Source organism: Callorhinus ursinus, unplaced genomic scaffold (genome assembly GCF_003265705.2).
Source record: "Callorhinus ursinus isolate GAN/ISIS: 27379988/994484 unplaced genomic scaffold, GSC_fseal_2.0 scaffold1, whole genome shotgun sequence".
Lineage (NCBI taxonomy): Eukaryota > Metazoa > Chordata > Mammalia > Carnivora > Otariidae > Callorhinus > Callorhinus ursinus.
The window spans coordinates 1,542,838-1,595,073 of record NW_027397063.1 but is presented as its reverse complement, the minus strand read 5'-3'; the positions used below and the strand labels follow the sequence as shown (position 1 = coordinate 1,595,073).

Here is a 52,236-nt window from a genome sequence, read left to right as displayed (position 1 = left end):
TTCATCTCCCCCTCCGACTTCCCCCCCTTCATTTTTCCCTTCCTACTCTCTTTTTTTTTCTTTTACATATATTATTTGTTTCAGAGGTACAGGTCTGTGATTCATCAGTCTTACACAATTCACAGTGCTCGCCATAGCACATACCCTCCCCCATGTCTATTACCCAGCTGCCCCATCCCTCCCACCCCCCACCACTCCAGCAGCCCTCAGTTTGTTTCCCAAGATTAAGAATTCCTCATATCACTGAGATCATATGATACATATCTTTCTCTGATTGACTTATTTCACTTAGCATAATACCCTCTAGTTCCATCCACGTCATTGCAAATGGCAAGATTTCATTTTTCTTGATGGCTGCATAATATTCCAGTGTGTGTGTGTGTGTGTGTGTGTGTGTGTGTGTGTGTGTGTGTATACACACACACCACAACTTCTTTATCCATTCATCTGTTGATGGACATCTTGGCTTTTTCCATAGTTTGCTATTGTGCACATTGCTGCTATAAACATTGGGGTGCAGGTGCCACTTCAGATCACTATATTTGTATCTTTGGGGTAAATACCCAGTAGTGCAATTGCTGGGTCACATGGTAGCTCTATTTTCATCTTTTTGAGGAACCTCCATACTGTTTTCCAGAGTGGATGCACCAGCTTACATTCCCACCAACAGTGAAGGAGGGTTCCCCTTTCTCTGCATCCTCACCAACATCTGTCATTTCCTGACTTGTTAATTTTAGCCATTAGCCATTCTGACTGGTATGAGGTGTTATCTCATTGAGGTTTTGATTTGGATTTCCCTGATGCCAAGCGATGCTGAGCACTTTTTCATGTGTCTGTTGGCCATTTGGATGTCTTCTTTGGAAAAATGTCTGTTCATGTCTTCTGCCCATTTCTTGATTGGATTATTTGTTCTTTAGGTGTTCAGTTTGATAAGTTCCTTACAGATTTTGGATACTAGCCCTTTATCTGATACATCATTTGCAAATATCTTCTCCCATTTTGTCGACTGTCTTTTGGTTTTGTTGACTGTTTCCTTTGCTGTGCAAAAGCTTTTTATCTTGATGAAGTCCCAATAGTTCATTTTTGCCCTTGCTTCCCTTGCCTCTGGCAATTTGTCTAGGAAGAAGTTGCTGCAACCAAGGTCGAAGAGGTTGCTACCTGTGTTCTCCTCTAGGATTTTGATGGACTCCTGTCTCACATTTAGGTCTTTCAAACATTTGGAGTCTATTTTTTGTGTGTGGTGTAAGGAAGTGGTCCAGTTTCATTCTTCTGCATGTGGCTGTCCAATCTTCCCAACATCATTTGTTGAAGAGACTGTCTTTTTCCCATTGGACATTCTTCCCTATGTTGAAGATTAGTTGACCATAGAGTTGAGGGTCCACTTCTGGGCTCTCTATCCTGTTCCATTGATCTATGTGTCTGTTTTCATGCCAGTACCATACTGTCTTGAGGATGACAGCTTTGTAATAGAGCTTGAAGTCCAGAATTGTGATGCCACCAGCTTTGCTTTTCTTTTTCAACATTCCTCTGGCTACTCGGGGTCTTTTCTGGTTCCATACAAATTTTAGGATTATTTGTTCCATTTCTTTGAAAAAAGTGGATGGTATTTTGATAGGGATCACATTAAAGGTGTAGATTGCTCTAGGTAGCATTGACATCTTCACAATATTCGTTCTCCCAATCCATGAGCATGGAACGTTTTTCCATTTCTTTGTGTCTTCCTCAATTACTTTCATGAGTATTTCATAGTTTTCTGAGTACAGATTCTTTGCCTCCTTGGTTAGATTTATTCCTAGGTATCTTAGGGTTTTGGGTGCAATTGTAAACGGGATCGACTCCTTAATTTCTCTTTCTTCTGTTTTGTTGTTGGTGTATAGGAATGCCACTGATTTCTGTGCATTGATTTTATATCCTGCCACTTTGCTGAATTCCTGTATGAGTTCTAGCAGTTTTGGGGTGGAGTCTTTTGGGTTTTCCACATAAAGTATCATATCATCTGCAAACAGTCAGAGTTTGACTTCTTCTTTGCCGATTTGGATGCCTTTTATTTCTTTTTGTTGTCCGATTGCTGTGGCTAGGACTTCTAATGCTATGTTGAATAGTTGAATAGCAGTGGTCACAGTGGACATCCCTGCTGTGTTCCTGACCTTAAGGGGAAAGCTCTCAGTTTTTCCCCATTGAGAATGATATTCACTGTGGGTTTTTCATAGATGGTTTTTATGATATTGAGGTATGTACCTTCTATCCCTATACTCTGAACAGTTTTGATCAAGAAAGGATGCTGTACTTTGTCAAATGCTTTTTCTGCATCTATTGAGAGGATCATATGGTTCTTGTTCTTTCTTTTATTAATGTATTGTATCACATTGATTTATTTGTGGATGTTGAACCACCCTTGCAACCCAGGATAAATTCATGGGGAATAATCCTTTTAATGTACTGTTGGATCCTACTGGCTAGTATTTTGGTGAGAATTTTTGCACCCATGTTCATCAGGGATATTGGTCTGTAGTTCTCCTTTTTGATGGGGTCTTTGGTTTTGGGATCAAGGTAATGCTGGCCTCATAAAATGAGTTTGGAAGTTTTCCTTCCATTTCTATTTTTTGGAACAGTTTCAGAAGAATAGGTATTAGTTCTTCTTTGAATGTTTGGTAGAATAACCCTGAGAAGCCATCTGGCCCAGGGCTCTTGTTTGTTGGGAGATTTTTTATTAGTACTTCAATTTCCTTAGTGGTTATGGGTCTGTTCAGGTTTTCTATTTCTTCCCAGTTCAGTTTTGGTAGTTGATACATCTCTAGGAACGCATCCATTTCTTCCAGGTATCTAATTTGCTGGCATAGAGTTACTCATAATATGTTCTTATAATTGTTTGTATTTCTTTGGTGTTGGTTGTGATCTCTCCTCTTTCATTCATGATTTTATTTATTTGGGTCATTTGTCTTTTCTTTTTGATAAGTCTGGCCAGGGGTTTATCAATCTTGTTAATTCTTTCAAAGAACCAGCTCCTAGTTTCGTTGATCTGTTCTACTGTTCTTTTGCTTTCTACTTCATTGATTTCTGCTCTGATCTTTACTATTTCTCTTCTCCTGCTGGGTTTAGGCTTTATTTGCTGTTCTTTCTCCAGCTCCTTTAGGTGTAGGGTTAGGTTGTGTATTTGAGACCTTTCTTGTTTCTTGAGAAAGGCTTATATTGTTAAATACTTTCCTCTTAGGACCGCCTTTGCTGCATCCCAAAGATTCTGAACAGTTGTGTTTTCATTTTTATTTGTTTCCATGAATTTTTTAATTCTTCTTTAATTTCCTGGTTAACCCATTCATTCTTTAGTAGGATGCTCTTTAGCCTCCATGTATTTGAGTTCTTTCTGACTTTCCTCTTGTGTTTGAGTTCTGGTTTCAAAGCATTGTGGTCTGAAAATATGCAGGGAATAATCCCAATCCTTTGGTACCGGTTGAGACCTGATTTGTGACCTAGGATGTGATCTATTCTGAAGAATGTTCCCTGGGCACTAGAGAAGAATGTGTAATCTGTTGCTTTGGGATGGAATGTTCTGAATATACCTGTGAAGTCCATTTGGGGCAGTGTGTCATTGAGTCTTTATTTCCTTGTTGATCTTTTGCTTAGATGATCTGTCCATTTCAGTCAGGGGGGTGTTAAAGTCCCCTACTACTATTGATTGTTGTCAATGTGTTTCTTTGATTTTGTTATTAATTGGCTTATATAATTGGCTGTTCCCATGTTAGGGGTATAGATATTTGCAATTGTTAGATATTCTTGTTGGATAGACCCATTAAGTACGATATAGGGTCCTTCCTCATCTCTTACTATAGTCTTTGGTTTAAAATCTAATTTGTCTGATATAAGGATTGCCACCCCAGCTTTCTTTTGGTGGCCATTAGCATGGTAAATGATTTTCACTCCCTCACTTTCAATCTGGGGGTGTCTTTGGGTCTAAAATGAGTCTCTTGCAGACAGCATATCGATGGGTCTTGTTTTTTTATCCAATCTGATAGCCTGTGTCTTTTGATTGGGGCATTGAGCCCGTTTACATTCAGGGTAACTATTGAAAGATATGATTTTAGTGCCATTGTATTGCCTGTAAGGTGACTGTTACTGTATATTGTCTTTGTTCCTTTCTGGTCTATGTTACTTTTAGGCTCCCTCTTTGCTTAGAGGACCCCTTTCAATATTTCTTGTAGGGCTGGTTTCGTGTTTGCAAATTCTTTTAGTTTTTGTTTGTCCTGGAAGCTTTTTATCTCTCCATTTTCAACAACAGCCTAGCTGGATATAATATTCTTGGCTGCATATTTTTCTCATTTAGTGCTCTGAATATATCATGCCAGTCCTTTCTGGCCTGCCAGGTCTCTGCGGATAGGTCTGTTGCCAATCTAATGTTTCTACCATTGTAGGTTACAGACCTCTTGTCCCGAGCTGCTTTCAGAATTTTCTCTTTAGCTCTGAGACTTGTAAGTGTTACTATTAGATGTTGGGGTGTTGACCTATTTTTATTTTGAGGGGGGTTTTCTGTGTCTCCTGGATCTTGATGCCTGTTTCCTTCCCCAAATTAGGGAAGTTCTCTGCTATAGTTTTCTCCAATATACCTTCTGCCCCTCTCTCTCTTTCTTCTTCTTCTGGGATCCCGATTATTCTAATATTGTTTCATCTTATGGTATCACTTATCTCTCAAATTCTGCCCTTGTGATCCAGTAGTTGTTTATCTCTCTTTTTCTCAGCTTCTTTATTTTCCATCATTTGGTCTTCTACATCACTAATTCTCTCTTCTGCCTCATTTATCCTAGCAGTTAGAGCCTCCATTTTTTATTGCACCTCATTAATAGCCTTTTTGATTTCAACTTGGTTAGATTTTAGTTATTTTATTTCTCCAGTAAGGGTTTCTCTAGTACCTTCCATGCTTTTTTCAAGCCCAGCTAGTATCTTTATAATCGTCATTCTGAACTCTAGTTCCAACATCTTACTAATGTCCATATTGATTAGGTCCCTGGCAGTTGGTACTGCCTCTTGTTCTTTTTTTTTGAGGTGAGTTTTTCCATCTTGTCATTTTGTCCAGAGGAGAATAAATGAATGAGAGAATAAAATGCTAACAGGGTAGAAATGACCCCAGAAAAATATACACTAAACAAATCAGAAGAGACCCGAAACCGGGGGGGAGGGGGGGAGAAAAAAGAATATGATCAAATATGATCAGGCTGGTGAATAGATCAGTGCCACACACTAGATTTGGGGCATATTTTGGTCTGTTAAAAGAAACTACCTCCAAAAATTTTTAAAGAAAGAAAAACAAATACGTACAAAAATAAGGGTAAATATGATGAAGGGATAGAATATGACTGTAAAGATGAAAATTATAAAAGATTTTATAAAAGGAATTGATAAGAAGTTGGTTGAAAAAAGAAAGAAGAGAAATTAAAAAAAAAAAGAAAAAAAAAAGGGAGAGAATGTGATCAGGCAGGAGACTAGAACAAAGCCATACACTAGAGATTTAGGGTATATTTTGGTCTCTTAGAAGAAACTGTATCCCAAAATTTTAAAGAGAGAACAACTTATATATATACCAAAAATAAGTTAACTACAGTGAAGGGATAGAATATGACTCTTCCAGAAATTGGTCGCTTTTCTGTTCAGAGAGTTGATGCTATTCTTTTCTTCGGTCTCCTGTTGGGTTCGTAGGTGTTCAGAAGCAAAATACAAAATCAACATACAGAAATCAGTTGCATTTCCATACATTAATAACAAACTATCTGAAAGACAAATTAAGAAAGCAATCCCACTTTAAACAGCATCAAAAACAATAAAATACATAGGAATAGGGGCGCCTGGGTGGCTCAGTTGGTTAAGGGACTGCCTTCGGCTCAGGTCATGATCCTGGAGTCCCGGGATCGGGTCCCGCATCGGGCTCCCTGCTCGGCAGGGAGTCTGCTTCTCCCTCTGACCCTCCCCACTCTCATGTGCTCTCTCTCTCTCTCTCTCAAATAAATAAATAAAATCTTTAAAAATAAATAAATAAAATACATAGGAATAAATTTAACCAACGAGATGAAGAATCTGTACACTGAAAACTATGACACTGATGAAAAAGATTAAAGAAGACACAAATAAATGTAAAGATATTCCAGGTTCATGGATTAAAAGAATTAATATTGTGATGATGTTCATACTGCCCAAAGTGATCTACGGATTCAATGCAATCCCTATCAAAATCCTAATGGCATCTTTCACAGAAATAGAAAAATGTATGGAACCACAAAAGACCCCAAATAGCTAACGTGATCCTGAAAAAAAAAAAAAAGAACAAAGTTAGAGGCATGGCACTTCCTGATTTCATGCTAAATTACAAAGCTATAGTAATCAGAACAGTATGGTACTGGCATAAAAACGATCACATGGAAGAGAATAGAGAGCTCAGACATAAACCCACACAGACATGGTCAACTAAATTTTGACAAGGCCACTAAGAACACACAATGGAGTCTCTTCAATAAATGGTGCTGGGGAAAGTGGATATTCACATGCAAAAGACTAAAACTGAACCCCTATCTTACACCACTCACAAAAATTAACTCAAAACAGATCAAAGATTTAAATGTAAGACCTGAAGCCATAACACTCCTAGAGGAAAACATAGGGGAAAAATCCTTGACAGGGGCCTTAACACTGATTTATTGGATAAGACATCAAAAGTACAGGTAACAAAAGCTAAAATAAACAAGTGGGACTGCATCAAACTAAAGAGCTTCTGCACAGCAAGGAAACAATGAATTGAAAAGGCAGCCTATAGGATGGGTGAAAATATTTGCAAACTATATATATGATAAGGGGTTAATATCCAAAATATACAAAGAACTCACACAATTCAATAGCAAGAAAAGCAAATAATACAATTTAAAAATGGGCATAGGACCTGAATAGACAGTTTTCAAAAAAAGACATACAAAAGATATATGAAAAGATGCTTAACATCACTAATCATCAGGAAAATGCAAATCAAAACCACAATGAGATAACATCTAGTAAGATGCCTATTATCAAGAAGACAAGAGATATCAATGTTAGTGAGGATGTGGAGAAAAAGGACACTTAGACACTGTTGGTGGTAATGTATACTGGTATGGCCATTATGGAAAGAGGTATTAACTGTTCCTCAAAAAATTTAAAATTGAATTACCATATGATCCAGCAATCCCACTTCTGGGTATATATCCAAAGGAATTGAAGTCAGTATCTCAAAGAGATAACCTGCACACCCACATTCATTACAGCATTATTCAAAATAGCCAAGATACAGGAACAATGTAAACAACGTAAAGTGTCCTTCATCAGATGAATGAATGGGTAAAGAAAATGTGGTATATATATACCATGGAATATTACTCAGCCATAAAAAAGGAAATCCTGCCACATGCAACTACATGGATCAGTCTGGAAGGCCTTATTTTGCTAAGAGAAATAAGCCAGACTGAGAAAGCAAATACTGTATTCTATCACCTACCTGGAATATTAACGGGAGGAGAAAATCCAGTTTCCTACAAACGGAGAACAGAATAGTGGTTGCCAGCGGCTAGAAGGATGGGAAAATGGAGCAGCATTGATCAAAGGGTACAATTTTTCAGTTGTAAGAAGAATAAGTTCAGAGGGACTGATGTCCAGCATGGTGACTAGTTAATGCTACGGTATTGTCTACCTGAAAGTCACTGTGAGCAAATCGTACGCATTCCCACCACAGAAAGAAAATAAAAGTTAACTATGTTAACTATGTGAGCTGATGGATGTGTAGATTATCTTGATCTCGGTAATCATTCTATAATGTGTACATATATCAAATCATCATGTGTACATTTTAAGTCTAAACAAATATATTTGTTAATTATTCCTCAACAAAGTTTTTAAAAATGCTTTACATGTGGTTCCCATGAACAGCTAAGGCTTGGCACAGCTACTGCCACCTTACTGAGGCTTTGGAGGACCTGAGAAGCAGAGATATATGCTGCCTGCAACAAACACCCCCTTACGCTTGACCCCCGTCATGAGCAACATCCTGAACTCCCTTTTATTATAAACGTTTTGAAGTCTCCCTGTGTGACAAGGTCAAAGTTAGAATTGGAATTTGTTACTGTCCTAATAATTGCTAGGCAGACCCTGCCCAGTCCTGGTTTTTGCCTTATCTTCTGACTCTAGGCACCAGCAGAAGGCTTTTAAATGTCCATCGCCAGAGCTGCGTCACCAGACAGGGACCCTTGAGATCAAAAGGGGAGTCTGCCACCCTCGGGACAAATTCCTCTGAAATGGGAGAAGGCTGCCTTTCAGGATCACTCACCCCTTCTCACCCTGCTGCCCTTTATGGGATGTGGGTGTCACAGTCACAGGGAGGGGGTTGTAAAACTGAAAACCACAGGGAGAGGGCTTGGCCCCCAGGGACCCCTGGGCAGGCCCTCTTTCTCCTCGCACCTGGGTGCTGCTCGTTCCCTGTTACCTGTCTGCACAATGAGGTCGAGGAAGTGTCCTATTAGAACATGAAAACGAGACAAAACCGCCACTGTAAGGGGGGGTCTATCCCCTTAGGGGGGATGCACTGCCCATCTTCGGAAGCCGAAATAGGTATAACTGGCAAGTGATAGGCTTGAATTCAGAGACTCCTGGGTTCAAATCCCGTGACCCCTCTGTCCCTCAGTTTCTTCACCTCTGGTAAAACATGGAATACTTGCCCCACAGAGCTACTGTGGAATAAGATGGGAAAATCGGATGAGAACATTAAGGCCAGCGCAAGGAGAGGCTCAGCTCCTGTAAGTGCCTTCTACACCCCTTCCTGGGCTGGGGCTAAATTCCCTTTCTCCTCCAAATGCCTCGCTCCAACTCTGATTCTTCCCTAGAAGAATACAGTTTGGGGAGTCCATTTGGGAGAATGTCTAGACCTTACACTACGGAAGGAGAATGCAGGCCAGTGTGATGTCTGCTAGAATCAGAAAGAAAATGTGGGTTCTGATGTGCCAAATCCAGGGTCCGAAGCAAGTTCCTCAATCTCTCAGGGCTTCAACCACAAAATGAGTGGATCATCTCAAGGCCCTCTTTCACATGTCTGAATACAGGACCTGTATTTAGAGGCCTGGCCTCAGAGTCACACAATCTGGAGTCTAACACTTCACATCAAGAGTCATGAGACAACCGGGCACCTGGGTGGCTCAGTTGGTTAAGCAACTGCCTTCGGCTCAGGTCATGATCCTGGAGTCCTGGGATCAAGTCCCGCATCGGGCTCCCTGCTCAGCAGGGAGTCTGCTTCTCCCTCTGACCCTCCCCCCTCTCGTGCTTTATCTCATTCTCTCTCTCAAATAAATAAATAAAATCTTTAAAAAAAAAAAAAAGTCATGAGACAACCAAAACCCAGGGACCAGCGCCTCAGGGGGCACTCCTCCATCAGAATCTCTAGATCAGGGCGCCTGGGTGGCTCAGTCGTTAAGCATCTGCCGTCGGCTCAGGTCATGATCCCAGGGTGCTGGGATCGAGCCCCGCATCGGGGTCCCTGCTCGGTGGGAAGCCTGCTTCTCCCTCTCCCACTCCCCCTTGCTTGTGTTCCCTCTCTCGCTGTCAAAAACTAAATAAAATCTTTAAAAAAAAAAAAAATCTCTAGATCAGTGGTTCACAAACAATGGGCGCTGAAATCACCTGGGGGCTCAGTGAAAATACATATTCCTGGCCCTAGCCCCAGAGATCCTGATCCCATGGGTTTGGGATGGGCTCGTAGAACCTAGCAGCGTTTGATGCCACAGTCAGGAGCTCACATCCTGACAAGCATGCTCTTAATTAAGAGCTTCAACTTCAACTACCTGTGACTGAAGGTAGCTCCACCCCACCCCATGGGACTCTGTGTTCATCTGCTGAATACCTTTGGCCCCATTACTTCCCTTCTCTGCACCCATTTGCTCTTCTATAAAATGTGGCTAGTTAACACCCTCTCTCAGGGACTGGGCTGTCATTTTTGAAGATGGGTTCCCTGGGCCATGAGTCTGCTAGTCTGTGTATTAAGGAGTCCCTTTGCTTATCAAAAGTAAGTGCCAGGAGAGAGCAGATTTAAACTGGCAAGACTGTAGCATCTCAGCCCTCCAAATGTTCTTCCAAGGATGACCAATCCAGCTACACTTTAATTTTACAGAGTTCTGATCAGGTGAGATCAGGTGCCTCCCTAAGCCTGTGTGCACCTTTCACAAGCACAGTCTTTGCTGTATGAACATTACAAGCACGGTATCTCAAGACTGACTGAGGTTTGAATCCTAGCTCTACCCCTCAGCAGCTATGTGACCTCAGCAATAACTTTACCCTTACAAAATCAGGAAGATATTACCTCATCAGATCATGGATCAGGATTAACAAGGTGATAAACACAATGCAAGGGCATTTGCTGACATTGTCAGACTGACAGCCTCTGGACCTTCCTGGAAAAAGTGTTAGCTCCAAGTGAGAAGAGGGGTAGAATCCTCACTAATTAGGCACTAACCTTACTTGTTTAAAAAATAGGTTTACTGACCTTTAACTCACAGGCTATACCACTGATCCATTTAGAGTGTACAATCTGATGGGCCTCAGTATTCGTGCAGAGCACGTGGCCATCACAACTCGAGAGCACTTCCGTCACCCCAGAGAGAAACCCTACACTCTAGCCCTTGCCCCCCAGTCCTGACAGTGTCCCAGCCCGCCCTGCGGCAACCACTAATCTATTTCCCATTGCTCTAGATTTCCCAATTCTGCACATTTCATATAAATACAATTATATGTGGTCTTTTGTGACCGGGTTCTTTCATTTGGCATGTTTTTAAGGTTCATCCGTGTTATAGCATGTATGAGTCTTTTGTTCCTTTCTGAGCCTGAATGATATTCCATTTTATGGAAAAATCTCATTTTATGTATCCATTCATCCACAGATGAACCTTTGGGTTGGGGCTGTTATGAACAACTGCTATACAAACTGCTATGAACATTCACATTCAAGTTTTTGTGTGGACATGTTCTCAAGTCTCGGGTACATACCTAGGAGGCTAATTGCTGGGTCATAAACTCTGGGCTAAACCTTTGGAGGAACTGCCAGACTACTGTTCCAAGCAGCTGCACCATTGGATTTCCCCCTCAGCAGCGTTAAGAGCATTCCATTTTCTCCACATCCTCAACACTTTATGTTTTTGATTACAGCTGTCCTCATGGGGGTGCAGTGGTAACCTTGCATTTTTATTAAATTCTACTATATTTTTGTGAGTTTTTAAAAATTTACTCGCAGCCTGTTAAAACTGTTGGATAATTTAGCTATAGAATAGAAGGGAATAAGACAAGGAAATATCCCCACTAGGAAAGGTTACAACATAAGGATAAAGACAGAAAGATGCCCTCCGAAAGGTGAAACAGAACAGCACAAGAGAGAGCACACGGCATTGCTGCAAATGTCAGCTGACAAACTGATTTGGGTTTCGTGATACTTTACTCCTCTGGACAAACCTACTGCCCAATATTAATCTGTCACACAGAACATGGTGGCTGTCTGCCAACTGAGGAGCTAAAATAAATTCCCTATTTCTGGACTTCGATGGCTCCTCTCAGGGTGGTGTCCAGGTGCTCCGGTAAAAGCCACTTTCATAGAATTAACAGCTCTGACTTCCTAGGTCATTACCAGTCTCCACGTTCAGACTTGAGGTAGGCTTCAAATAGCACAACTATTACCACACAAGTCTGTGAAGTTTTTCATGTTAAGGGGGGGCTTTATTTCCGGAAGATATAAGGCACCTTCAAGTAGGAGTCATGTAATATATATATATTTTATATATGTATTAGGATAATTAGGTCCTAAATGCCCACAAGTGGGGACAGAAAAAATAAGTATGGTATAGCACAGGGGTCAGCAAACCATGGCCCATGACCTGTCTTGTAAATAGTCTTACTGGAACACAGCCATGCAACCTGTTTGCATACTGTCTATACGTTATACCATACAGTTGGGACAAAGACTGTATGGCTCAGAAAGCTTAAAGTAATTACTATCTGACCCTTGAAAGTTTGCAGACCCCTGGTATAGCATATCCTGAAACACACTGCAGCTATTTAAAAATAAAGTCAACATCAACTATACGTATGAACAGGGAAAGAGGTCCAGATCCTCTGACTGCCTTCCGAAGTGAGCGGGCCCCATTTGTTTGTTTGGGGCGTATTCCACAAGGGCAGGAATTCCAGCACTGGGGAAGAATGCAAACCTGAGAGGGAACACCGGACTCTGGGCACCAATGTCTGACTGGGATAGCCCCTGCACTATGTGGCCCCAGTCCGGCTCCAGTCCAGCCTGGTGGTCCCTCCAAGACTCCTCCCCCTGCAAGATTCATCCAAGGATCCCCTGAGGCCAAGGACTAGCGAGGGCTGAGGAGGAAACAACCCTTCTTCCCACCTGGTTCGGAAAATGATGAAGAAGAAAAGAGCAAGGATGGAAGTTCACATATAACCATGGCTTTGGGGCAGTTTACTTACACTGAACCCCACAATCAAGCAGACACCCCCACTGAGGATCAGCTGTGCCAGGCTCCCTGACTGAAATGAAGGCAACATCCCCATGAACTCCATCCCCACGTCAGGACAGCATGGTACGTACAGGACACAAACACACCCAAGCTGTGGAGCCTGGTCCCTCTGAGGGCAGGGGGAGCAGGCATTTTCACTCTAACACACACTAGGCATAGCATCTTAAGCAATTTCTTCCCCTTTTAATTTATAACACAGGATAACTATGAGGCTTAAATAAAAACACTGCACACCAAGGCCTGAGCACAGTGCCTCCCATCCAGCAATGCTAATATTTAACAAACATTATTTGTTTTATGGTTCATAGTCCAGTTTTTATAATAGGTACATATTTGCTTCTGTGATATAGAACACCTGCTGACTTCCTCACAGTGGTCCTGATTGTTCACTGACAGGCATGAGAATGCTATGAAAAGTGTAAATCCTGAGCCAAGATCTAAAAAGTACTAACTAGTACACACTTTATATAAAAAACCATTCTTAGAGGGAAGTCAATAGCCTAAAATGTTTTTATTTAAAAAAAAAAAAAGTAAAGACTCTGAATTCAAAACGGCCAACCGAGCCCAAAAATTGATCTCCCATTCCTCCCAAACTCCCATTAAAATGACAGAAAAGCAGAATAAAAGAGTTAAACACCCACCAGAAAGAGAATGGCTAAGGAACATGTCTGCTAAGAGATTCAAACACATTCTGGACAACTGCAAACAGAGGGCAGTCTGCTAAGGCAGGCCCCACTCTCTCCTGTATTTAATGACTGAACTTCCATTCCGTAAAAATTACAGGCTGACAGCACCCCGACTGCCCCTCCTACTCCCAATTCCCTGGTCCCTAGGAAGTGAGGCCAAGAAGGGGAAGAAGCAGCATCACCTGGGGCCTCTGCCCGACATGCGTCTCAGCGCCTCGGCCCTTCCGCTGGGTGGGGGCTCAGGGCTGATGCAGAGTGTCCACCCCCATTCCTGCCCACCAATCTCCTTTCCAGATTGGAAATCAGAACTAAAAAATGTGATGTGGTCTGCTACAGCTCAGTGCAGCTGCAGGTGAAGCCCAGCTGAGATCCAGGCCAGCCCCACAATCCCCCATACTCCCCACCCAAAGCCTCCCACCACCAGCTAAACCCAATGGTATCGGAACATAATAAACATACGACTGCTTACCCCTTTACAGGTGCTGAGTCAGAGGGGAAGTAGGACAGCGAGCCAAAGGCCACACACGGAGCCCCTCACAGCCCCCTCTCCTTACCATGCAATGCCTTCCTCCTACTTCTTCCTGCAGGACTGTGGTCTGTTTTGAGAATATCAGAGGCGCTGTGAGGATGGCACATCCATCTTCACTTACAGAATCCGCAGAGCCCGCCCTGCCCACCACAGATACCCTTCAATGTCTGAGAGCAACCACCACTCCATCCCACAAGCAAAGAAAGCAAAAGGAGTACGATTCAGTATACAATTGTTTAATAGAAACCATTCGGTGACTGTAAATGATTCTGTACAAAATAAACCTTCATTTAAAACTGTTTAAGAAGTCACACCCACCACAGGAGGCGACTGAATGCATTAGGTGAAGTTACCTAAAAGGTGTTTGCAAACGGTTTAGAATCTCAGCAGAGGCCTGCAGAATCTTTAGCTCTTCTGTCCATAATGTTTCTACCAAAGTTAGTTGGTTTATCAAAGCCACTTCTTCATCTTTCATATGAGAAACCTGGAAGATATTTTAAAATTAATTTTTTTTTACTGCAGTAAAATACATATAACATAAAATTTACCACTGTGACCACTTTTCCGTGTACAGTTAAATGGCATTAAATACACTCAGAGTGTTATGTAACCGTCACCACTATGCGTCCTCAGGATTCCTTCATGGTCTCTAACAGAAACTCTGCACCCATTACACAAAACTACCCATTCCCCCGACCCCCAGCCCCTGGTAACCTCTACTCTACTTTCTGTCTCTATGAGTTTGCCTATGCTGGACAGTGGAATCACACAATATTTGTCTTTTTGTATTCTGGTTTATTTCACTTAGCATAATGTCTTGAAGGTTCATTAAAATTATTTTTCAATCCCAGCAATGTTTTCATTAAAATGAGCTGATTTCTCGGGGCACCTGGGTGGCTCAGTTGGTTAAACATCTGCCTGCCTTCGGTTCAGGTCATGATCCCTGGGGCCCCACATTGTGTTGGGCTCCCTGCTCAGCAGGGAGTCTGCTTCTCCCTCTACCCCTCCCCCTGCTCATTGTCTCTCTCTCTCCATCTCAAATAAATAAAATCTTTTTTAAAAAATGAGCTGATTTCCCATAATTAAAACATTTACTGAATAGAAATATTTAAAAAAGAGTACTTGAAAATTCATCCAATAATTTTACCTACTGAAGATATAAGCACAACGTTAACAGCAAAAAAAAAAAAAACCCAGAAATTACATCAACATTCATCTATTTAAGGCATCAAACAATGCCCTAATAAGGTGTACCATGTACAAACAAGTAACTTCTTCATCAAAATACTTTAACAAAAGAATGCAATAATCTAGAAACATACCTTTCGCAGCATAGCATTGGTCTCCTCTATGAAATACTGGCATATTTTCTGGGCTATGACCAAACTTCTCTTCTCATTTGCATCTGAAATGATTTCCCCAAGAAGTATTTTTTTCCAGCATGTACTAGAACCAAATTGTTCAGTAAGATAATGTCAGCAGGCTCTCAAAAAAGTAAAAGCAACTTTTTACACTTCAACACAACAAACTCTTCCATTTTTCCAGAAGCATAATAAACTCACTCCATTAGCAGATTCCCTAACACCTCCCACCACACACAGCTCCCACACTGAAGGAGACAAGGTACAGAAGGAGGAGGAACAACTGAGAATAAGAATCAAGGGAAATGACACTCTTTGCAGGGAGGGACTGAATGTGATTATCACTGTAATCCTGTGTCTGGCAATTAAGTAAGTGGAGTCATGTCCACCAGTCATGGGAACAGAGCAGAAGACAGAACAGGTGACTCCCAGCCAAAAGGACTCAGGGCTAAGGAGCAAAGACAGTAAACTTTCCTTCTCTTCAAAAGTGACAGTCTTTCCTAAACTATGGCAAACTGAACAGAACACGTTTCATAAGGTAAAATGCTCTGGAGACAGAAGGAGGAATCTACAGTGAAGTCCTTCTCTGCATGCAGGTCATTCCCATTTTACACTATGAAAATATGCAGGAAATGGGGCTCAGGGGACAAGTGGAGCCAACTTTCTGCAGACAGAGGAGCAGAAACATTTCAGGGTAAGCAAGAGGGAGCCACAGCAAGGCGCTGAGTCAGAAGGCGGCTGAGCCAAATCCACACACTCCCAAGAAGCACCAAGCAGAGAGGAAGAAGGTGGAGGAAAAGATTCTAGATGCCAAGAATCCGAAGTACAATGGCTTAGGAAGGGAAAGGTAAGGTGACAACTGCCACATCAGAGTGGAAGTATACAGAAGTCACTCAGAAATTCAGAACAGCTGACAAGCCACACACGGAGTAAAGTCTTAAAAGTCTTCAGCTTTAGAGACAACAATGGAAACCTCAGGAATGGCTAAGTTCTCAGGAAAGAAAAGGAAGGAAGGAAGGAAATCACTATATGTCAGGCATAGTGTTTCATGGAAAACAATTATCTAATTTAATCTTCACAACTATCTAGCAAAGAAAGCATTTAGTATTCCCATGTTAACCACAAACAGAATCGGGAACGGTAAAGAACTCACCCTAGGTGACAAAGCTAAGGAGGTAGAAACAGCATGCAAACAACATCCGGCAGAATCGCCACCACGGGCCTGTTGTGCCGCACTGTGGCAGACCGATAGCATTAACACAAAGGGAAGAAAAGAGGCCTCGGGGTGACTTCTCATACCTTTTTCCACGAAGGACTTAAAGACGCTTACGTGGGCACACGCAAGACAAAATAAACAGTAAGACGCAGGGACAGTGAAAACAAGACAAAGGAAAGGTAAAAGGAGGAAGGATGAGATAAACCAAGATAAACTGCATGCCTTAAAATCCTGCATATTTGGACGGGCCACAAATTTGCCACTGAGTTTTCTAGCAAACAATAAAGAGAAGGAAATGTATCAGATACAGGATCCACAGTGGCTATAAGATAAAAACACACCATCTGCTGAGAATAAACACGATTATTTCTGGTGTTTAGATGGAGTAATTTTTTTTCCCTGAGTCCCTGTAGAAAAAGAAGTCAGCAATATCCCAACAGGAGTTACTGAATGAGCACCAACTACTTTGCAGCACCGTGCAAGGGCTATCTGTATGCATTATCTCCTTTAGTCCTCCCAACCACTCGAGGATGGGGTCACCATCTTCACCAAGTCCTCTTTTCATAAGGTTTCTCTCATCTGATCCTTTGCTAAGCAGTGGACCCAGGCTGAAGGAGGTCCCTGCAATGGGCAGCGGACAGTCCTTTCCATGCTGGGGGAGGGACCGGCAGCCTCAAGGTAAAATTAAGGAGCCTAACCAAGACGCATCTCTCCACCAGGGATTCCCCTCTACCTGCCTCCCCATGGAAATATTCAGGCCTCTCCTTTAGCAGGGGGCTGGATCTGCACTCCAGGGCAGCACAGAGTCTGCTTGAAGATTCTCTCTCTCCCTCTCCTTCTGTCCTTCCCCTACTCGCGCAGGTGCACGAGCTCTCTCTAATAAATAAATAAAATCTTTTTAAAAAAAAAGAAAAGGAAAGATGGCGGAGGAGTAGAGGACCCTATTTCAACTGGTCCCCAGAATTGAGCTGGATATCTACCAGACCACTCTGAGCACCCACAACACCAGCCTGAGATGTAGGAAGATCTGGATCTCTACAAACAGAATATCGCAGGCAGTTGGTTCCAGGTACAAAGCGGGGAGCCTTGATTCCACGGGCAGATATCGAAGGATAAACAGCAGCGGGAGGGAGCCTGGCCATGGGGATCCTACACCGCCGGTGAGTGACAGCGTCCCTTGCTGGGGACGGGGCACAGACTCGCAGACCAGTAGCAGCTGGCGGTTTTAGAAGCACAAAAGGCAGAGATGTGCTCCGACCTGGAGGCAGGACTGGGGGCGCTGCGGAGAGGTGCACAACCCAGGACGCTGCAGTTTATAGCAGCAGGGACAGAAACGGAGATGGTGTGGCCTGGAGAGCTCACTGAAGAACAGACTGCGATCTCTCTGCTCTGAGGCAGAGGGTTGGAAACAGTCTCCTTGCTCTGACTTGCGGAAGAGACGCGGAAAGCTGCCAGGGAAAGCCACCTGAGAACAAAAGCCCCCAAAACGGATTCCCGCTGAGCCCATCCCCCACAGGGGGGCAGGGCAACTCCGCCCAAACAGGGTTGCCTGAGTAACAGCACGGCAGGTCCTGCCCCCAGAAGACAGGCTGGGAAAACAAGAGGCCAGCAACCCTAAGGTCCCTAGAAAACAGGTGCATCTTCCTTGGGTTCTGGTCAATAATTTGGACTCTATACATTCCCTCAAACACCCATCAACAGAATGACTAGGAGAAGGAACCCCCAAAATAGAAAAGACTCAGAGATTATGACTTACGCTGCAGACTTACAAATGGATGCAGATATAACCAAGATGTCGGAGATGGAATTCAAGCTAGCAATTGTGAAGATGATAGCTAGAATGGAGAAATCACAATTAATGGCAACATAGAGTCTCTAAGGGCAGAAATGAAAGCTGAATTGGCAGAACTTAAAAATGCTATCAATGAGATCCAATCCAATCTAGATAATCTAACACCTAGGGTAACTGAGGCAGAAGAACGAATAAGCGACCTGGAAGACAATATAATAGATAAAAAGGGAAAAAAGGAGGCCAGGGAAAAACAACTCAGAATCCATGAAAACAGAATCAGAGAAATAAGTGATGCCATGAAGTGTTCCAATGTCAGAATAATTGGAATCCCAGAGGGAGTGGAGAGACAGAGAGGACTAGAAGATGTATTTGAGCAAATCGTAGGTGAGAACTTCCCTAATCTGGGGAAGGAAACAAACATTCGCGTCCTAGAAGCAGAGAGGACCCCTCCCAAGATCAAGGAAAACAGGCCAACACCCCGGCATGTAATAGTAAAACTTGCAAATCTTAGAACCAAGGAAACTATCTTAAGGGCAGTTAGGGGGAAGAGATTCCTTACGTACAAAGGGAGGAACATCAGAATAATGTCAGACCTATCCACAGAGACCTGGCAAGACATATTCAGGGTACTGAATGAGAAGAACATGAAGCCAAGAATACTTTATCTGGCAAGGCTGTCATTTAGAATGGATGGAGAGATGAACAGCTTCCATGACTGGCAGAAACTGAAAGAGTATGTGACCACTAGCCAGCCCTGCAAGAAATATTAAGGGGGGTTCTATAAAAGAAGAAAGACCCCAAGAGTCACATACAACAGAAATTTACAGGGACAATCTATAAAAACAACGTCTTCACAGGCAACATGATGACAATTCATATCTTTCAATAATCACTCTCAACGTGAATGGCCTAAATGCTCCCATAAAATGGCACAGGGTTGCAAATTGGATAAAAACACAGGACCCATCCATATGCTGCCGACAAGAGACTCATTTTGAACCTAAAGATACATCCAGACTGAAAGTGAAGGGATGGAGATCTGTCTTCCATGCCAACGGACCTCAAAAGAAAGCTGGGGTAGCAATTCTTGTAACAGACAAATTAGATTTTAAACTAAAGTCTGTAATTAGAGACACAGAAGGACACTCTATCATTCTTAACGGGTCTATCCAACAAGAAGATCTAACAATTGTAAATATCTATGCCCTCAACATGGGAGCAGCCATCTACATAAGCCAACTGTTAACCAAAATAAAGAGTCATATTGATAACAATACGTTAATTGTAGGAGACCTCAATACTCCACTCTCCGCAATGGACAGATCATCTAAGCAGTAAATCAACAAGCAAACAAGAGCTTTGAATGATACACTGGACCAGATGGACCTCATAGATATTTACAGAACATTCCACCCTAAAACAACAGAATACTCATTCTTCTCGAGAGCACATGGAACTTTCTCCAGAATACACCACATACTGGGTCACACATCAGGTCTCAACCGATACCAAAAGATTGAGATTATTCCCTGCATATTCTCAGACCACAGTGCTTTAAAACTGGAACTCAATCACAAGAAAAAATTTGGCAGAAATTCAAACACTTGGAAGCTAAAGACCACTCTGCTCAAGAATGTTTGGGTCAACCAGGAAATCAAAGAACTTAAACAATTCATGGAAATCAATGAGAATGAAAACACATCGGTCCAAAACCTATGGGATACTGCAAAGGCGGTCCTAAGGGGGAAATACATAACCATCCAAGCCTCACTCAAAAAAAATAGAAAAATCCTGAATTCACCAACTAACTCTACACCTTAAAGAACTAGAGAAAAAGCAACAAAAGATGCCTAAGCCATGCATTAGAAGAGAAATAATTGAAATCAGAGCAGAGATCAATGAATTAGAAACCAGAAACAAAGTAGATCAAATCAACGAAACTAGAAGTTGGTTCTTTGAAAGAATTAATAAGATCGATAAACCACTGGCCAGACTTATCCAAAAGAATATATATCCAAATATATCCAAAAGGATATTACACAAATTAATAAAATTATGAATGAAAGGGGAGAGATCATGATTAACACCAAGGAAATAGAAGCAATTATTAAAATTATTATCAACAACTATATGCCAATAAACTGAACAATCTGGATGAAATGGAGGCCTTCCTGGAAACCTATAAACTGCCAAGACTGAAACAGGAAGAAATTGACAACCTGAAGAGGCCAATAACCAGTAACGAGATTGAAGCAGTGATCAAAAACCTCCCAAAAAACAAGAGTTCAGGGCCTGATGGATTCCCTGGGGAATTCTACCAAACATTCAAAGAAGAAATAATACCTATTCTACTGAAGCTGTTTCAAAAAATAGAAACAGAAGGAAAACTTCCAAACTGATTCTATGAGGCCAGCATTACCTTAATCCCCAAACCAGGTAAAGATCCCATCAAAATGGAGAATTTCAGACTGATATCCCTGATGAATATGGGTTCCAAAATCCTAGCTAATAGGATCCAACAATACATTAAAAGGATCATCCACCACGACCAAGTGGGATTTATCCCCGGGATGCAAGTGTGATTCAACATTCGCAAATCAATCAATGTGATAGAACACATTAAGAAGAGGAGGGAGAAGAACCATATGGTACTCTCAATTGATGCAGAAAAAGCATTTGACAAAATACAGCATCCTTTCCTGATTAAAACTCTTCAGAGTATAGGGATAGAGGGAATATTCCTCAAGTTCATAAAATCCATCTATGAAAAATGCATAGCGAATATCATCCTCAATGGGGAAAAGCTGAGAGCCTTTCCCTTAAGATCAGGAACACATCAAGGATGCCCACTCTCGCCACTATTGTTCAACGTAGTACTAGGAGTCCTAGCAACAGCAATCAGACAACAAAAAGAAATAAAAGGTATTCAAATTGGCAAAGAAGAAGTCAAACTCTCTCTTTTCACAGACGACATACTTTATGTGGAAAACCCAAAAGACCCCACCCCCAAATTACTACAACTCATACAGCAATTCAGTAATGTGGCAGGATACAAAATCAATGCACAGAAATCAGGTGCCTTCTTATACACCAACAACGCAACTGTAGAAAGAGAAATTAGAGAAACGATTCCATTTACAATAGCACCAAAAACCATAAGATACCTCGAATAAACCTAACCAAAGAGGTAAAGGATCTATACTCTAGGAACTACAGAACACTCATGAAAGAAATTGAAGACGACACAAAAAGATGGAAAAATATTCCATGCTCATGGATCAGAAGAATAAACATTGTTAAAATGTCGATGCTACCCAGAGCAATCTATACCATCAATGCCATCCCGATCAAAATTCCAATGACATTTTTCAAAGTGCTGGAACAAACAATCCTAAAATTTGTATGGAATCAGAAAAGACCCCGAATCACCAAGGAAATGTTGAAAAAGAAAAACAAAGCTGGGGGCATCACGTTGCCCGATTTCAAGCTGTATTACAAAGCCGTGATCACCAAGACAGCATGGTACTGGCGCAAAAACAGACATATTGACCAATGGAACAGAATAGAGAACCCAGATATGGACCCTCAACTCTATGGTCAAATAATCTTTGACAAAGCGGGAAAAAACATGCAATCGAAAAGACGGTCTCTTCAATAAATGGTGCTAGGAAAATTGGACAGCCACATGCAGAAGAATGAAACTCGACCATTCTCTAACACCATTCACAAAGATAAACTCAAAGTGGATGAAAGACCTCAATGTGAGACAGGAATCCATCAAAATCCTAGAAGAGAACATAGGCAGTAACCTCTCTGACATCGGCCACAGCAACTTCTTTCAAGATACATCTCCCAAAAGCTAGGGAAACAAAAGCAAAAATGAACTTTTGGGACTTCATCAAGATAAAAAGCTTCTGCACAGCAAAGGAAACAGTCAACAAAACAAAGAGGCAACCCACGGAATGGGAGAAGATATTTGCAAATGACACTACAGATAAAGGGCTGGTATCCAAGATCTATAAAGAACTTCTCAAACTCAACACCCAAAAAACAAATAATCAAGTCAAAAAGTGGGCAAAAGATATGAAAACACACTTCTCTGAAGAAGACATACAAATGGCTGACACATGAAAAAATGTTCATCATCATTAGCCATCAGGGAAATTCAAATCAAAACCACATTGAGATACCACCTTACACCAGTTAGAATGGCAAAAATGGACAGAGAAAGAAACGACAAATATTGGAGAGGTTGTGGAGAAAGGGGAACCATCTTACACTGTTGGTGGGAATGCAAGTTGGTACAGCCACTTCGGAAAACAGTGTGGAGGTTCCTCAAAAATTTAAAAATAGAGCTATCCTATGACCCAGCAATTGCACTACTGGGTATTTACCCCAAAGACACAGATGTAGTGAAAACAAGGGCCATATGCACCCCAGTGTTCATAGCAGCAATGTCTGCAATAGCCAAACTGTGGAAAGAGCCGAGATGCCCTTCAACAGATGAATGGATAAAGAAGATGTGGTCCATATATACAATGGAATATTACTCAGCCATCAGAAAGGATGAATACCCAGCTTTTACATCAACATGGATGGGACTGGAGGAGACTGTGCTAAGTGAACTAAGTCAAGCAGAGAAAGTCAATTATCATATGGTTTCACTTATTTGTGGAACATAAGGAACAGCATGGAGGACATTAGGAGAAGGAAGGGAAACATGAAGGGGGGGAATCAGAGGGAGAGATGAACCATGAGAGACCATGGACTCTGAGAGACAAACTGAGGGTTTTAGAGGGGAGGGGGTGGGGGGATGGGTTAGCCTGGTGATGGGTATTAAGGAGGGCATGTACTGCATGGAGCACTGGGTGTTGTACGAAAACAATGGATCGTGGATCACCACATCAAAAACTAATGATGTACTGTATGGTGACTAACATAATAAAATTAAAAAATATATATTTTCTTCAAATGTATTAATAAAACAGATCTTGGTGTTTGACATGGCAGAAGAAAAAAAATTTACTCTAAACAACTAGCTGCAGGTCACCAGGGAAAAAATACCTGAGAATAAAATGTTCTCAGGGCCATGTACTCCGATTATGACTCTAAGACCAGAATTCCAGAAATGGTGAAAACTTAGAAGTAAAATGCTCAGGGCATGGTCAAGTTCCATAAAGAATAAGCCTCCCGGTGTACAATGGCATTCCTTTCTCCTCCCAGGCTGGGTATTTGAATGTAAACAAAGAGAAGCTCCAAGGTTATGTCCAGGTTGTAACTACAGCTCATGACCAACACATATGAAACTTACAATTCGTCGGCTTCCAGACATAACAACTTAAGAGCTGTGAGTAATCTCCAAGATGGTCCATCCCATCCAAATGTCAAATTTCTAAAGCATAAAAACAAATAACAACACACCTGTCATTTCAGTACTTCAGGACACCATGGCAAATGACTGAAGAGCCAAACATTTTCTGAAGGGGCTAAACATTATGTAACTTGTATCTTGGTCACAAAGGCAAAAGAGAAAAGTAAGTCTGCAAATACTTAAAAATAAAGCCAGAGTAAAAAAAAAAAAAAAAAAAAAATTCTTTCTGTTTAAAAAAAAAAAATGTAAAAGGGGAACCCCGGTGTCTCAGTCGGTTAAGCATCTGCCTTCGGCTCAAGTCACGATCCCAGGGTCCTGGGATCAAGTCCTGAGACAGGCTCCCTGATCAGCAGGGAATCTGCTTCTCCCTCTCCCCTACTCATGCTCTCTCTCTCTCGCTCAAATAAATAAATAAGTCTTTAAAAAAAACAAAAGGGTAAAAAACTACTTTCCAATTAATTTCGGTAAGGAGCTGAATCTGGTTGAGGAAGCCAGAGGAAGAGGGCCGGTGCCACAGGTCCTAGTGAGATGAAAGATGAAGAATCAGAGTTCCCCTGGGCATCAAACAAATGTTAGCCCCCACAGCCAGATTGCCCTCACACTGCTGCCGGATCACGTAAAACTTAATTTTATTTACAGAAGACATTCTGAAAGAGAGAGCCTCCACTTGGTGTGGGATCACCTTGCCACCACCCCCAGCCCTGCGCCCTAAGCGTGTGCACCATGTTGCTGGTTAACGGAGGGCCAGCCTGGCCTGCAGGAGCCCAGTGCCATCCCAAACACTGGGCTACCAATCAATATAAATAGGGCTTTTAGTACAATAATACTTCAAGTTTGTATCTTATGTCCCCAAATAAGTTTATTGAAAAGTATCTTACACTCCTTGCGTGCCCCACATCAAGCACAATTTACTACACATAGTAAATGCTCAATAAATACCTACCTGTCAACTGGTACAAGTCAGGAGGTAGCTCGTACCTACACAAACACTACCTCAATTTTCTCATCAAAGTTTCCTGAAGGAATAATTTTAAGAGACAGAGAAATCACTTACTCTATAAAATCATGATCCTTCAAAATGGAAATCTTCTTGTTCATCTGTTTATCTGTTGATGGAAGATATTTAACAAGTATATCTACAAAAAAAAAGAAAAGGAAAGAAATTTAGGGTGTCATCAAAGTGTGAACCCTCTAAAATTACTGTCCCTTCCACCAACAATCAAGACATGTGTAAACAGTTTTACCTAATTCACACCAAAAAGCTCCAGTGAGTCCAATTCAATGAGATCTTTATTTAGCCCCTGAAAAGCTACAGAATTCCAGGGCAGGGGAGAAAACATCCACAACCTCAACACATGTCCCCACTAAGCAAATTAATCCACAAAACCTGGTAATTAAGACAGTGGCAGGATGCGGGAAGTTACACCCACCAAAAGTATAGGAGCTGTACAAACATGAGGAATTGTTTCTAACAGTAAGTTTTCAAAAGCCAGAATTCAAAACTGTGTATTAGTGATTACAATCATAAGCAATTCAAAGTGAACATGTAAAAATTAACAAAACTTTTTGGGGTATCAGGGTAATGACTGATTTTTCTATTTTTAAAATTTCTTTTTTATATTTCTATGTTTTGGTTTTTTAAGTGTAAAAATAACTAAAATGTAGATTTTGCTCAAACTGGTTGCAAATCAGTATTTCATGGTCATCAATATTATTCTGATAACAGGAGGATAATCTCAAAGCTAGTTTTCTAAGAGACCTGGCCAGGCCCAGTTTCTGTTTTTTAATTTCTATTTTCAGAAATAACGTTATTATTCTGCCTATAGGATGGAGTAGTTTCACCTTGAACAAGTTTCTATTTCCACTACAATGTATATTAAAACTACCCCAAATTATATACTCAGTAAATCTCTGGCCATATTTCTTCATAGACTACAAAACCATTTTTCTGCTGCTTCAGAAGGGGGAAAGAAACATTTTCCTATGCACTGTTATTAATATTTGGAATTTCCACAGCATAAATTTAATAGCTAAATTATTTTTTTTAAATAGTAATACCAATGATGGCTAATTAGTAGGCCACAGAAAAACATAAATCAATATTTCATCATGGTATTAAACCCCCAAAACAAGGACTATATATTTATCCCTGTCATTAGCACAGCGCCTCACACAATAGGTGCTTAAATTAACATTTTTTAATTTTTTTCTCTAATCTATCCTGTGTTTAGTGACAGTGACAATGTCTCCGTTCAAAATTTTCCATTTCTGGGCGCCTGGGTGGCTCAGTTGGTTAAGCGACTGCCTTCGGCTCAGGTCATGATCCTGGAGTCCCGGGATGGAGTCCCACATCGGGCTCCCTGCTCAGCGGGGAGTCGGCTTCTCCCTCTGACCCTCTTCCCTCTTGTGCTCTCTATCTCTCATTCTCTCTCTCTCAAATAAATAAAATCTTTAAAAAAAAAAATTTTTCCATTTCTTCCCATCTTTTTAATATTATATTCATTTCCTTAGTGGGTCTTCCTTTTCTCCCATTCTGTCTGACCTAATGCAACAAAACTTTTCTCAGTTCTTCCTTTCCTCAGTACTGACCAGAGCCTTGTTTTTCACTTCAACATTCAAAATACGTGGTCAGTGAATGTCTTCCCCTACCTAGGGGAAAATAAATGATACACATTTTAAGGTTTTGCCATTTTTTCTAAAACTTAAAAAAACCATATCCCCAAATAGGGATAACAAAAAGAACTGTATCTTCTTAGTAAGAACAAAATTGATTCCGACCTTCTGAGACATAAACACAAGCGTGAGGATTCTGGATAGAAATGAATCCGTATTCCAGGAGCAGCCGCTGGTTATCGTGAGGGCCATAGCAGATGAACACCTGTTCATGTTTCCTGCAGCTTGAAGCCATTCTAATTTCGTAACAGCGAGTTTCCTCATTAAATGCTGCTTTTACCTAGGAAGGAAAATTGTTTTTTTTTTTAAAGCCAAACGTAAAACAGAAAATATGAAAATATTAAAGTTTATTGTATTACAGTCAGATGCAGCTTTCAAACACTCATCACAATGTTAATTTAACCACAGGTGGGAAAATGCCAGCCCTGCACATGGGGCTCTTGTGTGCCTCCATGTCCCCGCTCAGTGAGGGACGGGGTCCTGCCCAAGGGCTCTCAGGATGGCCAAACGCACAACTCCTGAAAATGGAAAGGTATGCCGGAGAGCAGTTCACTAGTCACATATACAGCCTAGAGGGAAAGGACACCCCAAGCATGCAGGGGCTACACTTGCGAGCTGTGTGACCAGCAGGGGCCACGGGAAGCAGGCTTGGGAGTAACAGGAGGTGACCCCCTGGCTCCCGCAGGGAGATGTGAGTGCTCATGTGAAGAAGCAGGCAGGGAGGGGAAACCCTCAGGCTGAGGGCCAGGCGGGGTGCAGCTAGTCCAGCTGATGGGGCCTTTCCCTCTGGGTGGGGGGCATATCCAGGGAGAGCAGAGGAACTCACAGTCAGGCCCCTGGGGTCCTGTGATGCCCAAAGATGTCAAAGCAGCACATGAATTTCAGGTCTCACAATACATAGCCTGTGAGCAGCAGGATATTGGTTGACACCATCATATGGATTTTGTGACAATTCTGTTAACAGGTAACAGAGGAAAGGTCCAAGATGACCCACCTGCTCTTCATACTAAGGAGTGGGTACAAGCGCTGAGGCCACCACACTACACAGTAAACCCCAACGAGGACAAGGATAAGGAACAGGGCTCAAATTCCCAGCTTGCAGCATCAACAGATTAGGGCCATGGCCTTGAGTTACACGGCAAAAGCCAGCTGCAATACGCTTTAGACCAAGGGTCAGCAATCTTTTTTCCATAAAGGGCTGGTGAGCAAGTATTTTAGGCTCTGCCAGAGCCCTCGGCCACATGCCTACAGGCTGTAGTTTGTGAGGCCCCTACGATGGCTGTCAAATCACTGGCTTGGAGCACAACTGCACTAACAGCCCAATAAAGATAAAGTCACCAAAGTGAGGACTGACTCGGTCCCTGTGCCCAGCACCCTATTACAGGCATGCTCCCAACATTTCTTCATCACCATCAGTCACAGAAATGGCCATCTAACCTCCATCTCCTTTGCTGAATACTGTCAGAAATGCATCTTCTACAACAGTAACAAGCAGACAGGCAAGGAGACTGCCTCTGCCTGAGAAAGCACAGTACGGGTCTCCCTACGCTTGCCTCACACCAGCACGTGGGCTAGCCAGGTGCCACCGATCTTCTCCAGGTAGGGTGCAGTATGAAGAGAACCACACGAGCAAGGACCCAGCACCTCTAATTGGACCCTGAACAGGTTACAGGTGAGCCGACATAGGAACACCTTTGCCCTCAAAGCCAGGCACCTACCCCAGCATGCCTACACATATAATCGTCTCCTTTACGTGCCCAAGGGGAAAAGGGCTGGAGACGAGATCTAGGACTATCTCCCAAAGAGGCATTCTTTAATATTTCCCAGACTCCTTTTCCCCACAAATATTCATCCATTCAGTAAGGGTTTATCAAGTGCCTACTACATGCCTGGCCCTGCGCTGGGTTATAGGGACAAGGCACAGTCCCCATCCTTTCACAACTCAGAGAGGGAGAGAGCAAGTCAACCAGGGATCACAGCAGAAATAACACTGACAGCGAGTGCACCAAGTATCAAAGGGAATGGGACAGGAAAGCAATCTGGACTTCAGTCCCCATACTGAAGGAGGAAAGAGGACTCTGCACGAAAGCTGGGGGATGGAGGGAATGCTGCTGGTCAAGGCCATTCAGGAGACACAGCACTGATCTCTACTGGCCTGGAAAGCAGAGTGGGAAAACACAGGGAGGGGATGCCAGAAAGGAAAGGGGGGGCTGGGAGAAAAGACAGGAAAATACCTGGTGGCAGGTAGGTTTACCTGAAGCCAGCAACACCTCATTCTATGGTTTCAAAGTCAGGTTCTACATGTCAGAGTCCTTCCCATCAGAACAGAACATGTGTACCCTTGTCGACTTCTCACCTGGACATCTGGGCTATGATTGAGCAGATCCAAGTACGGGGCGAGCGCGTAGGTGTTCGGCTCTGTGGACAAGCATTGCCTCTGCCTGTGTTCCACGTATACAGCTCTGGTGTTGACCGTGCACCAAGCCCACAGGAGGGCACTGTAGCTAAAGATGCTCTCAACAGCCTCAGAAAACAGAGGCTGTAGGGAAGAGAAAAAGTCTCTGGAGGAAGAAAAGAACCCCTGCACGTGGGCTCTCTGCTCTTCAGCCTTTGCCTTCAAAGGTTTGGGAAACAGATTCACCACTTCTGGCTCCAAACATACAGGGCAGGTGTAGGCCTTCGGTAAAATCTCCAGGTAAGGCTTCCAGAGAGACTGGTCCCCAGCATGCTTTTCTGAAACTAAAAAGGTGCAAAGAGCCAGCAGAGGAGATGGAGGAGGCTGCCACCTTTTAAAAAATACAAACCGGATTAAAAGAATTACTTTTATTTAAAATATGGAATAAGCTAGAGATACAGATATCCTAGTGGTTTGTTCCACTCCCAGAGGAACTGTGGCCAAACTGTCAGTGCACTCCCGAGTTTACTCCATGCACCCAAGAGAGGGTTTTGCTTCCTTGAGATTTTCCTCTCCAGAGTGCATCCCAATGTAAATGCCCTAAACAAGTCACACTGAAAAAGTGACAAGGACTGTCTCACTAACCCAAGTACCAGCTTTGCTTGCAAGAGAGTCCTTTTTATAAACAACCTCTTTGCTTCCAACTTGGTTCTCCAGTTTTAAAGCTTCTGCTCCAAGTTCACTTATTTCACTTGGATAAGGGTATTAAACTTGAGGTGGGGGAAACTGGCGGAAAGAACCTAGACCTGCCCCACCCAATATAGTAACCACTGGGTACATGTAGTTATTTCAGTTTTAGTTATTCAAAATTAAATAATATTTAAAATTCAATTCCTCAGTCATGTAGGCCACATTTCAAGTGCTCAATAGGCATATGTGACTAACAGCTACCATACTGGAAAAGCAGAGTGAAACATTTCTATTCCTGCAAAAAGTTCTACTGTATAACACTAACCGAGACAGAAAACTGAATCAGCTCATTATATATTTGCTACAGTTCTAAAGTTTTAATTCCTAAATTTACCCACTCTATTACAAACTATACACTGCAGTATTGTTTTTTTTCTCATTAAACTTTTGTTTTAATGGGTCTCAAAATTCTGTGACAGATTTTTGGTCAAGTTGTTTTCATTAAAAAGTACTGATTTTAAAAACTAATAACTTAAAACTGCCACACACACACACACACACAAAACATGGTCCACAAAACATTCTCCTTTCCTTCTGAAGGTTTTACGATGCATTGTTATCATTAAAACCAGTCTTTTACTATTAAACTTAAATGGCCAATTGATACAAACAGTTCTGAGACCGTTCTGCCACCACGGATTAAGACTGGGGTGGCAGGTATTGGGGATAATATTCATTTAGCCTTCTGAGCTTTCTGGGCAGACTTGGTGACTTTGCCAGCTCCAGCTGCCTTCTTGTCCACTGCTTTGATGACACCCACAGCAACCGTCTGTCTCATGTCACGAACAGCAAAACGGCCCAGAGGAGGATAGTCAGAGAAGCTCTCAACACACATAGGCTTGCCAGGAACCATATCAACAATGGCACCATCACCAGATTTCAAGAACTTGGGACCATCTTCCAGCTTCTTTCCAGATCGGCAATCTATCTTCTCCTTTAGCTCAGCAAATTTGCAAGCAATGTGAGCTGTGTGACAATCCAGCACAGGTGCAGATCCAGCACTGATTTGGCCTGGATGGTTCAGGATAATCACCTGAGCCGTGAAGCCAGCTGCTTCCATTGGTGGGTCATTTTTGCTGTCACCAGCCACACTGCCACGACGAACATCTTTGACAGATATGTGCTTCACATTAAAGTCCACATTGTCCCCAGGAAGAGCCTCACTCAAAGCTTCATGGTGCATTTCAACAGACTTTACTTCAGTTGTAACATTGACTGGAGCAAAGGTGACCACCATCCCAGGTTTAAGAACACCAGTCTCGACTCGGCCCACAGGGACAGTACCAATACTACCCATTTTGTAGATGTCCTAGAGGGGCAGACGCAAGGGCTTGTCAGTTGGACGAGTTGGTGGCAGAATGCAATCCAGAGCTTCAGGCAGTGTGGTGCCACTGGCCTTCCCATCTTTACGGGTGACTTTCCATCCCTTGAACCAAGGCATGTTAGCACTTGGCTCCAGCATGTTGTCACCGTTCCAACCAGAAATTGGCACAAATGCTACTGTGTCGGGGTTGTAGCCAATTTTCTTAATGTAGGTGCTGACTTCCTTAACGATTTCCTCGTATCTCTTCTGGCTGTAGGGTGGCTCAATGGAATCCATCTTGTTAACACCAACAATCAGTTGTTTTACACCCAGTGTGTAAGCCAGAAGGGCATGCTCACGGGTCTGCCCATTCTTGGAGATACCGGCTTCAAATTCACCAACACCAGCAGCAACAATCAGGACAGCACAGTCAGCCTGAGATGTGCCTGTAATCATGTTTTTGATAAAGTCTCTGTGTCCTGGGGCACCAGTGATGGTCACGTAATACTTGCTGGTCTCGAATTTCCACAGGGAGATATCAATGGTGATACCACGTTCACGTTCAGCTTTCAGTTGATCCAAGACCCAGGCATACTTGAAGGAGCCCTTTCCCACCTCAGCAGCCTCCTTCTCAAATTCTTCGATAGTTCTTTTGTCGATCCCACCACATTTGTCGATCAGACGACCAGTAGTAGTGGACTTGCCCGAATCTACGTGTCCAATGACAACGATGTTGATGTGAGTCTTTTCCTTTCCCATTTTGGTTTAGGTTGAGCGGTGGTTTTCACGACACCTGTGTTCTGGCGGCAAACCCACTGCGAAAAAGCTACACTGCAGTATTTTTATGATCAATAAAAAGATCTAATGTTGCATGAATATATTTAGAAAAGTTTTCATTAATCCCTCAAAGTCCAGATTCCTATATTGCCAAATAACCTGCTCAAAATTTCAGAATGATATAGAAAATGTTAATACGAAGAACATCCCTGCTTCTACTAAGGCCAATAAAAAGATACATTTGCCCTCATAAAAACATGCCAAGGAGGTTAAAGTCCAGAACTTAAGACTCTGAGTTAAGAAACAATACAACCTTACAACCCTCATAATTTAGAAACCCCTTCTGCTAAGGATCCCACTCACTCTGTCCTCAGAAAGTCCCCCAGAACAAAGGACCACTATAACAAAAGCCAGAAAACAGTTCTCTCCCATTTTGGCCTTCTCTCTTCTATGCTAAACAAAACTACGCTTTCATAATGTCAGGAACTCTTCGTAGTTGAAGAATTCAAGCAAATATAATAAGGGTGAAAATAAGAGTAACATCTGTGGAGACCTACTATGATGGAGAACAGGCTAGGAGGAGTCAAGGCACTCAGAATGATTGACATCTATTCTCCCACTTTATCTTCATTTTCTAGTAAGTGATAGATCAGGATTCAAACCCACATCCCAGGCAGCCTATTAAAACCCTTAAAAATGCAACTTAAAATGAATTAAGAACAAACTCAAGCACAGAGTAAACCTTCTGAATCATTTCAAATATGTATAAGGTATACAAAGGGGCTGGTCCTAACAAACTATGCCTTAGAGGACATTATCTGCCAATGCTGTAGACTTTACAAGACAAGCACCTGCACCCGACGAGCAGTTCACTTACTTAGCAATGTACGCCCCTAAGTAGCTTCTAATCACTGTGTCCGTGGTGAGCAGGCAACTCTCAGGCAACGAAATAATCATCTGTCCCTCCTTACCAGAAAGAAAGTAAAGTTTAGAACACCCATGCTTTGAGAAGGATCTGCGTACCCGAGTCTACAATCGTCCACTAAGAACCCAGGATACCCCAAACATAGACGCCAAAGAGCCCACCAACAGTGTGGCTCCCAAGTCCCTGAGTTGGCAGCTGCAGGCAAGTCTGCTCCAACAGCAGGTACTACAACGCCAACATGAATTAAAGGCTAATTATGTGACTAACATCCACTAGCAGTCAACCCTTCACCAGAAAAGAATGTGGAAACACTCTTGACAAATCATATCACTCCTTCACTTTCTTATACCAGGAAATAGTGCTATGGGAAGCAGACAGAAACCACTCAAAACAACTCTTATCTGGTGAAATCCATGTGTCCAGCGACTATTCCCAGCAAAGGCCTACCTTCCATATAACCTGTGCCAACTAGACTAAGAAAAGGCAGCCCAGCCAGCACAAGGGTCTCATTTTACAAAAGTATAGTTTTCAGTTCCTCCCACTGAGACAGAAACATAGAAGAAAAATTAAGATGTCAAGTCACAGACACCAGAAACAAATAAAGCATTAAGAAGCCTGATGTTAATTAAGATCCTGGCTTTCATTATAACTGGCATCTAAGTTGGTTAAAAAATCTCAGCCAAAAATTTTCTGGGTTCAATTTCTGGTTTCCTCATCTGTAAACCATGATTAAGTTAGACAATCACTATAGGCCCTTCCTGCTCCAACATCCCACAATTTTCTGATTTTAAAAAAGCCACTTAATAAAATGTTCTGTATCCTGACTAGAGTAAATCTCTTCATCTTCAACACTTACCAAACTGGACGCTTAAAATCTGTGCATTTCACTATGCATAAAATATGTCCCAGTTTTCAAAGTTTAACCAAAGGTCATATTTGAAAGCAGATGTGAAGCAATTATCATTTCATAATCTAAACAAAGACTACCTACATTTACTGCCATACACATGAGAAGTATATTTCCCCTCCCAAAATAGTCAGAACACAATTATATGTTCCCTCAAAAAATAAAAATATTGTACGATGTCACTGTACTTAATATTTTTGAACTGTACACTTAAAAATGGCTGAGATGATAAATTTTGTCATATATATTTTACAATTAAAAAGTTTTAAATAAAAAAATAAAAGTGGCATAAGAGAATTACAACATTAAAAAGTACCATTCTTTAGGCTAAATGTGTATTTACGTAGCTGGATTTTAAAATTAAGGAAGTAAAAATAAATTAAGGAATTAATTTCTAGCTTCACAGAAAATTGTGCATTAGATATCCTCTAAATAGCATAGAAAGAACTAAAATGGACCTTGGAGATCATCTATGTCATTTACCTCCTCGTTTTCCAGGTGAGAAAACAAACCAAGGGGGGTTCCCACCACCAGGTGAAGGCAATCCTGAGACAGGCTCCGAGGCTCTGCCCGCTGCTTACTCAGGCTTGTACTTAGCATACCCAGCACATGCTCTCAGATGAGAACCGCTCCCTCCCCTGGCACACTTAAAATATGGTCTGCTTTATACAATTTGCTGTGGCAGAGATGGCTAGCTGCCAACCCAACAGGCCTTCTCTCCTCCTGCCATTAATGCAATCCTATGGAGAGGTCACTATGCCAGGGAAAGGACATGTCTCACCTCCCTCACAGCCAGCTGCGGCTGGGTACCCGGTCACTGGTAGATGTGACAGGCCTGGAATTTTCTTAAAAGAAAGAGACCTGCCCTTCCTCACCCCCTCGTTCCATCTTGCTGCTCAAGCTCCAGGAGCTATTCCCTGGACCTGAGGGTGTGGGGCTTCCTCTAGGATGTGGACAGAATGCTGGGAGGAGTCTGGGCCTCGAACGGCCATGGGATCACCACACCAGCCCAGGTCTGCCCATCTAGGCTTGTTTACTTGACAGCAAAATAAACTTCTGCTGTTACTTTGGGTTTGTCTCCTCTATGCAGCAAACTTAAAGCTAACTGACACAATTATATTCAAACCTATCATTAGGTAAAAAATGGCTGTGTATCTGAAATATTTTTAATTCACTTGATTTGAACCACAAAAAACAAAGCAGCAAAATCTACATTACGTTTCAAGGATAAGAGAAATTCTCACCCGCAGGGATGTTTTACTCATCAGCCCTCTTCCTGTACCTAAGACACAAAGAAGAAAAAAAGGATAAATCCTACAATATCCAAAAAAAGAAAAAAACAAAAAAAACCTATGGTATCTTCAAGATCTTAAGGGTATCATTTTGAATAAAAGATGCAACTGAACTGGGGTGCCTGCGTAGCTCAGTCAGTTAAGCATCCGACTCTTGGTTTCAGCTCAGGTCATGATTTCATGAGTCGTGGGACTGAGTCCCACGTCAGGCTCTGTGCTCAGCGGGGAGTCTGCTTAAAGATCCTCTCCCTCTGCACTCCCCCCACCCCTGGCCTGCTGGGGCTCGCTCTCTCTCAAATAAATCTTTTTTTTTTTTAAAGATTTTATTTATTCTACAGAGAGACACAGTGAGAGAGGGAACACAAGCAGGGGGAGAGGGAGAAGCAGGCTCCCCACAGAGCAGGGAGCGCAATGCGGGGCTTGATCCCAGGACCCTGGGAATATGACCTGAGCCGAAGGCAGACGCTTAACGACTGAGCCACCCAGGCGCCCCCGAATAAATCTTTTTAAAAAAATGCAATTGAACCTCAAAATTACACAAAGCTGAAGCCAGGTATCTCTCTCATTCTTTGACTCTCAGGGGAAAGAGAGGATCAAGAAGCTGTTCTAGAAAATGTCCTGACCTCCTTTTGGGTTTATAACCCTTGAAGGGCAAAGAGTCAAGACCTAAAGATCATCGACTTTATACAGATCTGCTACTGGGTGTCTTACAGGACCCTTCAAGCTGGACCTGCTCCCCTGGGGCCTGGCAGCTGTGCTGGGGGCCGACTCCCAATGCCCACCCAACCTGAGAGGCTGGACCCTCAAGCCACTTTTACCCACTACCAGAGCCAACTTTCCCAGTGATGATCTTGAGACCTCTGATTGGCTGACCAATAAACCCACTCAGCTCCCACAAAGCCTAAAGACTATACCCTCCCCTCCCTGGCCAGGAAAGCCATTAGACAGACTCTCCTTGACTGGGTGGGCTCAACAGGGGAGATCCAGGACTAGCCCTTGCCCGTGAGCCAAGGCCTCGGCCAGAGCAGTCACAGCAAGTAACTTCACCAGCTGCACTGTCAACATCTCTACTGCCCAGAAATTTACCCTTCTAAGCCCAAGGCTCCTTCCCTGTAACAGTCAGCAGCTTTTCCAGCAGGCCTAGGTATCCTGTGACCTATAATTATTATATGGGCTACAGAATATTCATCTTTTCAAATTCATAGTTCTTGATCTTCTTCTTTTTCTCTCAACTAGGAGGGAATATAATTCAGCAAAGGTCAAGCCCTGCAGGATTATGGGCAGTTCCTAGTTCATGGAGGGAACTCCTGCCTTGATCCTGGATCAGGTGTCTGGCAAGTCTGATTTGATGAGTCCTAACTCATCTACCCACCCAGAAGCATACTGTCTGTTCGGACACATGGTTTTGGTTTCAAAAACTTATTTAATTTCTTCCATAGCAGAGTTCCCATAGCAGAGGTAATCATCCCTGTGGGCCAGAACCCTTCCTGGAACCAACTACTAATGGAAGGATTTTTTTTTTCCTATGGGGTCATCCTTTAAAAGACTCATGTGCTAATTAAGTGGAAATTTCTCTTCAAATACATATATGAGCAGAACGTGGCATATGGAATAAATCTGGAAGACACTTTACCTGTATTTCTACAACATAATGTTCAGTATCAGAACACAACATCACAGTAACCTGCATTTACTAAGGCAAAGCAGGAAGTGGCCATTAGGATCTTATAAAAGGAAAGCTTATTACAGACTTTCCTGCACCTGAAAATTTCTGCTATCATAAATCCACCTGGGGGGCACCTGGGTGGCTCAGTAGTTAGGTGTCTGCCTTCCGTTCGGGTCATGATCTCAGGGTCCTGGGATCAAGCCCTGCATCGGGCTAGCTCCTCAGCGGGGAGCCTGCTTCTCCCTCTCCCACTACCCCTGCTTGTGCTCTCTCTCTGACAAATAAATAAAATCTTTAAAAAAAAAAAAGTTCCCTCCTATCAGAGGGAATAAGAGCTAAAGGTATATAAAGCATTTAGGGAAGATATGTTGAAATCCCAACCCACAAAGTAATGGCATTAGGAGGTGAGGATGTTTGGTAAGTGATTAGGTCATAAGGATAGAGCCCTCATCAATGGGATTCAGTGCCTACTGCAGCACTAAGAGACCAGAAATCTTGTCCAGCTCCCAACCCTCTGTGAGGACCCAACTATAAGATGGCAATTTGCAAACCTGGAATCAGTCCTCACCAGACCCTGAATCTGCCCACACCATGAACCTGGCCTTCCCAGGCCCCACCTGTGAGGAAGAAATTGGTCAAGTCACCCAGTCTATGGTAATTTGTTATAGCTGCCAAAACTGACTAAGACAGAAGGTTCCTTCCCCCCAGAACTGTAAGCAGTGGGCTATGATCACTACCAAACCATTTTGCTTTAACTTCTCTGTGACCATGAATCTGGAGGCCCAGAAAGAGCTGTTCCATTAAAAATGGCTAACTCTTCACTGCTCCACATTATAGACAGATTATTTCTTTTCAGGCATTCCACTTAAACATATCCCAATCCCTGCTTGATAATTTTAATCCTATCCTTAAGGCAAAGTGACACCTGCGGCATAGATCAGCCAAAGGCACAAGTCCACTCCTGACACTATTTTCTCTAGACCATCTTGTGAAGAACTCCATCCAGTAAAATCTAGGAGTGTGGCTTTTCCTGTTTCTGTGCTTCTTGACACACATAAACAGAAAGTTAAACATTCTGTTAGAGGGTGACAAAAATAGTTTACCATCTTAAATAGGAGCAGCCTTAACAGGTAATGGCTCAAAGCAAGGATTTTAGCCCAATGTCATCATGATGCATAGGGAACAACTTTACACACATCACCTCATTCAACCAGGGCCACATGTGGTAAATCATTTACCTTGATTTTGTATAAGGAAGTTAATTTGCTCAAAGTTAAATTACCTAATGGGTATTTAATCATTTCAGTGTCCAAAAGGAGCACTCAGAAGCATACGATTTAATTTTCTGTAAAAGATCTGCGCCTGCCCTGTGATGCAGAACTTCAAGGCCCTGCTTGCACAACTGTCTCTATACTACAGCAGACCTGGAATCCTTTCGAAGAGCATCTTGGTCCTCCCCATGGTGACCTCAAGCCCACTTCTGGACAGACCTGGGTGGTGCTGAATGCATGCACACACCCAGAGTAAGCTGCCAACTTCAGTGAGAGAATGTTCTAGAAGAAAATGCTAACCCAAACTGCATGACAAGCTCAGTTCCAGAAAATTTTGTTAATCTACCTCTGCTCAGGTGACTGTTGAAGCTAGGGCCACACAGAGAGCTCCTCTTCTAACACCTGGGGAGCATAGCCACAAACCGGCTGAGGGAGCAGTATCTGCTGAGGCCTCCCTAAGGACACCTCTCCGCCCGCCACACCACCAGAGAATAAGCACCTCCTTCCCTTAGAAAACTCCTGACCCATCTGAGCTATGGGATAATCCCATCAGCCTGCATGGTTTGAAATATCCCTTGAAACCCCTAGGAGTATGATGATAAGGACACCGGTCGCATTACATAAATGCCTTCCCTATGAAGACCCAGTGAAGACATTCCCCTCGGGTCTGAGTTCCAGGAATACCTGCGCTTCTGCTGAGTAAACAAGTTAGTTTTGTTTACAGAATACAAGGGTTCAGGTAACTGACCATCTAAATCGGCTGGCTGTTTAAATGATAAGTCAAATTTGTGGCTGATCTCTGACAGGTATACAACAAGATTTTAGAATCATGGTTTCCATGTATTATCCTTATCCCTGCCTTCGTCTTATTTTTCTGTTCTCACTTCCCTTTTTTAATTTTTAATAGTATTTTACCATTTTGGAATTTCTCTCCAAAAGCTGCTTCAATTTATTTTGAGAACAAAGCATAAATACTGTAGCTACAAAGTAGGAAGTCTGACACACAATGTGCTCCCAGAGAATACAGCCCACCTTCAAGAACTACCCCTGCTTTCCCATCACCTGGGCCCACATGTCTCATGGGAGCCAAGTCCTGAGAGCTGACTTGATGCCAGAGCTTACCTGGAAAACAAGCAGGTATTAAGTTTGTATCTTCAAACTTCCTGTCTTTCAGCCACTTCTTAAGCTCTATAAATTCAGGCTTATAGCTCTCACTCACTAATCAAGAGAAGAAAGAAAAAATGGTGATTAAAATCACTATATAATCAGAGCACCATTTATAAAAAATAACTGTCTCAAGGGCACATAGGTGGCTCAGTTAGGCATCTCTTAATTTCAGCTCAGGTCATGATCTCAGGGTCGTGAGATCGAGCCCCACATCAGGCTCCACGCTGGGCATAATGTCTGCTTAAGATTCTCTCTCTCCCTCTCTCTCTCTGCCCCTCCCCCGACCCCACTCACGCTATCTCAAAAAAAATAAATAATGAATAAATAAAAAGTAACTGTCTCAGACAGGTAGTCATATCATAAGAGAATAAATAATACCTAAATAATGTAAACTAAAGAGAAAAACCATATGATCTCAAAGATGCAGGAAAAGCATTTGATAAAATCTAATATTCATTCCTGATAAATAATGAGAACAAGCAAGGATAGAAGAGAATTTCCTCAACCTGATAATGACTATCTAACAAAAAAACCTACAGCTGACATAATGATGAAAAACTGAGTGCTTTCCCAAGATCAGGAACAAGACAAGGAACAAGACACTTCCAGCCAACATTGTACTAGTGGTTCTAGCCAATATAAATGAAAGAAAAATAAATAAAAGGCATCAATTATGGGTTGAATTGTGTACCCCCAAAATTCTATATTGAAGTCCTAACCCCCAGTACCTCAGAATATGACCTTATTCAGAGAAAGGGTCTCTATAGAAGTAATCAAGTTAAAATGTAGTCATTAGGGTGGCCCCTATTCCAATACCATAATGACTAGTGTCATTATAAAAAGGAAAAATTTGGACATAGGCATGTGTAGAGGGAAGATGATAGAAGAAACACAGGGGGAAGATAGCCATCTACTAAGCCAAAGAGAGAGATCTGGGACAGATGCTTCCCTCACAGCCCTGGGAAGAAACCAATCCTGCTGACACCTTGATTTTGGACTTCAAGCCTCCAGAACTGTGAAGAAGGGAAATTTACAGCTGTAAAGGCTTATATGAAAAAAGAAGGCCCAATAAAAAAAATAGGCAAAGAAAAAATAAATAAAATAAAAAAAATAAAAAACAGGCAAAGGACTTGAAGAGACATTTCTCCAATGATGGTATAAAAATGGTTGATAATTATATTTTAAAAAGTTCAACATTATTAATCACTAGAGAAATACAATTCAAAAACTACAGTGTGTATCACCCCAGGATGATATCAGGATGGCTACTATCAAAAACAAAACAAAACAAAATAAAAAGTGCTGGCAAAGATGTGGAAAAAGTGGAACTCTTTGAGCAGTGTTGATGGGACTGTAAAATGGTATAGCTGCTGTGGAAAACAGCATGGTGATTCCTCAAAAAATTAAAAATAGAATTGACCCAGCAATTCCAATTCTGGATATATATCCAGAATAGAAAGCAGGATCTTGAAGAGATACTTGCCCATGTTCATAGCAGCATTACTCAAAAATGGCCAAGAGGTAGGAAAAAAACTAAATATCAACCGATAGATGGATAAAGAAAGTGTGGCATATGTACAATGGAATATTATTCAGTCTTAAATAGGAAGGAAATTCTGACACATGCTACAACACAGATGAATCTTGAAGGCATCATGCTAAGTGAAATAAGCCAGTCACAAAAAGACAAACACTGTATCATTCCATGTATAAATCTAGAACAGTCAAATTCACTGAAACAGAAGATAGAATGGTACCAGCTAGGAGCTAGGGAAAAGAGGGGAATGAGGAGTTACTATTTAATGGATATAGAATCCCAGTTCTGCAAGATGAAAAGAGTTCTGGAGATTCGCTGGACATCAATGTGAATGTACTTAACACTACTGGACTACACTTAAAAATGGTTACAATGGTAAATTTTATGTTATGTGTGTTTTACCACAATTAAAACAAAAAAATTTTTAAAAGATCTCAAGTCAATGACCTGAATAAATGGAGAAATATACCTTCTTTATGGGTTGGCAGATTCTCCCCAAAGGGATCTATAGATTCAATATGATCCAAATCAAAATTCAAGCAGGATTTTTTGCAAAAAAAAAAATGACAAAATGATTCTAAAATCCATATGGAAATACAAAGGACCTACAATAGTCAAAACCACCTTGAAATACTGATTTCAAAACTTATTATAAAGCTACAGTAACCAAGATTATATAACACTGTCATCAAGACTAACAAAGAAATCAATGAAACAGAATAGAAAGTCCAAAAACAGACCCAGACATATATGAGTAGTTGATTTTTTACAAAGGTGCAAAAGCAATTCAATGGAAAAAGGATAGTTTTTTCAATAAATGTTGCTGGAACAATTGGACCTACCTAAACGAAAAAAAAAAAAAGAATGTAGTCCTATCTTGTACAATATATAAAGTTAATTCAAAATTATTCACAGACTTAAATATAAAATCTAAAACTATAAAACTGCTAGAAGAAAACATAGTAGAAAATCTTCGTGACCTTGGGTTATGCAAATTTCTTAGGTACAACACCAAAAGGAAGATCCTTAAAACAACAAATTGATAAACAAGATTTTACCAAAATTTTAAAGTTCTGTTCTTCAAAAGAAAGACACTATTAAGGGCATGAAAAGAAAAGCCACAGAATGATTAAATATTTGCAAAACACCTATCTGATAAAAGACTTGTATCCACAATATCTAAAGAACTCTCAGTAGTCAAGAAAAATAAAAAAGACATTTTTCCAAGGAAAGCACACAGATGGCCAATAGACACATGAAAAGATGCTCAACATCACTCATCACCAGGAAAATGCAAATCAAAACCACAATGAGATGTCACCTCGCATCTGTCAGAATCAAAAACAAGAAACAACAAGTGTTGGTGAGGACATGGAGAAAAAGAAATCCTTGTGCACTGTTGGTGGGAATGCAAACCGGTGCAGCCACTGTGGAACATGGGTATGGAGTTTCTTAAAAAAATTAAAAATAGAACTAGCCTATGATCCAGTAATTCTACTACTGGGTATTTACCCAAAGAACACAAAAATACTAATTCCAAAAGATATGTACACCCCTATGTTTACTGCAGCGTTATTTAGAATAACCAAGATATGAATGCTACTTAAGTGTTCATCGAGAGGTGATGGATTTTTACTCAGCCAAAAAAAGAATGAAATCTTGCCATTTACAACAACATGGATGGATCCAGAAGGTATAATGTTAAGTGAAATAAGTCCGTCAGAGAACGATAAATACCCTATGATTTCACTCATATATGTAATTTAAGAAACAAATGAACAAAGAAAAAAGAGATAAACTAAAAAACAAACTCTCAAATTCAGAGAACAAACAATGGTTGCCAGAGGTGAAGTGGGTGGGGGGATGGGTGAAAGATGTGAAGGTGACGAAGAGTACATTTATATGTACTGATGAGCTCTGATGAGCACTGAGTAATGTATACAATATTGTACACCTGAAACTAATATAACACTGTATGTTAATTATACTGGAATTTTAAAAATTGAATGTCATAAATAAATAAAAATTAGCACTTTCAGCTCAAAAAATAATAAAAGAATAAAGGTGCAAAAAAATATATAGAAGGGAATTTATACTAAAATAGTGCAGTAAAAAACCAGTGTGTAGTAATCAACAGCCACCACAAATACAAACAAGAGCCAGCAAGAAGATGTAATGGAAAGTAATGTCGGGACGCCTGGGTGGCTCAGTCGGTTAAGCGTCTGCTTTCAGCTCAGGTCATGATCTCAGGGTCCTGGGATCGAGTCCTGCATCTGGCTCCTTGCTCAGTGGGGAGTCTGCTTCTCCCTCTGTCTGCCACTCCCCCCCGCTTGTGCTCTCTCTCTGACAAATAAATACATAAAATCTTTAAAAAAATAAAATCTTAAAAAAAAATTTAAAAAGTAATGCCTCACTATAACCACAATACAAAATTTTAAAAAGAAGAAAAAGAAAACCAGCTAATAAAAAACATGGGCAAAAGATCTACACAGTCAACCAAAGAATGCTTCTATAAATGGAAAATAAGCACACCAGTCATTAGGAAAATACAAATCAAAACCACAATAAGATAGTAGTTAGGATTGCTATAATCAAAAAGACAAGACAATAAGAAGTATTGGCAAAAATGTGGAGCAAATGGAATTCTCATAAACTGCTGAAAGAAATGTGAAATTATAGAACCACTCTAAACAGTTTGGCAGTTTCTTTAAAAGCTAAACCTATACCCACCATATGATCCACTCTTTCTACTCCTAGGTGGTTACCCAAGAAAAAAGAAATCACGTGTCCATGCAAAGACTTGTACACAAATGTTCATAACAGCTTTATTTCTAACAGTCAAAAAAAAAATGAAAACAACCCAAATGTCCATCAACAGGATAAACAAATCATGGAATATATTCAGCAATTAAAAAATAATGAACTATTGATACACACAATTATCTCAAAATAACTATGCTAAGTAAAAAAAGCCAAATACTATATGTTATTATAATATCATATACTATGTGATCATATAAAACTATAAAATGCAAATAAATCAACAGGGACGCAAAGGAGATCAGTGGTGGCCGGGGGGGGGGAGGTACAGTTAAAGAGGGGCAAAAGGAAAGGATTACAAGGGCAAACAAGGAAACTTCTTGAGATAGGTGGATATGTTCATTATCTTGACTGTGGTGATAGTTTCGTATATGAATACATATGTCAAAATCTCACTTTAATATTGACATTCATTGTATGTCAATTATACCTCAATAAAACTTTTTTAAAAACATGATTTAAAAAAACCAAGATCCAGGATATAAGCCTTCCAAAATATACCACCATAAACCAGAGAATAGATTTTACAGTAACAGCATTTAATCAATGAGCGTTTAATGAGCAACTCCTATACACAGAGCACTATGTTAACCACAGTGGGGAATGTTCAACATGTTCTTCAACTTCAAAAGTTGACAAGTTAGTTGGGAAATAAGACTTCCATAAGAAACCAAAAAACCATAGCTCCTTAAGAATAACACCCAATAAGCATCATAACAAAGGGTGATGTTAGTGAAAACTGAAAATGACATTACCAAAAATATAAGATCTCAGCTCAGTCTTAAAGGTTGGAGAAAAACTGAATAAGCAGGGAGAAGGAAAACAGGTGTTCTAGACTGAAGGAATTATGAGGAATGGCAGAGGTAGACATGTGTGGGGTGTGCCCAGGGAGCAGCATGGAGAGAACATACTTCTGGTACAGGAGTGGCAGGATGGAGCCCACAGATATCATGCAAAAGGGAATCAAAATCCATGAAAAAGGCAACATATGAGTAGTTCCTTAGGAAAGTTAGACTCGGCAACAAATGAAATAACAAGCAGGGAAGAAAAACAAGGTATAGGTAAACCAGCGAAGAGTCGCTGAAATCATCTTCCAATAGTAAACAGAGGGGGAAGCTAACCTAAGAAAAACTAGACGACATTTAGTAGGACATTGGCCACAGAGAGCAAAGAAGGAAATAGTAAAAAGACTGCTCCAGATGGTGCGGACAGGCTTGGGGTCAACTAGGAGTTTTAATAATTTTTCTGACAGGCTTGGGGTCAACTCGGAGGTGTTTTATTAATTTTTATCAAAAATAACAACTGCATTTACGTAGTACTTTCCAGTTGGCCAAGCACTTCCACATACAATGTCTTGTTCAGACTCTGTTACACTGAACGTGAAATGATGAATCTATATCCAAACACTGATATTCTACAGGTAGCTGGAGGTCAGGAGGAGGGTCAGGACTAGAAACAAACCTGGGAGTCATCCCTAGAGAAGACATAGTTGAAGCAATGGGAAATATATTCACAGTCCCACAAGGGTTTAAAAGAACATAATGACACTATTAAAAAGAGTATTCTTTAAGAAAGAGGTGTTAGGAAACCTAATGTACCTGGAGTTAGATGAGATTACAAATGAGATACAGGTTGAAATAAATGCATCTGGATAATTAGAAGGTCTATCATCTTCCAAAACATGCATTACTTTCCTAACAATTTTCCTAAACCAGACAACTTGAAATGGAATATGTTCTTTCAAAATTATGTTCAAATGGCATTGTTAAATAGTGGAAGATAAGCAAAATTAGTTTCTCTTTTATCTCTTTTCTCTTTTATCTACTACCAAATAAGTTATTCAACATGCATCCTAATAGAAATGAGTCTTGAATGGCAGAATTAATTTTCCCTGGATGGGAAAAAATTTGATGTAAGAGCTTACAGTAAGTACTGATCAGTATTATTAATAAAGCACACTCATACTCCTTGAGCACCTTGACAGAAAGTTAAAAAAAAAAAAAAGGAAATATTCTCTCTGGACACTGCCCATCCGCCTTTGAGAAAACCTATGTGTATCTGTTAACACCACTCAACAAAGGATTCCTTCTTTTCATCCCTGGCAACAAAAGATCAAAACTGTACCTCCTCTTGATACAGAACTTCTGAAGAGTTTCCGTCTTCTGATCCGGCTTGTTCTTCCTCTTCCCTTCTTCATCCTAAAATTGCAGTTTCTGTTCAGTTGCCCAATCTAGAACAAAAAGCATTTTCTTTGCCTTTCTTTCCAATTGTATGATAATCACTGTTCTTCAAACCTACAAGGATTTAAATACACAAACATTATTTGGTAAACCATTTCTCTAAAGTGTTTTTGTACATAAAACATTTATACTGTGAGCTAAATCATGACTCCTTGTGCAGTAAGGCAATGCTCATTATACCGGTCCTTCTAAAATAGTTTTATTTTGAGGTCCTACTAAATGCTGATTAATCATCGAAATCCTCATAACCGATTGCACAACTGTGTGCTTTGGTGACTTACATATCTCAATTCTAATCAACATTTACTAAGCACCAACCTAACATACTTTGAAAAAACGGTAGCCATGAAGCTCTCATCAGCTAGGAAGTCTTAGAGAAAAAAAAGATCCTCTTTTAATATGAAGGAAATAATGATTTGTTCTTAGAACCAGGATACTGAAATCAATATAAGTAAATGGGGGGGTTGCAACAGATTAGTGAGGAAATGAGAGCCAAGAAAGCAGGCAAAAAAATGACCATAAAATCCAAAATTACTATTGTAGTTTCTACATGCTACTTCTTTGGAAGCATAAAAAATGAAGTCCATTAAACACACCAGAGTGATACAATGGAGTATTATGCAGCCATTAATAGGAAGAAGGTATGTGCTAAGGCGTCCGAATGTTCAAGATATATTAAATGAAAAATAAAGTTGCAGAACATTTAATGATCCCTTTTGGATTTGCTTCTGACATATTCTGTATGTCAATAAAACAAGAGAATTTAAGGAAGACTATTCAAAAACGTGCCTGAGGAGGGGGCTTTTACTATTACTTTTGTATCCTCCTATTCTGTGATTTATATATGTATGAGCACATAAATGACATAACATGAGTATTACTTATGTGCATATATGTACATGTTAACCATACAACTGGTTTAAAAATCTACTACTAATAAATACCGACAGAAACGAGTAACAACAAGTCCAGGCACTATTACCATCCCACTGCAGCAGTGGAAGGCTCCCTGATCCACACAAAGCCTGCGAGCCGGGTCCCAGAGCCAACCGCAGTTCGTCCCCTCCGGGGCCCAGAGCGCCGCCAGCACCCGGACGCCCGGTGACAGCACGGCTAACCCCCCGGCCTCGGAATCGCACTTGAGGCTGAGCCTCGGGCCCTGGAGGGACCAACTCGGCCGCAGGCTCCTGCGCATCCCCCAGCGCGCCTCAACCACGGCTTCTGGGGCGACATCCGCTGAAGGATCTCCAGACGACGGGGGAAGGGGGTTACTGCGGCGCGCAGCGTAACGCCAGGCCTGGTGGGCGTCTGCGAGCTGTTTTTTCACACCAGAAAGTGAAAACATACGGAAAGCTCCAGCACTACCCGCGCCGGGACCCAGGCACCCCGCGTTCCCCAGCTTCCGTCACCCGGCAAGTCCTTCCGGCTCACCTCGGCGCGGCGGCGGGCCCAGCGCGCGAGGAAACCCAGAAAGAAGAGCACCCCAGATGAACGCGAGTTAAGGAGCGGGCCTAAGCAGCAGTGGGAGAGGCCGAGCGCAGGCACGCCCGCCTCGAGTCTTCACCAAACCAAGTCCTCAGTCGCCGGGCAGAAGGCTCCGCGTGCTGTGGCCGCCGCCTCCCGGCGTGCGCCTGCGCCTGCGCCTGCGCCTAGTTTCCCGGAAGCGGCGCGGCCGCCCCACCCAGCCGGGGTCCGGGGTAAATAAACCCCGCGGCACTCGGGCGGGGCAGCTGCGTTCCGTAGCGTCCGCCTTTGCAGTCTTTGACTCCCTAGAAAAGGGGAGGGACCTCCTAGGGCGCAGAGCCGGCACAGTCCGGGCCCTAAAGCTGCCAGCTCCCCTCCTCCTCCCTCGGTCCTTCGACCCTCGCCACGCCCCGGGGCCCGCATCTCGCCCTACCTGGCAACCTTTCCCTCCGCCCCGCCCCGCCCCTCCCCACCCCTCCCTACCCGTCCCTTGGTTGGCCAGGGCCTGGCCTCGCCCCACCTCACATGCTTGAGCCTAGCTTCCGAAGTCCTAGCGTTATAGAATTCCAAATCCTTCCTGGATATGGAGCTCAGTTTCTGCCCACCCACGCCCCATTAGGCTTAGTGACTTGCTTCCCAAGAGTACAGTATGGAGAGGGAAGAAAATTAACTCCAGTGCAGAAACCTGGCAAATACCGCCTTGGTCAGGTGATGAGGATTAATAATGATAAATCATGTTAGTAGCGTGCTCCCCAGATGTAAGAAGGGTACTTCACCTCTATTGTATTCCTCCCCAAAACCCATAACCCCAATTCTTATAGAGAAGAATATAAGACAAACCCAAAAACAGCTGATCGTGTAATCTGTCAAAGTTCATGAAAAACAAGCAAACTCAAAATCTCTCATAAACCAAAAAAAGAAAAAAAAACTAAGGCGACATGACAGTTACATGAAATGTGATATTCTGGAGGGCGTCCTGGAATAGAAGAAAGCTATTAGGGGGAAAGCTAGTAAAATCCATATAAAGCACGGAGCTTAGTGAATACTACTATTCCATGTTGCTGTTTTACTTGTGACAAATAATAGTAAGATGTTAATAATAGGGAATTCTCTACCATATTTGCAACTTTTTAGTAAATATATTCTAAAATTAAGTTTATTGAAAAGTAAAGGGGGTATAGGGGCCCGCTGGGTGGCTCAGTCAGTTAAGCATCTGACTCTTAATTTCAGCTCAGGTCATGACATCAGTGTCATGAGACTGAGCCCCACATTGGGCTCTGCACTGGGCATGGAGCCTGCTTAAGATTCTCTCTCTCCCTCTCCCTCTGCCCACCCCCACCACTCTAGCACACTCTCTCTCTAAAAAAATAAGGAAAGAAAGAAAAGGGGGGACTGGAAATAGTTCGTTCCAGATTTGGACCTATGATTCAAGGCTGTCATCAAGGATCAAGGCTCTAATTTTCCACAATGCCATTCTTAGGGAGTTAGCTATTCACCTGTTAGTTTGTTCTTCGTAGTGTCAAGACAGAGTTGCTGCACCTCCAAGCATCACGTTCTCACACAAATGAATTCAAGACAGGAAGAAAGGGATCTGAAGAGAGAAGTATTTTCCTTTATGAGGGAGGAAAATAATGCATACTCCCATTTTCTAGATGGGAATTGGCAAAGAGTCTCTTCTTGAGCAAACTCTAGCCAGGCTCTTCTGAGCCTTCCTCTGAACTAGACCTCAGTCTTGGCCTATAAAATCTACATACTCAATACACTGATTTCATCCCCCTTCCCACACATACACATTAAAATTATATTTTTTAAAAAGCGAACGCTAACATAGTTTCTGATAGCTCAAAGCTGCAACCCTAAGATGACCCTCGCCCTCTGTAACACACTCAAGGCTGCCAAAAAGAATTTACTATTTGTTTTAGCCAACAACTGATAATAAGCCCTTCACCACCTTTTGTTAGAGCATTTACTAAAAAGGGTTTATAATTTGTGAATCCTTCCTCTGTCCAATTGAGGTATATATCTACCTCCTACAACTCAGTAGTGTCTTTCTCAAGGATTTGAAAGCCATTCCTTTGAAATATAATCATCAGAAAAGATAGGGCCTCTGTCTCCCAGTCTCTGTGTAGCCCACACAGCTGGCCTAATGACATTTACACTGACCCACTCTTTATAATTTCTCATTTCCCCGACTCTACTCAAGCCCCTCCATTCCCCCTCCCTACTCCCTCATTCTCCCCTTAAAACTATCAGCCACCTCTGTACAAATCCAAGTTTGAGTTCAGTTCATGCTGGACCCACTTCCCTATTTCAGTAGTATATTGCTGATTAAAATCTCTCCTAAACACATTAAACAGTGTCCAGTGTTGTTTATCTTTGACAAAATTAAGTAAATTGCTTGGAGTTGCCTATCTACTAAGCATCTCAGCCACAATTTGATTCTGGGAATCAAAATCCATGCTCCACCCTTTTAAGAAGGCTTATTGAACATCCTAAACAAGCAAAATGTGTAAGAAGAAAAGCCAGTGCCAAGTGGAGCTCTATGAGTATAAATAATCATGGGCAAGAGAAGACCCTGAGAGCTTAATAACTTGTCATTTAACAGTGCTGTTTTCCCTACATCTTTTATGTTAATAGACACCATAGAACTGGGTCCTCTCAGGCAAATAAAATAACTGCTTTGAACCAGTGCATAGTAAAGATGTGAGTTTATTCCACAAGGTAAAAGATGTGATAAACATTCTTTCTCCATCTAGCAGCCAGGATGATCTCAGAGTTGACTCACAGCTAAGCAATATCTTCCAAGCTAGCTAGTACTAGCAGAGATCTGGGGCCTCCATCTTTACTATTTTGTTTCATTTCTCAAGTTGTTCAGAGGTCAGACAAGGTGCTATGTATGGAAAGTCGTAGGGGCTTCACAAACACACAGCCAGGGTCAAGACCCAAATTTGACAGGAGAAAAAAATTAAAAATCATGCAAATAGAGCTTAATTCACTGGCTTTAAATTAGCATGCTTTTCAAAAAAAGTTTCAAAACATTTCCCATACTCCAATCTATCCTTTCCTTTGTGATTCTTCACTGTTCTTATGCTTACAAAGTCCTTTTCCCACAAATTTTTGTTATAGTTTCTTATACTTGTTTTATGGTTGCATTTATAAAGCTGTAAATTTAAAAGTGAGAAAGCACTTTTTTCTCTTTTTAGATATTAACTGATGACATTATGCAATTATCACTCCCTTTCCTCAGTACCATTTTTGGAATAATTCCTTCTTACCCCCATAATTGTTAACACTACTTTCATCATATGCTAAATTCTTATTTCCCTGTGATATTTTATGTATTGTATTTTCTTGAGTGTCCTGCCTCATTGACCTGTCAAGTGTTGTGTTGGGATCAGTACTGAAAGGATAAACAAATCAGGCAGAAAATATAATTCATGGCCCTTTTGGAATTTGCCTTTTGAAACAGCAGGCCCTCACCATGCCCAAAATTTCCTGCACACCATATGCTATCTGTGAATGGCTCTCAGTGAATTTAATAACATTAGCTCACCCAGCTATAGAAGAAAGTAGCGAGTGGTGTGGAGAGAGGCCAGCAAATGACAGACCAAGTATACACTTGGATAAAAGAGGAAAATGCAAAACAAAGATCTTAGTTATATCTTGAGTGGAAAAAAAGTCCCCAAAGGTTGCACTGCACAACTCCATCTATGTAACATTTTTAAAACAATTTTTAAAATGAGGAACAGATTACTGGTTCCCAGGCAGTGGGAATGGGGGGTGGGGGGCAAAAGAGATATGTTTGGCTATAAAAAAGCAACACTGGGGGTCCTTGTGCTGATGACTGTAGTGGTGCATAGACAAACCTATATGTGGTAAAATTGTATAAATCCAAATATAAACAATAATAAGTACTAGTAAAACTGAGGAAATCTGAATATGATTGGTGGATTGTTTTGATGTCAATATCCTCATTATGATATTGTACTATAGTGTTGCAAAATATTACCATAGAGGAAAACTGAGTAAAGTATAAGGAATCTCTGGGGTTTTGGGGTTTTTTTTAACTACTACATGTGAATCTGCAATTATCTCAATAAAAATTTAGGTCAAAGAAAGCAAAGGTCTTTCCCAGAGTGTTAGTTTTGTTTTTTGCAACTGCTTGGAAACCCACCTTAAATTGCAACATAATTGGAATCTATCTAAAGCATTGCTTGTAACTTTCTATTGTGACAGAAATACTATAGATCTGCACTGTCCAATACAGTGTCCACTAACACATGTGACTACTGAGTGCTTGAAATATAACTAACGCAACTAAAGACTGAATTTTAAAATTGTATTATTTCTATTAAATTTATGTTTAACTAACCCTAGTGGCTGTGGCTCCCATGCGGGACAGTACACAAATGAGATTTGATTTTATAGTCCCCTATTCCTCTGTTGTAAATAGGAAATAAGAGGAAGAAAAATCATTTCCTAACACTGAACTAATTTACGAAATTTCTGAGGATCCATTTCCTCACTTTAAAGTGGGGAAAATAAGACGGACCCTGACGAGTTGTTTTAAGTTTGAGAAAGGGCTTCAAAACCCTCCTCCCACCTGTACACCACAGGGCTTGGATATAAGTAGGGCGTCCCGCACACAGCCATGTCGTCAGCCACCCGCGTGGCGCTGGTGACCGGGGCCAACAAGGGCATCGGCTTCGCCATCGCGCGCGACCTGTGCCGGCAGTTCTCCGGGGACGTGGTGCTCACGGCGCGGGACGAGGCGCGGGGCCGCGCGGCCATGCAGCAGCTCCAGACCGAGGACCTGAGTCCCCGCTTCCACCTGCTGGACATCGACGACCTGCAGAGCATCCGCGCCCTGCGCGACTTCCTGCGCAAGGAGTACCGGGGCCTGGACGTGCTGGTCAACGACGCGGGCATCGCCTTCAAGCGTAAGGGGATGGCAGCTAGAAGGGGAGGTGGACCTCCTGAGCGCCTCCAGCCCGGGTGGGCTCCGTCTGTTGGGGAATCCATGCGGTCCGGCTCCTCAGGCCTGGGGCATCAAACTGGCTCTTTAGGGCAGGAGGAGGGATGGAAGGCCAGGGGTGGGGCTCAGGCAGAGTCCTGCAGAAATTGCAGTGCTTATCAGCCAGAGGGACCTTTGTGCTTCCTCCGATTCCCGGGGATTTTTTTCGAGAGTGTCAGTGAGTTTCTCTCATTGGATTTTAAGGCAACTGGGTTATTTTTACTGAATTTTGAAATAAACAAGAAAACTGCACAAATTGGTTAACAAGAAAGCCAATGTGGCCACCAGCCCTTCACCCAGCCTTCCCCAGTGGTGCCATCTTATACCACTACAGCATTATCAAATGAGAAAATTGTCAGGGTCACAAGACTGTAAACTAGATGCCATTTTTACACAAAATTCACCAGACTTCACATGCACTTTTTTAACATACATCATTCTGTGGAATTTTCCCACAAGACTACTATTAACGCTACTCTCCTCCTCCCCTAACAGCTGTTGATCCCACACCGTTTCATATTCA

At 41.8% G+C, this 52,236-nt stretch overlaps 1 protein-coding gene and 1 pseudogene across 5 annotated transcripts; both read right to left on the bottom strand.

Annotated features, from left to right (window-relative positions):
- Positions 1-13,992: 13,992 nt before the first annotated feature.
- Positions 13,993-47,105, bottom strand: SETD4 (SET domain containing 4). Of its 5 annotated transcripts, none has more exons than XM_025871656.2 (11): positions 46,667-47,100; positions 45,120-45,225; positions 38,594-38,689; positions 34,487-34,524; positions 32,288-32,376; positions 28,542-28,971; positions 26,291-26,465; positions 24,567-24,648; positions 23,453-23,533; positions 15,095-15,218; positions 13,993-14,256 (listed from the first exon to the last, which is right to left on the bottom strand). In XM_025871656.2, the coding sequence occupies exons 2-11, from the start codon at positions 45,190-45,192 to the stop codon at positions 14,122-14,124; spliced, it is 1,323 nt and encodes a 440-aa protein (XP_025727441.1). In that variant the 5' UTR covers positions 45,193-45,225; positions 46,667-47,100; the 3' UTR covers positions 13,993-14,121. The 5 variants fall into 5 exon arrangements, 4 of the variants coding, with proteins under 4 accessions (XP_025727441.1, XP_025727431.1, XP_073746974.1 ...); XM_025871646.2 differs by having other exon boundaries at positions 45,120-45,289; positions 46,667-47,099; XM_073890873.1 differs by having other exon boundaries at positions 45,120-45,289; positions 46,800-47,099.
- On the bottom strand, positions 29,695-31,480 carry LOC112823864 (elongation factor 1-alpha 1 pseudogene; annotated as a pseudogene).
- Positions 47,106-52,236: the final 5,131 nt, after the last annotated feature.

Excerpts from the sequence above, each read along its gene's own strand:
- SETD4 (XM_025871656.2), bottom strand. The coding sequence starts at position 45,192 with ATGAAGAAGGGAAGAGGAAGAACAAGCCGGATCAGAAGACGGAAACTC. Across the intron at positions 24,649-26,290 it reads TTGTGTTTATGTCTCAGAAG|ATATACTTGTTAAATATCTT; the intron begins GTCGGAATCAAT and ends TTTTTTTTGTAG. Across the intron at positions 14,257-15,094 it reads CCAATGCTATGCTGCGAAAG|GTTTCTCATATGAAAGATGA; the intron begins GTATGTTTCTAG and ends AATATCTTCCAG.